Source organism: Puma concolor, chromosome D1 (assembly GCF_028749965.1).
Source record: "Puma concolor isolate L17-30 chromosome D1, mPumCon1.1.hap2, whole genome shotgun sequence".
NCBI classification, from domain to species: Eukaryota; Metazoa; Chordata; class Mammalia; order Carnivora; family Felidae; genus Puma; species Puma concolor.
The window spans coordinates 11,180,197-11,238,478 of NC_141676.1; the positions used below are offsets into that span (position 1 = coordinate 11,180,197).

The 58,282-nt window shown below is 41.9% G+C and overlaps 2 protein-coding genes across 5 annotated transcripts; both read left to right on the top strand.

Annotated features, from left to right (window-relative positions):
• The first annotated feature begins 13,728 nt into the window (after nucleotides 1–13,728).
• Nucleotides 13,729–25,106, top strand: TCN1 (transcobalamin 1). The gene is made up of 9 exons (XM_025915629.2): nucleotides 13,729–13,863; nucleotides 15,821–16,000; nucleotides 16,726–16,866; nucleotides 17,758–17,913; nucleotides 19,174–19,361; nucleotides 21,725–21,914; nucleotides 22,925–23,111; nucleotides 24,603–24,721; nucleotides 24,881–25,106. The coding sequence occupies exons 1-9, from the start codon at nucleotides 13,785–13,787 to the stop codon at nucleotides 24,940–24,942; spliced, it is 1,302 nt and encodes a 433-aa protein (XP_025771414.1). The 5' UTR covers nucleotides 13,729–13,784; the 3' UTR covers nucleotides 24,943–25,106.
• A 5,645-nt stretch (nucleotides 25,107–30,751) lies between these two features.
• On the top strand, nucleotides 30,752–45,186 carry CBLIF (cobalamin binding intrinsic factor). Of its 4 annotated transcripts, none has more exons than XM_086677313.1 (9): nucleotides 30,752–30,871; nucleotides 31,784–31,960; nucleotides 32,937–33,050; nucleotides 33,505–33,645; nucleotides 35,449–35,630; nucleotides 39,163–39,340; nucleotides 40,701–40,902; nucleotides 43,689–43,807; nucleotides 44,938–45,186. In XM_086677313.1, the coding sequence occupies exons 1-9, from the start codon at nucleotides 30,793–30,795 to the stop codon at nucleotides 44,997–44,999; spliced, it is 1,254 nt and encodes a 417-aa protein (XP_086533439.1). In that variant the 5' UTR covers nucleotides 30,752–30,792; the 3' UTR covers nucleotides 45,000–45,186. The 4 variants fall into 4 exon arrangements, with proteins under 4 accessions (XP_086533439.1, XP_086533442.1, XP_086533441.1 ...); XM_086677314.1 differs by lacking the exon at nucleotides 30,752–30,871 and adding an exon at nucleotides 30,982–31,000; XM_086677316.1 differs by lacking the exon at nucleotides 31,784–31,960.
• Nucleotides 45,187–58,282: the final 13,096 nt, after the last annotated feature.

Below are 58,282 nucleotides of genomic sequence, written 5' to 3' on the forward strand. Positions count from 1 at the left end.
TACTGGAAAATCCACCTGGATCACACATTCTCGGATCCTCCCTTACTCTAAATCCAATTTATGGGTCCCACTGGTCTTTCTTTCTTTCTTCCTTTTTTTTAACGTTTATTTATTATTGAGAGACAGAGCATGAGCATGAGCATGAGCATGGGAGGGGCAGAGAGAGGGGAGACTCAGAATCTGAAGCAGGCTCCAGGCTCTGTGCAGACAGCTCAGAGCCTGACATGGGGCTCAAACCCAGGAACCATGAGATCATGACCTGAGCCGAAGTCAGACACCCAACCGACTGAGCCACCCAGGCACCCCTCCCATTGGTCTTTCTATCCTAAAAGCACCAAAATCAAGTGTCATAAAAATGAACAGGTTCTTCATGGCTTCATCCTCAGCCATGACTGCACCTATCTTGCACTGTGCCACTGCAAGTTAAGATCCAGGATTACTTTATGATTTGAAATGTCCATAGCTCTTACCTCTTTCTGAATCCCACACTCGGTGACAAGGTGATTAAACCCATACCCCTTCTCAGTTATGTTGGTTACAGGACTGTCAATCCCCAGGGACACTTCATCAGAATGCAAAAAGTGACCTTCACCAAGTAGAGGTGGTTCCACCACAGCCTGGAAAGTAGAAGTACATCCTATTGATACTGTTGAAAGAACCCAACACACAGAGATTCAGATAGAAAGTTTTGTCCCCGAGGGCACTCAGAGAAGATTTGAGCTTAGCATCTCATAAACTAATTAGTTAGCTAGTTAATAAACACACACACACACACACACACACACACACACACACACACACACACCCCCCAGAACATCCTTGAGAGATGCAATGCAATCATTCATATGAAGTCATAACAGTTGTGAGTGAAAAATTAACATCAGGTTAGGCTTGTGCAGGCCTCTCTGGGGACAATCTCCATCATCTCCTCCTCCTAGCAGCACTTCCTTAAAAACTACACAGTTAAGGGGCTCCTGGATGCCTCAGTCTGTTAAGCATCTGACTCTTGATTTTGGCTCAGGTCATGATCTCATGGTACATGAGATTGAGGCCCCTGTGTGGGGCTCTGCTCAGAATTCTTCTCTCTCTCTCTCTCTCTCTCTCTCTCTCTCTCTCTCTCTCTCTCTCTCAAATAAACTTTAAAAAAACTACAGAGTTAAGTTAAATGTGGGATGTTGTCTCTGCTTTGCTTGCCATGTGGACGTTCTCCTGGACTGGGGGAGCCTCAAACAGGGGTGCGGCCTTGGGTCGGCATGACCAGGCCAGTGTAAATCATCAGTGGAATACCAAAGCCGCAGCTTCTCTATAGCTTCTGTCCCTCCTCCATAGCAGCCAGACACTCCTTTCGTGGATGAAGGGACAAAAGAAACCACATATTTGAGCAGCTTCTGGATCTGCCGATGGCATAAAGATCTGTACCTACTGTGTCCCCTGCCCTGTGTCCTCCTAGACAGTGACAGGAAGAGATCTTAGATTAAAGCCTGTTTATGTCTCATGAGTCTGTTATCCACAGTTGTGGTGCCTCATTCATGTGACTACCAGGGTTAGATCCCAAGGAAGGTTTTTAATAGATATGCAAAGATAGGTCCTGCAGATAAAGCTATCCATCACTAGGTTTTCATGATAAGGAAATACTAGAAGTAACAAAGTGTTTACTTTCTACATAGTATCCGGTGACTTTTTTAAAAAGGAAAAATATACGTAGTTTTGGTGAGAAAAGATTGCCGCAAAACAAGCCACAGACGGACACACGAGCAAGGCAAATAAAACAACAGGTGTTAAAAGTTAGCTTTATGACCAGGAAAATAAGTGAGAAGAGAAAAAATGACACAGTCACTTCAGGAGGGCACAGGAGACAACCATAGGCAGATGGCTGGGTTAGGAGTAGACCAGTAGGTCAGCGTGGGACATGGATGAGCCAGCTGAAACTGTTAAGTAGGGAAATCTTCTCCCCCAGGTAGGGTGAGTGGGGATGGTAGGGGGAGGGACACAATGGGAAATACCTACATCTGGAAGAAAGAATAGAAAGCAGCTCTTTCCCAAGCATCAGGATAAACTAGATAAATCACTTGCTTTGGAGGGAAGGAGAGGGCAAAAGAGAGACAGCAGTATCACCACAGAAGTCAGAAAAACAGAATGACAGTCACTTCTGCTCGAGATAGCAAACAAGAAAAGGGCCAGCAACCTATAAGAAACTACACCTTTAACCTCCAAACGACAAAGCATGAGGGTTGTTCTTGAACCCGTATCCTGTTCAATAAAAGCGAAAATCATGCACAAAACTAAAAATGATTGTGACCCCACAAAATCCTTCGTGATGTCAGCTCCGAACACGGGATCCCAGAAGCACCTGACCTGCTGCAGGGAATTTTACAGCCACTGTCAGCACCCACAGGGTGCACTTACAAATCGCTCTGCTGATTGCTTTTACTTTTCAGGAATATATGTATTGTGTTATTGCTGATCCAAATTGCCTCATATTTGGAAAAATATACAAAGTACAAAGAACAAAAGACAAACTCTATACAAACCACTATTTTTGTATTCAAAGAAAAACTTCATTCTGCCTCATGAACCCTGACATGCTCCTGATCACTCCAGGACTGACATCGGGGGTGACAATCAAGTGCCTCCAGCAAGTCTCTCTGAGAACCATGACTTCTCCTGGCCCTCTGAAGTTCCCGGGAAAACAAAATGTTCAGGGAGTGTCGATGGGTGCTTGCCGAATTGTTGGGGAATGGCATTTAGGGTGTTTTGCAAACTTGAGTGGCATCAGAATCACCCCCAGGGCTTGCACAACTACAGACTACTGGGCTTGTGCTCCAGGAGATTCTTCTTTAGATTCTTATGGGGCCCAAGAATTTGCATTTCTGAAAGTTCTCAGGTCTTGCTGATTCAGCTGATCCCAGGACTACACTTTGAGGAACACTGACTCAGTTACTCAGTTACTCAGAACACTGACTCTCAGTCACTGTGGAGAGCACTCTGTTCAATGGCTCCCAAACTTTATCAAAATCATCTGAAATTGGGGCACCAGGGTGACTCAGTCGGTTGAGCATCCAACTTTGGCTCAGGTCAGGATCTCACGGTTGGTGAGTTCGAGCCCCACATCAGGCTCTCTGCTAACATTGTGGAGCCTAGAGCCGGCTTCCCATTCTGTGTCTCCCTCTCTCTCTCTGCTTCTCCCGCGCTTGCACTCTCTCTCTCTCCCCCCCCCTCTCAAAAATCAACAAACATTAAAAATAAATAAATAAGGAATCAGATGTATCTAAGAACTACTGAATAAACATCATCTTTGCCAAATCAATGAGGAATACAAAAATGAATCCAAATCCTGCCTCTCTTCATATATTCTCCGGGTCTTTCCAGCAACTATATAATATAAACATTGTAAAACATTGATGCTATTTGTGCTGGTGGTTGAGGTCTTTTGAGACTCAGGAATGACCTAAAGAGAAACCAAGTCCAACAAGCATGGCATTGGGCCAAGTTCTAGAACCAGCAGTCTGAACAAAGCCTTTCCAAAAGAGGAGGGGGAAACCTTCACCCAATGTAGGATCTCACACCTCCCTTTCAGCTTTAGCTCCTTCTAGACATCACATTATAACAAGGGAAAAGAGATGGGATAAACTCATTTGCCACATGGCATTTTGTGTCACCCCAAGATCTGCCAGGAGGGATTTCTGCTCAGGGAACAACCTCATTCTGGTCCTCTCCACTGTGCCTCTTGACTGGAGCAAAAGATTGTGAGACCAAGGGGACAGGCCCTCAAGAACCCACTCCTCCAGAATTACCTGCCCAAATGGCCCTGAGGTCACATCCAAGATCTGCATGAGCCCCTTCCAGAGTCTACCTTCCCAGGTGTATATACAACCAGGCCCAGAGGGTGGCCAAGGGGCAGTTGTCTACTGGTAATATGGACAGAGCTTAGAAAAGTCATCTGTAGTATCCGCACACATGTACTCCATGAATTGGATGCTCCTTACAATGCAGGTTAAAGTGGGGCTGGAAAGAGAGGAGAAATGAGGCCATGGGCCATGGGGAGTGAAGTAGAGTGGTGACAGATGGTATCTTGTACCACACTGCAGTGGTCCAGCATGGAACTCTAAGGGCTAAGGGTGCTAAATTAAACATCGCTCTATCTCATTATGAAAGCTGGCTTGTCAAAACAGGAGGGCAGAACTTATCTTGATTAAGTTTCTTCAATTGATTTATAACTTTTATAGATATGGTAGATATGCCTCCCCTTGTACACTTGCCCCCATCCCCAAACATGCTAGGTAGAAACAGGCCTGCAGCCCTTGGTGCCCAGCTCAGAGTGGCTTGTGCTAGATATCTTCTGATCTCCATGGAAGCTCTTAGAACCTTGTCTTGTTCTGCTGATAAGCCTTGAAGGAACTGGGCTTTACTAGACATCATGGTTCTTGGTTCACTTCTCAATGTTCACCTTCAATAAATCCAGCAAATAACCAGAATGACATAACTTTTGCTTATCGGCTCAGAAAGAGGTGAAACAAAAGGAACAGAGATTATCTCAAAATGGATCTGCTTGATTAGATAAAGAAATAGATGATTCTAGCATACTTAGTACTTGGGCGACCTTGACTCCAAACCCAGATGCTTAAATCTTGAATTCACTCTCAATCCTAATGGAAGTCATGCTAATTATTTACTTTTAGTTTCTGGTTTTCTCCTGTCTAAACTTCTAATATTTATTCTGAGATTATCTACCAAAATGTGTTACTAATTTATCATTTGCCTTAAGGATCTGAGGTGGTTCCTTTCAGCAAATATTTGATGACCTCATGATATGGCAGGAAATACAACAGCTGACAAGAAAGACTTATCCTTACCTTTGAGGAACTTACAATCTGGCAGGGACAAGTATGCTAAACAAACACAGTTAAGAAATAATTCTGCAAGTAGAGAATTGCAATTCTCACAGGTGTTACAAAGGAAAGTACAGGGTGTCAAGAAAGTAGATAACAGGGGAAAATAACCTGGTCTGGGGGGGTGCAGATAGAACGTCCCGGAGGACGTGAAATGGCACCACTCCAAAGCAAGCCTTCAAGAGGAAAACCATATGTGCCAATGAGCCTTGAGGGGGGAAAGAAACTTGCACAAAAGAAGAATAAGAATGAGTGAGGCTGGAGCATAATGTACAAGATAATGTACAAGATAATGAGGTAACGCTGGACACACAGGCAAGGATCAAAAGGTACAGGTCCTGAGCAATCACATTTAAAATATGGAGTCTTCTTGGGGAGCCTGGGTGGCTCAGTAGGTTGAATGTCCAATTTTGGTTCAGGTCATGATCCCACTGTTTGTGAGTTCAAGCCCCACATCAGGCTCTCTGCTGTCAGCACAGAGCCAGTTTGAATCCTCTGTCCCCCTTCACTCTCTGCCCCTCCCTGGCTCTCTCTCTCTCTCTCTCAAAACAAAAAAATTAATACAATAAATAAGTAATAATAAGAAAAAATAAAATAAAATAAGGAGGCTTCTTCAAAGTGCAATGGAAGGTTTTGACCAAGAAGCAAATAATCATAAGCATGGTTTTGAAGATCACTGTAGGAGAAGAACTGAATACTCACAGCCCCAAGAGTCACAGACATATTTTCAATTCTATGAGGATTTCAATAAATCGTTAAAAACACTACCAGCTACAACAGTGAAATACCTCTTCTGCAAGGAAAATGCAAACTGACATTTTTAGAGATTAAAAGTCTTAGAGCAGTCTATGTCAAACTCGGCTCCTTGAGAATTCCTTTTCTTTAAATAGGGTCTATGTATTAATCAAGTTTGAGAAATGCTGCTCTAGGAGTTGCATGGAGAATGCTTTGGAAGGGGTCCAAGGGGCCAAGACAAAGATTTGGAAGTTATGATGGGGGTGCAGAACTCCTGGTAATGTAGACCAGAGTAGTAGCAGTAAATGCAGAAAAAAAAGCAGACTGGTTCCAGAAGGTAGAATGCTTGACACTGGTGATTACTTAGATCAGTGATGGAGGGAGACAGAGGTATCAGGCTGACAACCAGACTTCAGGTAGATACAACTGAAATGATGGTTATTAGTGAGATACTACAAGTTAAAAATTATGAACTGCCTATTATGGACCAGTTCCTACTCTAAACAATCTTGTGGTAACTCATCAAACTCTCACAGAAACTTAGGAGTTAAGAATTATTTGTATGTACATTTTACTAATAAACTGGGACTCAGGTTGAGTGACTTCCCTAAGGTCACACAGCTATTAAATAGCAAAGAATCACCAATGAAGAAGCAAGTTAGCAATAGAAGGAAGAGCTTTGAATTTGGCATATGCTAATTTTGAGATTCCTATGAGACATCCAAGTAGGAATATAGAGGAAGCCATTGGCTATACATTGGGACTCAGAAGGAAATCTATGCTAGTAGTAAAAATGTGGGAAATGTTGGTATATTCGTAGGCTTCAAACTGGATTGGAGAACACCTAGACTGTGTAGCATGAGAAACAATAATAGTTTAATACAAAGTCCTGAAGACATACATCTAAAGTTAAAATATATATATATTGGTAGTGAGGACAAAGGAGGAGTCAAAAAAGCTGGGGAAACTATCAGGGGGTGAAGGTTGATGGTACTGTCACAGAAGGGGAAAGTGTGTCTCAAATTGGAGAATTAACTACACTGAGTGCTCTTAAGAGTTCTGCTAGAAAAGACAACCCACAGAGTGGGAGAAGATATTTGCCAATCACGTATCCAATGAGAGACTTGGCTCTAGAATATATAAAGAACTCTTATAACTCAGCAATAGAAGAGAAATAAACAATAAATAATAGAGGAGAAATAAAAGAGAAATGACCCAATTTAAAGATGGGCAAAAGATCTTTTTGGAGTGATGAAAATGTGCCCTAACTAATTGCAGCAATGGTTGCACGTATCTGTGAATGCTCTTATCTGTGGACACACAAAAATCCATTGAACCAAAACCCATTGAAACCACGTTATCCAGCTAAATCGTATAGAATGTGAATTATATCTCACCAAAGCTGGTTCTTCAAAAGTGAGGGTGAAAACCAGGAGCTGTCCATTACATTTGGAAACAGCTGGTTGGCAACGTCACATGAGGAGTTTGATACAACGGTGGAAGGTAGAAGACAACTACAGAAGTTTAGAAAAGTCTGCCAGCCATTTGACTAGTGTAAGAGCTATTCCCCACCCTTTCTCTCTTCCGCTCTGAATCAGAGGACTGATCCCTGTAAACTTCGTCCCCAGACCCCTCTGTTAACTGGCTCCTATGGAAGAGTAATGGAAATAAGGCTGGATGGTGGGGATTTACAGCTGGTTCCATGGTCTGTAATCTAGCTTTCAGGGATGCCTGGGGATTTGACCCCTCGGTCAATTCTCCTAACATTAACTCGGAATTGTTATGAATTTACCTACAGCAGATGCAAAATAAATGACAATCTAGAGAAAGACTAGGCACTGTTTTGTTGTTGCTGTCCCAGAGGAGGAGGACTTTTCACATATACCTGAGGGGCTGTGTAACTAACTAGGTAGGTGTAAAAGGTGACGAGACCCAGCACTCTCAAGTGCAGAATGACGGGAACATCAGAAGCTGTGCCTGGGAGTCATAACATCTCTGTGTTGATACTGTGCACGCCCTGAATCCTTTCTTATGGCTAAGGAAACTTGATCCTGGTTGAAGTCTGTTGTGCCTCACGAGTTTGATTGTAAATTTACATTCAACCTCTCTGTTGCTGGAAGAACAGAGGAGACATTGCTGAGGCACTGACAGGAGACTGGAGGCTGGGAGAGGAGAAGGATGTAGGATGTTTCTCCCCCTGAATCTCTTCTCCTGAGATACCTCCAGTGGGTCTACCTCCTGACAGGCAGCCCTCCTTTCCATGGGTCCATCGCCTCTATTGGCCCCTCCACAGCTGGAATGGTGTCTCTCTGCAGTTGCTAAACTCTGAGTTGCCCCATCTTCTCCTATCTCCTCTTTCGGCTCCCACAAACCTTAGAAACTAACCCCCCATATTAAATCAGTCTATTGAACTACCTGGTGTGTTTTCTGCTTTCCTAACTGGACCCTGACTGACACAATTCAAAGCAGGAGTGGTCTTACAAAATAAAGCCTTAAGTTAGAATTTTGGAATTGAATGCTCATTTATTTTGGTAGGACTGCAGTACCGCCTCGTTGTTAGTAGAAAATGACACATTAATAATCGGTGGCATATGGTGGCATTACATCAGTTTCCCTGTCATCTATTCTTTCTTAGGGTGATGGGCCCGTTGAAGGCAAGATTTCTGGAGATCAGTCAGCTTCTGCAGTTGGCTGTGGTTGCAGTAATTATGATTAAAGGGAATATGTGGTAAGATGGCTGTTTCTATCATCATGGGTCAGCTTACAGGGATAAAATTATAAATCCAATATCTTCACCTCTCTGTTCAACTAATGGTCAGAAAACCAGACAGCTTCTATACAAGCCTGACTAGATGTAAATATTCATTATGCCCACAGGCCAGGGGAATTGGAGAACTAAAGCTAAAATGTAATTGTACAGCTTGCAGAATCACAATGAAAGTTTAGCATATCACCCACCAAAATCCCTGTTGTAAAGATGTGGTCATTGACTAGCAAGGAGTGAGATTCTGAGAATCAAGATGAGTGTTTTGAATATACTTCAAAGAATCTGAGAATCTTGGACCAATTACTTTGAAGCGGGGTTTTGTTTTTTTTTTAGTAGAATTAGCATTTCCTATCCTGACTGATCTTCCTTTTCTTGAAGATCCTGTATTAATCTAATTTGATGCAGTTTTCTTGCAAGGACATCCCTGTTCTCTTTAAAGCCTGGGCCTGTGATCATTCATTGCCTCAAGAACCATCACTATTATCAGATCCCAGTGTGACCCAAGAAGACAAGGGCAAAGTTAGACCCAACAGAGGATAGCTTAAACACAAAAATAATTACAAGACCTTCCTAATGTACATTTGCATAAACTTAAAAAACATGTGTGGGATTGGATTCTTGGTATATTAGACCAAAGAAAACAGAATATAATGTTGGATGATGCCAAACTTGTCAATATAGATGCCATTACCAGAGACTATGAAATATGCTAACTTGAACAACAGCAAGTGGCTCCAACATTTTTCTTGGTTGATCATATGAAACCTGGACTCAAAAGTGACCTACATGAAGGTCCAGAGAATACTTTCTCCACGATGAAATTAGGAAAACAGTGAGAGGAAATGGTTGGGAATAATAGTGAGAGATTTGGTCATTACAATGATCTCAGTCAGTATAAATGTCACCCTAAATTAGCCAGATTAGATAACAGTACTAAATCATCCAAGACAAGCTTGGAGCAATGACTGTAATTGACAACAGAATCAGCATAACAATAGGAATATTTTAGCCCACAGAGGTCTCTGACATCAGCTAAATGAATCATGAGGTACCTAAGCACGAAATAGGTGATCAGCTTACTAAAGTATTGCTTATACTATATAACTGGAAAAAATTCTAAGTATCACATATCAGTTATCTACTGCTGCAAAACTAACCACTCCAAACCTAGCAGCTTAACACATTTTCTCACAAATCTATGGGTGGGCAATTTGGGCTAGATTTAGCTAGATAGTCTATCAATCTTGACCAGGGTCATTCACATTATTTTATTCACCTGGGGTTCAACCAATGCTAAACGATCTAAAATCTCCTCACACAACATCAGGATGACAACTAGAATGCTTGTGTTCTCTGTGTGGCATTTCCAGAAGGCTAGCTCAGGTTCATACATGCGATGGGTCTCAGGATTCAAACCACAGAATTCAATGCAAAAGCAATTTTCAAACTTTCTCTTACATCATATTTGCTAACTTCCTATTGACCCAAGTAAATCACATGACCAAGGCCAAATTCCAGACTAAAATTAAAGATATGTCCTGTATGGAGATATAAATTTAAAAAAACACTAGCATGTAGGTATCATTTAAAATCTTGAGATTTGGGGCACCTAGGTGGCTCAGTCAGTTAAGCATCTGACTTTGGCTCAGGTCATAATCTCATGGCTCATGGGTTCAAGCCCTGCATCGGGCTCTGTGCTGACAGTTCAGAGCCTAGAGCCTGCTTTGGATTCGGTGTCTCCCTCTCTTTGCTCCTTCCCCACGCACACTCTGTCTCTCTCTTTCTCTCTCGGCTCTCAAAAATAAATAAACATTAAAAAAATTTTTTTTAATTAAGTCTTGAAACTTAATGTGATTACTAAAGGAGAAAGAAGAGTTTTAGAGATTGAATCTTCAAATATTACAACTTTTAGAAAACTTAAATGCATTAGGAGGAACCAGCAAGAGAGAACACCGAAAAGGATCGGCAGGACAGTAGAAAAAAGGAAAAAGAAATAAAAAATAACAAAAAAATTTTCATGGGAGGATGGTGTTCCAGCCAAGTAAAGTAAGTAAGTAAGTAAGGAGAAAAGAGTTATGAATGTCAGGCAAGATAAATGAGAATTTTAAAGCAACATTGAAAGCAGCAGTGTGCAAGTGACTAGTGATCCTGATAAGATCAGTTTTAGTGGAGGGGTTCAATTTCAGGCTTACTACTTCTACTTCCATTTTTATGTTTTAAGCCTTTGCCCCATCAAATCTAATCTCTCAGGAGACATAAATAAAACATAACTATGATGCTGTTCATTAGATCCCCAGAATTTACTCATCTTAGAGCTAAAATTTGTACCCTTTGACCAACATTTCCCCAGCTTCTCCAGCCTGTAGCCCCTGGCAACCATTATTCCAACATCTGCATCTATGAGTTTGACTTTTTTAAGATGCCACGTATAGGTGATATCATATGGTATTTGTCTGTCTCTGATTTATTTCATTTAGCGTAAAATCCTCAAGGTCCATCCATGTTGTTGCAAATAACAGGATTTCCTTCTTTCTCATGGCTGAATAATTTTAGCCCACAGAGATCTCTGACATCAGCTAAATGAATCATGAGGTACCTAGCCACAAAATGGGTGATCAGCTTACTAAAGTATTGCTCATAATATATAACTGGAAAAAAAGTCTCAATATCACTTATGTTATCTACTGCTGCAAAATGAACCACTACAAAACTTAGCAGCTTAACACATTTTCGCACAAATCTATGGGTCAGCAAATGTGTCAGATTTAGCTAGATAGACTATCAATCTCACACTGTACATACATACCACATTTTCTCCATCCATTCATCTGCTGACAAAACACTTAGATTGATTCCATATCTTGGCTGTCATGAATAACGTTGCAAAGAACATGAGAGTGTAGCTACCTGAGATACTGATTTCACTCCTTCGGATAGATACCCAAGAGTGGGATGACTGGGTCATATGGGATGACTGGGTCATTTTTAATTTTTGAGGCACTTCCATACCGTGTTCCATAATGACTGCACCAATTTACATTCCCACCAACATCGCGTAATGGTTCCCTTTTCTCCACACCAGTGCCAACACTCATTATCACTTTTTCATAACAACCATTCTAACAGGTGTGAGGTGATATCTCACTGTGGGTTTGATATGCATTTCCCTGCTGGTGCTAACCACCTTTCTATGGGCCTGTTGGTGATCGGTGTGTCTTCCACGGAAAAATGTCTATTCACGTCCTTTGCCTATTTTCCAATCGAGTTGTAGGATTTCCTTATATATTTTAGATATGAATACCTTGTTTGATATGTGGCATCTGATAAATATTTTTCTTCCATTTTATAGGTTGCTTCTTCATTCGGTTTACTATTTCTTTGCTATGCAAAAGCTTTCCAGTTTTAAGTAGCCTCACTTGTTTATATTTGATTTTGTTGTTTGTGCTTTTGGTGTCCTATCCAAAAAAATCCTTGCCAAGACCAATATCAAGGAGCTTCTTTGCTAAGTTTTCCTTCCATAGGTCTGTTAGGTCTATTTATTAGTTTTCTTCAGTGATGTCATGTTTATCTGCTTCTTGTGGTCTGTATGGCCTTACGTTTGTGTCTGTGTGTTTGAAGGAGCAAACACCTCTCCATCTTTATAAACTGTTTTTGACAGGTAAAGACCTTCTCCTGTCAGGCGCCTGAACTGATGGGATTACCTCTGGGATCATAGTCATGCAGGGTTGGAACTGGATCATCTGGCTGCTGCTGGGTCCCCAGCGGGTCTGCAAACAGCAAGCCTGTTATCAGGTGCATGACGGTCCTGGCTCCTGCTGGGTCATAGCACAGGTCCCTGCACGGGCAGGACTGTCCCTAAACCACAGCTGAGAGTAGATGGAGCCAGGTCACAGGGTCACTTCAGGATCCATAGTTGGATCAAGGTCAGACAGCCTATCTCCTAGGCACTGATAGATGGGTCGCCTGCTAGGTCCCTGGGTGGGCAAGACTGCTCCCAGATCATAACTGATGTTGGAGCCAGGTCACAGCTACTTCGGGGTCCATAGCCCTAAACAAAGTCAGCAGGCCTATCACCGAAGGCTCAGATGGGCATGACTCTTCCTGGGTCCCTTGGCTGATGGTACTATTCGCAGGACCAATGCCAAACAGGGCTGTAGACAAGTCCGCAAGGGGACAAGGCTGTTTTCTGGCCTGTATCCAGGACCATGGACAGTGAGCATGGCTTCTCAGGGTGCAACAGGGAAAAGGGCCAGAAAGAAAAAAATGAGAGTTGGCAAAGTCTGTGCTTTAGCTTGTGTGGATACAGTCTTTCTTCTTTGTTGTGCCTTTTCAATAAGCTCTCCTCGGTGGCTCCACTGAGGTTTCACAACCTCTTGCTTGGAACCCAAAGCTCCCACATAAAAAAACTTTTGTCCACAGATGGCTATTAAAATTGCTGCTGTGGGGGGATATGAGTAGGGGGCCTCTTATTCTGCCATCTTGCTGACCCAGAGCAAACATTTTAAGGACAAACTGATTGTATTCTCTGATAGTTCTTGGAAGAACTCATAGACAACACTTCTTACATGTAACTTGTAGCATCTTTCCTAGTATAGCAAAAATCCACATTTGATGTGTATCTCTGTGGTTTTCCTCCTGGGTTATGAAACTCTCAGAGCACCTACTTAGAAGAAAACTGTACATCAAAAACTACTATCCCAAAGATCCTCAGGTACAAGGCTCCACCATCTTGTCTGATCCAATTTCAGAGTTACAACTTCTCTCATTTTTACACATTTCAAGCTCTTGCCCCATCAAATCTACTGTCTCAAGAGATATAAACAAAACACCACCAACTTGGAATGGAAAAGAGGAAAATACTCAATTTATTCTTTGTGTGTGTGTGTGTGTGTGTGTGTGTGTGTGTATTTATTTTTGAGAGAAGGGGGGGGGAGGGGCAGAGAGAGAAGGAGACACAGAATCCGAAGCAGGCTCCGGGCTTTGAGCTGTCAGCACAGAGTCCAACGAGGGGCTCAAACTCACAAACCGTGAGACCATGACCTGATCCAAAGTCAGACGCTTAACTGACTGAGCCACCCAGGCTCCCCTCACTTAATTTATTTTCATTGGGCTGAAGACAAGCAAGGAATGTGAATCCCAAAGTTTAGGATAGGATACGAAGAAAAATTATTTCCTCGTCCTCCCTGAACATACCTTTCAAGACTTCTTCCTGGTTTATCACAATTCTTGGACAAACACGCCTGACCACACCCCCTGACATTGTTCAACATTGCTCAATGTTTGCTTAATGAAAGAGGCTGAGGCAAGCTAAAGGAGGAGCTCTAATTACCCTCTGCCCATCACCCAATAAATAGTCAGACAAGCCCTCGCCATTCCAGAACACTGTTGGAGAGATGAGACAATCCCACCAGCTGCCCCTACTGGGGCTCCTATTGTTTTCTCTTATTCCAAGACAACTATGTGAGATCTGTGGTGAGTATGATTTGAGCTAAAATTACTCCTAGTGTGATAGTCTTCTAAAGACTAGTGGCAGGGCACTTGTGTAGAGTGACCTATTCCAGTTCTATAGGGGGTTGGATTTTATGAGTAATATAAAATGTGGCAAGACATGGTGAGGAAAGTTCCACAATGTATGTTGTTTTAAGAGAGGTTGTAGATTCAGTGCTAACTTGCCTAACCATTCTTCCTAGATTCAGATTTTCTCCACCACAGCAACCCTACTAAGTAATTATGTATTCTTCTTCATTTTCAATGATATAATATTCCCAATCCCAGAAACTTTTCAAGATCATATAAAGTATCTTTTGAATTTGAGGCACAATCTTTTTTTATTTTTTTTTGGAAGTTCAACTTATGGGTTTAGGGTTAACCCTTTGCAACTACACAGAAAAAAAAAAATAATGTTAATAATCCCTTTCAAATAATGAAGACTTCCCTCTTGTCACTTTGAGTTCAGATTTTCCAAGCTACACATCTTCTCCCTTCCAACTCTTCCTCCCAGGAGATGAGTACAAGCCCATCATCTCTCCTCTGGGTATAGGATCTGGAGATTGTGTGATCTTATTAAAAAATACTAAGTAAGAGAAAGAAAAACTGGCCAGGTTAGTCTGACCACTTACTAGCTGAATGATCCAATGTTTCTGACGTTTTTTTTTAGCTTTATCCATAAATTGAGGATAACTGGGGGAAGGTGTTGAAGGAAGTGATGTCACGAAGTCTGGTATAGCTCTCAGGGGCATGATTTCTTTTTTGTAAGTCTTTTCCCTGGAATGGAGCTTAAACCTAGTCCAAAGATGAGTAGGTGGTGCTGTCTGTGGGTACATCTTCCCGGTGTTCTGTAGCCTACAAGAAGAGAACATCACCACAGCAGAGCCTTGTGTTCACACAAGCTAAAGCACAAAATCTGCCACTTCTAAGTTTTCTTCCTAGCCTGTCATTTCCTCTGTTGTATCCTAAGAATTGGGGGTCTCTGTGGAGGCTTTGAAGTTCAATTCATTGTACAAAATGATTGACTCTGTCTTTAGTGGTCAAGGAAACTGATGAGTTGTTGACCAGGAACTGAAAAGTCCATTTCAGTGCCAGAAAATCTGCTGACCTAGATGCTTCCACAATATCTCAAACATGATTCAACAATTGTCCAATTGTTCTTGTAACAAACCATGACCTTTCTGTAACCAGTGATTCAGATCTCCACAACTCTCTTTTAAAGAGAAAAATGGTGAAGGGGTGCCTGGCTGGCTCAGTCAGAAAAGCATGGGACTCTTGATCTCCAGGTCATGATTCTGAGCCTCACATTAGGCATAGAGAACTCACGTTTCCTTGATTCTCTACACATAATGATTGCAGCTCCAGTTGAGCTAAAAGTTACAGTATGTATGGTATTTTGCAGTTTTTACATGATTTGTTGTCCAATATCTGTAAAACAGATGTTAATATCCACAATTTTAAAACAAGGAAACTGAAGGTCAGGAAAGTTACATAAGTCACTTGGAAAGATGGAAAAGGGAAAGAACTGAATCAAGCAAATAGAAAGGACTACAGACTGGGAGTCAGAAGATGCATATTCTAGTCTCCATTAAGCCTTCAATTACCAAGGTTTCTTTAAGGACACGTCGGCTAGACCTCATCTTCAAAATCAGGGAATGATACTAGATCTCCCAGGAAGGACTGATATTCTGCCAGCACACAACAGTAAGGCTGAAACAGTATTAAAACATTGAAACACTTCCATGATGGTTGGTAAAGGAGTATAACCTGATGTAGCAGAGGCTCCAGACTCACCTTTGTACCTGTTCCAGTCACATAGCTAGTGACCACTGGACAGTTCCCTCTGTGCCATATCTGTTACTAAATATTTTAATGCCTAGGGCTCTTGTTCCTTAATGTTTTCTTAATGTGTATTTCCTATTTCTTCCCTCCCCTGCCACAGAGGTAAGCAAAAACAACTATACTGATCTAAACCCTCTGATAAACACAATGATCAATTCAAAATATACCAAAGGAATCCAAGCTGCCAATGTCCTGTTGTCCCTCAGAATTGGTGGGATCCTGAACCAATGCCAAGAACAACAGCTGATCCAACAAGTCAAACTCACTGTGTATTATAAAGGTGAGTGCCTATAGTCTCCAGAAGATTTAGAACACTAACTTATCCATATAGGTTATCTCTAGCAAGAGATATTTGGAAAATATTGTGTGTCCAAAGTATACTTGCTACATCTATTCCAGCTGTAGAAAATTTGAGGGGACATAAAAGTACCTCAAAACATCAATCCTCTGCCACTTTCTCTATAGCTAGACCTTACTTCTTTGGGTCCTGAAAAATATTTTCTTTCAAAAGGCCACAAGGAAAAGCAAAAGAAATTATATACTCCTATCTGCTAATATTATATACTCCTATCTGCTAAATTATATACTCCTATCTCCCCCTACACATCTCACAATATTATTATAAGAATTATGAGAAGCCTGAGCATTTTCATACTCTATGAAGCAGAACATCCAAGTCAATTATTACTATCCTGGAAAGATGGCACCCACAAAGAGAGAAAACCCCAAGGTTTCATTATCTATTTTTTTCTTTCAAATTTTACAAGGATTGTATGATTCCCAAAACCTCCCATGATTTCATGGGAAAGACGAGAATCTAGCTTGCATTTATACAGCACTGCTGGAAAAGGCTCTGCTTTGGGAATAAAGAAGAGAACAGTCAAATATTGGTATAGTGTAGGGAAAATGAAAGAACTGACAGGCAATATAAATTACAAGAAAGACAGGAGGCCAGAAAAAATCACAAGCATGTACCTTGTTCAACTTGAATATTTCTCTTTTCAGCTTCAACTTTAACCTCGGGACAGCTTGCCTTGGCTATACTGGCTTTGGGAGCATGCAAAACGCCTGATGAAACATCTATGCGTTATCCTAACCTGGTCAAAAACCTTAGAAATAAATTCAAAGCAGAAATTAAAAATATGGGTGAGAATCAAATGTTCAGAGGCCGTGGACAACCTTGTCTTCTCTTCCACTGGTTCAGAACTGAAGGAAGTTTCCCTTCAGTCTTTCCTTCTCTTCATTCTATTCATTCACATATTTTTGCAGATCACTTTCCCTTCTTCTCTCTTCCGACAGGCATCTTGAATTTTCTTTTCAAATAGATTCAACTGAGCATTGACTCTACATCAACCTTACATATGATGATGAACACACACCTACACAAGCACACACACAAATTATAGGACACTGTTCTCTTGTTCTCGAGAAGCTTGTCTTTAGACAAATAATGAAACACACCAGAAATAGCTGAGCAACACAAGACACTAATGACTGTCATAAGCACCAAAGCATACAATACTAGTGTAAGAGCTAAAGGATGGCCACAAGTACTTTATCACCTGGAAAAGTAGGCTGACCATGACAGCTGTTAGTGAGGTGCGTTGTTTTTATTTCAACACCCACCCGATATTTATCCTATTTTTCATTAGGCCTCTCTGATCCCATCTTCTTTTGAGATGGTCTCTATTTCTACTTGTAGTTTGAACACATACCATTGAAAGTGCAAGAGGCTTAGTGGTGGGAAATTTGTGTTCCAGTCCTAGCTCTGTAAACACCTCAATGTCAGGATAGTACTTTTATCATGTTAGCACTGAGTCTCCTCAGTTTTGAAATGAAAAGAGTTGAGTTGAATTTGGTAGCTCTTAGCAGCCTTTACATTTCTCAGGTTTGCTGATTTTACCAGTGATTTCCCCCTTCTATTACTCACCTCTCCTTAAATGTAAAGAAATTCTAATAAAGCAAGTAGGAATGGCTGTAAAACTTATTACTCCAGTATTATTTCCATGAGTAAGGTATTTCTTTCCTCTCTGACAGGGAAACACAATGGTAATCCACTGACTAACTACTATCAGCTCAGCCTGGATGTTTTGGCCTTATGTCTGTTCAGGGGGAAATTTTCAATCACCCAAGTTGCTAAAATCTTCAAACCTGAAAATAAAAATTTCTATTTTAAGGGACAGTTCTCAGTAGGTGAGTCATTAAACCCAATTCCTTTGGCATATCGGACACCGGTAAGTCTTTCCCTTTGAGTTTTTTGTACCAGTAAGTACTTGGACTTTTTAAAAAATCCTCTTTATGCTAGTGTCCAGGGAAAAGAATTTTCTTTTTGAGAAGAATGGATATTGGGGAGCATTTAAGCATCTTTCTAGATGTGTAGCAATCCAGTAGAAAGATCTGGTTCTTACCCTACCTCTTCTTTGAGTTATATGACCAATGGATGTTAACTCTTGACTTGAATTTTCCCATCTGTATAATAAGGATAGATTGAAAGAATCCTCATATAAGACATTTTAGGAAGTATAAGTGTTAGAGAAAAGAAACAGTGGAAGTCAGTTATCTTAACTTTGCCTCTTTCTCTAATTTATTGGGACCATTTGGATGTGTGGGCTTACTTGGACAACACGACCTCTCCAGTGACAAGGCCCAAAACTTTGATCAATAAAGTCTGTATCCCCAAAGGATAAGGACCAGAAATCTCCTGGGTCAGCTTACACATCCGAAACAAAGCCCCCTATAGAGAGCTAGTATTGTTGCCCAGCCCCTATGGATCCAGATACACACACTTATCTTTCTCCAATGGGCCCAAAGAAAATCACAACACAGTATCTCTGGATAATAAGGAGAATATGAGATTTCTCATACCATTTCTATGGGAGAGAGAAGGTACCACATCTAAAGAATGCAAGGAGAACTAAGTAATAAGACAGAAAAAGACCTTATCCTCCCTTCTTCCAATCTCTTGTCTCATCCTCCCCCTTAAGAAGGTTTATTGGAAAACAATTCTCTTAAGTGCTATTTCTTAATCAACCCAATGGAAACACTGGAAAATTGCAAAGACATATTTTACTTGGTGTATCATCCTGAATTCTCTCTATTCCTTTGCCAATATGGCTGAGAGATAAAAAAAAAAAAAAAATGAGAACAGCCAAGATGTAGAAGTGGAAGACTGTTCATGTGGATGCATCTGCAAATCCATATGTGTTTCTCTGACCAACAGGTGAGCTATTGAGTACAAGGTACAAGGGATCTTGAAATATTTGAGTGGTTAGTACTGGAGAGATGATTGCCATATTCTGAAATCCTTCTCTCCTATCATCAACTAGTGTGACCCAGTTTCCCCAGATCTGTCCCTCTTTTAGCAATGAAAATCCTACATATCAGGAGATCCCTCAGTCCAAGGCAAACTGGGATGGTTGGTCACCCTATCACCAATATGTTGTTTCCTGGCAGATACTGGTGCAATGGCTGTCCTGGCTCTGACCTGTGTGAAGAATATAACAAATGGGAAGAAAAAAACAGATATGGAGAACTTAAATAATATCAATAATCATATAAAGTCACTGATAGGGAAGATTCTTTCTCAGAAAAAAGAAAATGGTCTCCTTGGAAACATATATAGTACAGGAGAAGCTATGCAGGTAAGTCAGAGGATAAAACAGGAGACAGAGAAGGGAGTCATGAAAGAAAGAATAGCTGTATACTTTCTTATCAGCCTAAGATATTACCCATTCTCTTTCCTATACTAACTGATTTTAAGTGATTCCTCTCCCCTGATGGAAATGTATTCTCCTCACCTTCAATCCTTACCTTTCACACTCCAATGTTTCTATGAAGCTTTTCCTGACAACAATTTTTTTTTTTAAGAAATTCTAGAGTCTACTACAACCTGTCATGTTGTTCTGGCAAATGTAATTTCACACTTTACCATAAACCATTGTTTTGCATTTGCATCTTACCTCCCAAATTAGACCATTGTTTTCCAAGTAATAAAAGGCAGTGGTAGTAATGGCAGCTAGTATTTGTTGACACAGTCATTAATGAACACAACAATCCACGGAGGAAAGAATTATCACCTCCATTTCCTAGAATATGACCATGAGTCATGGAGTATCACTAACTTGCCTAACATTACAAAGTCAAAAAGTGATTCAGATGGGGATGGAAACTGTTGGTTTCAAAATTCACACTCAGCACCTACACTGTCCCGTATATGTTCCTTGAAGTCTGGGGCTTTATTCCTGCATCACTTACTGATTTCCTCAACTCTAAGGGGTAGATACAAGAAGAGAGAAAAAAAAGATTTACAGAAAAAAAATTCACTGAGTCTTTAGTCTGAATCCGAGTCTTCCAGGCCACTCCAGGAGGAGAGGGCTTTCCAAGGGACAGACGACAGCAAGGGCACAGACCTCAGGCATGAAAGAACATAACATATTTTAGGAAGATCAAGGTTTTCAACATAACCAGTGCAAGGTCCTCAGGAAAAAATTACAAGATGAAGCTAGGGACATAACAGGGATCCAATCACACAGGTTGTTTTTACTATTGTTGCTGTTGATGCTGTTGCTTGCCTTACTGAGTTTGGACCTAATAAAACAGTGGTTTCCCATCCTGGCTGCAAATTTGAATCACCCGAAGGAGGTTTGAGAAAACATTAATGTGTAGGCTCCACACCGGCCAGTTAATATAGAAACTTAGAGGTGGAGCATGAGCCTTGGTCTTGTTTTCAAACCCTCCAGGTGATGTTCACTCACAGCAGAATTGAGAGCTACGTGCCTATAACTTTTTAAGAGGAAATGAAATATGATCCCTTTTTAAAAATATTCCACAAAGGCTTCTTGACTTCTTGGTTAATTTAAAGTTTCCCTGAGAAACTACAGAGCCACATCTGTAGGTCCAGCCCAAGTAAGCCCTTGTCTTACTCCTCGGATACCCTCCTAACTTTTCCTACCCCATCATTCTGTCCCTTCAACCCAGTTCACATCTGCCACTTGGATAGTTTCTATTCAAGGACCTATCAGACTCCCCACTGCCAAGCAAAGAATATCAGACACCTCACCCAGAAACTCAAGGGTCTACCAATATGGCCCAACCTCCTTCTCCAGCCTGTTCTTCCACTATCACCCTGAGTCTCCCCAGTGCCCTCCCAGGCCAAGAGGAATCCTCTGGGGATTTTGCCAAAATGTAGAGAGTCTCATCACAGGCAGACCAAACGCTGGCTGCATCTACTTTAGCATCCTTGATAATGCTGACCCTCTGGGAATAGTGCTCCCCTGTTTATGGCACCTAATGAAATGTTGTCATACTGTCAAGACCTACCTCAAGGACCACCTTCTGCACCAAGCCTTTACAAAGTGTCACTAAATGTTTATGTGCTCTTCCTCTTCTGAAAGGCCATGGCATTGGATGCTTCTCCTAAGGCATTCATCTTAGGGGCTCCTTTATGATTATCTGTCTGTTAACAACGTTTATCAATTGCCTCCTATGTGGCTGGTATTGTTCCAGTGCTGGGGCTACAAGAGTGAATAGGGTAGAGAAAGTCTGTTCTCATGGATGCTCTTATCAGTTGTATTATTAATCAATTCCCCACCTCCCACCCATCCCCAAACTCTTTATAAACTTCTTGGTGAATGGGGCACCTAGGTTGCTCAGACAGTTAAGCATCCAACTCTTGATTTTGGCTCAGGTCATGATCATGGTCATGGTATGGAGCCCCACGTCAGGGTCCACACTGTGTATGGATCCTGCTTAAGATTTTCCCCCATCTATTTCTCTCTCTCTCTCTCTTTCTCTCTCTCTCTCTCTCTCTCTCTCTCTCTCTCTCTCAAAAAAAATAAATAAATAAATGTTTTGGTGGCAATAAGGGCATCCTAGTTATCCAAGGTGCTTCCTATATGGTCAATGTCCAATAAATATTTACCACATTGGTTAGATGTAAGCTTTCCCCTTATTTGATGTTTCTCTCACTCATTCTTATTCCCCCTCATCTTCTCTCATGCATTAGGCTCTCTTTGTCTCATCAGACTATTACAATGAAAGTAAATGGGATTGCCAACAAACTCTGGACACAGTGATCATGGAAATTCATAAAGGAGCGTTCCGTATTCCAACTGCTGCAGCTCAAATCTTACCCGCCCTGATGGGAAAGACCTACTTGAATGTTAACAAAGACTCTCCTTGTGTCTATGGCCCAGGTAGAGCACTAAAGAGCGTGATACCCTAAGATGTGAGTCTAAGGTGTTCTTAGGGACCAAGTGTGACCAGATAAATCTTTAAAGCCTAACAGTTCCCACATAGAACTCAGTCCTCTATATGTCACCAGTGATTATAACCACCTGAGGACCTGTTCTTAATGTGGTACCAGGTATTGTTCTTGGTTCAAACATTGATAAACAAGGCAGACTTGATTAAGTGATGTCTGCCTCCAAAGGGATGTTTTCTGATGGGTGGATAGAGGGATGTTCTGAGCGTTATTCCCATTCTAAACCAATTATGGTGAGTCTGACTCTCCATTATGTACAAGGAGTGATACTTCAGGGAACTCCTACATTCTGTGAGAGGAAGATGGCAATCTTATAAGGAAATTACAGTCATTTATTCAAACGACTGATTTTTCAACAAGGTATGAAAGAAGACTTTGCTTTTGTCTCTGTTACCTCTGTATCTTTTCTTTTATCTCTGTTCATTCCTGGTTCAGCCACTTATAGGTTTAGGGACCTCAGACAAAATGTTTAATCTCTAACTTCAGTGTACTAATATAAAAAAATAAAAATGATAATAGTATCTAATGTGGTTTTTTGTCTAAGGACTGAATAAGATAATCCATGTATGATGGTTAGTACAGTGCCTGGCACTTAATATGTTTTCAATAAATGTTAAGAAATAAAAAGGCACCCCCCAAAAAGGAAGCATTATTATATTCTGTACCAAAGCAAAAACAAAATCAGGAGCCTCTGTGAGAAACAGAAGCAAGTGAATTGCTCAAATTGCTGGGAATGGAGCTGAACACACGTATTTACAAGCTGGTGACTATCTTGTTTAGTCACCGAGAGATCTGCCCCTTGACTGCTGATTCTGGCTCCTTGTAGCAAATCCTACTCTGCATAAAAGGAGACTGGGACTCAGGTCGGATGGGCATGTAAACGCTAACATCATTTTTATTATTCTGAATAGTAACTCTTCTTTGCTTTTCTGTCTCTGCCAGGTGATTTCAACATCTCCACTGTGGAGCCTATAACAGCGACACCTCCTCTCTCACCCTCACAAATCCAAGTGAATTATTCTGTGGTAATAATCAAGGAAACACATTCCACCACGGTCTCCGTAGCAAATGGCTCTGTCTTCCTAGATGTGATGGAAGCAGCTCAGAAAGAAAATGCAACCCTATTTGGGTATGTCTGTATGTAACCTAAGGTGGTGGTATTTGGTGATTTTAAGGCACAGTAAGAATACATAAGCACCTGAATACAAAGTATGTTTGAAACTCTTCTTCACTGGTAACTTTGCTGTCCATCTACATCTCATGGCAAGAATTTAAAAAAGGTAAGACTTTTCATCTTCTATCACCCAGTAGGTATTAAATTAATGTTCACCTAATGGGTAAGTCCCAGGGATCTCTCTTCTGTCAGAAAAATTCTTTCAATAAGTAGAACTTTGTTAGTCACTTTGTTTTAGAACATGGTTCATTATTTTTGAATCACTGACCTCTTTGAAAATCAGATGAGGGGCACCTGGTGGCTCAGTCAGTTAAGGGTTCAACTCTTGATTTTGGCTCATGGTTCGGGAGGTTGAGCCCTGTAACTGGCTCTGCGCTGAGAGCACAGAGCCTTCTTGGGATTCTCTCAACCTCTCTCTCTGCCCCTCCCCCACGCAGGTGCACATGCTTGCTCTCTCTCTCTCTCTCTCTCAAAATAAATAAATAAATAAGCTTAAAAAGCAAAAGAAAAGCAGATGATTGCAATGGATGCTCATACCAGACACGTGAACACACACACAAAACGTGTCCTTTAAATCAGAGGTTTCACAAATGCCCTGAAGCCTCTCCATGCTCCCCCACTTTCAGATTCATGGACCCCTAGATTAGGGTTCTATGGCCCACAGAGGTCAAATATTAAAATTACAATATTGATTTTGCCTCTGAAAGATATGGTTCCTCTGACTCCCTAAATCTAATTGACAAGTATTTACTGGGTCTAGTAACAAGATGTAAGATGCCAAAATGTAAGAGAAAATTATATATGCATATATGTATACACATATATACACATATACACCACATGTACACATATATGTGTACATATATACACATATATATGTAATATGTAATGTAAAGAAATTCTATAAAGGTTGCTTTCAAGGGCTCGCAGAAAGGCAGAGAAATGTGACCAGGGAATGTGAAACAGACACTGGTCATGTCACTTTATAATAAATACAACATGAAATATTAAATTATTCTTTCCTGTTCCTCTTCCCTAAAAGAAAGCCCACTAGCTTATGGTGCCTCTAGGACATAAGGTGAACATTTTCTTCTGCACTTTAGTATCTTCAACTGTTACTACCTTGGGTCAGAAGACTAGTAGTTGTTGACTGCAGTGTCTCCTATGAAATGATGCAGGGGCAGAAACAGGGCATCATTCCTGTATGATTTAGCATGGATTATGGAGTCCCTGCAACAGAATCATCTATAGTGTTTATGAAACATGCAGATTTCTAGTCCCCACCCAGACCTACAGAATCAAAGTATCTGAGGACAGGGACAGGAAATCTGCCTTTTTGGATAATAGCTTCAAGTAATTCTTGGGTACACTGAAGTTTGAGAAATGCCCATGGAAGGTTGCCTTTAAAAATTCTAAGTTCCCATAACCCATTTACTGTCCCCACAGTTTCACAGTGGAGGAGAGATCATGGGGCCCCTACATCACCTCTGTTCAGGGCTTAACAGCCAACAATAACAACAGAACCTTCTGGGAGCTCCTGAATAACGGCCAACCGCTGGATCAAGGTAAGAGAGGGACAGATGTGAGTGACCATGCCCAAAGCATCCAGATGTGAGGGTGCAACCTTTTGTGGTGAGTGTGCTGAGGCACTGGGAAAGTGAGATCCATTATTTGGTGATTTTGTGATTAAATCACTTAACCCACTTCTCATTCTTCCTTTTCAGGAGTTGGTAGTTACATAGTGCATGAGGGAGATAATTTGGAGGTTCGTTGGAGCACATACTAATAAATTCAAACCTTCCTCAGCTGGATCTCATCCCTTTGCAATGGAATGGCAGGCGGAAAGTGGCTTCATACCTTCCTTTTCCTTTCTCTCAATTTCAGTAGGAGACCCAATAACCCCCCCCCCTTCTCTGCGTGTTCAATAAAAGGTCAACAGCTACACAAAAAGAGCGTGTTCTAACCATTTCATTTTAAAAGGGGATTATTGATGGAGGGAAGACCACTGCAAGAAGAAGGAACGGAAAAGAGACTAGACCAGTGTCTAAGCTGAGCTCTACTCAAGGTTCTACTGCTAACTGTGTGGGTGACCTTGGGCAACAGGTAGGAATGGAGATAAGGTTCTAGATCCAATGTTGAAGCAGCAGCAGATGAGATCAAGTAGGCCCAGAAGTAAGGGATGAACCAAGTGGACATTGACCTCACAGAGGCAGTGGGTAGGGAGAAAAATATTGCTCTGGAGAAAAACAGAAACGTGAGTCTTAGAGATAAAAGGTCAGTCCATAAAGCCCGAGGAATAATATCATCCCCTCACCCAGCTGTCTCCCTTGGATCCCATTTGTTCTTCTCCCACATTTATTTATCTTTTACTTCCCCATAAAAATCATCCTGATATTCATATCATCAAAATACATGTGCAGAAAAAATCACCTTTAGTGTCCATTTCAGCAGAATGCACATTTGAAAAATATATATTAAATCACATCTCAGAAGCATGAACTGAGTTGTACTTTATAACTGAGTGCTTGAGCTACATGCACATACAGTCAGGAGCAAGACAAGCCTTTAAGATGCCAAAGGGCAAATAGTTCTTCAGATAAAGCATAAAATAACCCATTTAAAGCAACCTCAGTATACACACACACACACACACACACACACACACACAGTGGAGTATTACTCAGCAATCAAAAAGAATGAAGTCTTGCCATTTGCTACTAGTGGATGGGAACTAGAGGGTACTATGCTAAGAGAAATCAGTCAGGCAGAGAAAGACAAATATCCTATAACTTCACTCGTAGGACTATAAGAGACAAAACAGATGAACATAAGGGAGGGAAGTAAAAATAGGGAGGGGGACAAAAACATAAGAGACTCTTAAATATGGAGAACAAACAGAGGGTTGTTGGAGGGGTTGTGGGAGGGGGGATGGGCTAAAGGGGTAAGGGGCATTAAGGAATCTACTCCTGAAATCATTGTTGCACTATATGCTAACTAACTTCGATGTAAATTTAAAAAATAAATTAAATAAAAATAAAAAAAATTTAATAATAACAACAACAACAACAACAACAACAACAAAGCAACCCCCAAAGGGTGCCTGGGTGGCTCAGTTGGTTGAACGTCTGACTCTTGATTTTGGCTCAGGTCATGTTCTCATGGTTGTTAGACTGAGCCCCCCTGTCAGGCTCTGTGCTGGTCATGGAGCCTGATTGGGATTCATTTTCTCTCTCTCTCTCTCCCCCTCTGCCCCTCCCCTGCTTGCATTCTATTTCTCTCTAAATAAATAAGTAAATATAAAATTAAAAAAAAAAATTGAAAGCAACCCCCAAAAGGAAGATGCCTTCAGGTAGAGTTAGTTAAGTTATTTCTATCCATGTCTCCCTCAGATGAACTGAATGTTTCTTCATGATACCCTTAGCTTCCTCTTCCCCACCAGCAACCCTGCTTTATAGTTAGGGTTTGGCCATTGCTTTCTGGTACTGATCCTTGGTCCTCAGGGTCAACGCCACCCTGTTCTTCATTAACTGGATGTGACAGATGCCCTCATAACTAGACAGCAATGGATTCTATCCCCCTTGGGTCTGCATCTCATCCTGGAGCTAAGTCAGAGACAGAGGGCCTCCGTGGTGCTGTTTGCACAGGGAGGCAGCTGTCAGACCTGTTTGTAGACTCTCCAAGCCATGTGAAATATGGCTCACTTTCAATAATAACCAGTCAACCCCAGTAAAGCACACAATTTGTATTAGACTCATTCACCCAAATAGATAATAAGGCTATTCTAATAGGCACGCTGACATGAAATGAAATAACATCCAATCACAGCACGAAAAAGCATTTCTTTTGCAATTCTCAGTTCATTCCTCTCATTGGATCAAATACGAAATTGCATTTTATGTCACTGTGTTTCTAACACTTCCCTGTAGTGCTGCGGCCTCCATTATTAACAGACAGAGCTGAGTTTCTGCTACTCAGTGGTCCCATAGCAGAATACAGTAACATTGCTATCTGATAGGATGCCTTTAGTCTCAGGAACAGACATGGAAGTTAATGGAGTAACATTCCCTTGGCGTTCTACTGACATTGCCCAAAGAATCCTGGCTCTGGCCACACATGCTTTATGAGAAGCTCCCAAGGCTTGGGACTATGACAGAACCGAGACTGAGTCTGAGGGTAAAGACTTCCATCTGCTGCCACAGAATAATCAATACAAATAAACCTTTCGTATGTCCAGAGAGAGTCTGGGTACTTGGATACCAGAAAACCAGACACAGGATAAAACAGGCAAATAAATGAATGAAGAAGTTCAGTCAATGGTTACCCAAGGACTGTCAAAATATATGAGTTAAGAAATGTATGGCCTGTGTGGTTCCGGTGCTGGAAGTTATTTGCTAAGTGAGACAATTGTATCATAATCAGTCTTGCAGCAGCCATGGCTGGCAATTTATAAGGAAGTATATGTTTCGAGACACATACCACAGGGTGTGGCTCATCTCAGGATGGTCATGAGCAGCCTCTGGAACCCAAGATCAGTGCCATTCTGGGTCCCTAACCCTGTATTAGATTCTTCTTGCTGTTGTTAACAAATAACCACTAATTTAGCTGACAACAAATACATCACCGTATAGCCCTGGAGGTCAGAAGTCAGAAATGGATCTCACTGGGATAAAATCAAGGTGTTGAAAGGGCTGAGTTCCTTCTAGAGGTTTCTAGGGGAGAATCCATTTCCTCACCTTTTCCAGCTTCTGGAGGAGGCAGCGTTCCTCCACCTTCAAAGCCAGCAACGGTATCACTCTGACCTCTGTTTCCATCACCACATCCCCTTCTCTGACTTTCACCCCCTCCCACCGTCCTCTTCCACGTGTAAGGACCTCCGATTACAGTGGGGGCCCCCCAGTAATCCAAAATAATCTTCTATGTGAAAGTCAGCTCATGAGCAACCTAAACTCCCCCTTGCCACGTGACCTAACAGACTTACAGGTCCCAGGGATTAGCACGCAGACATCTTCGGGGGTGGCGGGCATTATTGTGCCTACCATTCCTTCGCATGGCATGCAAAGGCTTCCACTGCGCAGACTCAAACTGTCTTTCTGGCCTCATCTCCCACCACACACCATGTATCATCCTAAAACTTAATGGCTTAAAACAAGATTTATTCTTTCACGGTTCCCACAGGTCAAGGTCTCTCAACAAGGCCACAATCCAAATGTCGGCTGAGGCATTGTCTTCAGACTCAACTGGGGAAGGATCTGCTTTCAAGTTTATTCACACGGTTGTTGACAGGATTCTGCCCGCCCTGGCTGTTGACCAGAGGCTGCTCCCAGTTCTTTGCCGTAAGGGCTTCCCAATCAGACAGCTCGTAACGTGGCAGCCGGCTTTCTCGGAGCAAGGAGCAAGAAGAACCAGAGAGAGACGGCAAAAGCGAGAGGGAAGACAGTCTTTTGCCACCTCATCTTATAACTTTTGCTGTATTATATTCATTTGAGGTGAGGCCAGCCCACACTCTGGAGAAGGGGATATCACGAGGGCGTGAACCAGGAGGTGGGAACATGGGGCCATGTTAGAAGCTGTCTAATGCACCCCAATACGTGTCCTGTGCTCTCATCACAAAACCACCAACACTAGTCAAGAATGAAAACCAATGCTTTGCAACCCAGGTCTTATATCTGTTCATGAATTTGCTCATCCAGGAAGTCTTTCTTCTGTTCCTACTGTGAACCAGGTAGGAACTCAAGGGCTGGAGATAGAACAGTGAAAAGGAGACAAAGACCCTTTTGCCTGAGAGCAAACATCTAGTGGAAAAGGAGACAGGAAACGAACCACATGCATAGTGTGACAGAGGGTGAGGAGTCAGGGGCACAGTGGGTGTCTTTGGGGGTGAGGCTGTCTCATACATGAGACAGAAGGTCTGGGTGAAAGCTGGCCTTTGAGCAAAGACGTGAAGGACGTGTGGGAGCCACCATGAGAATATTTGGAGGAGGAGCGTCCTTGACAACGGAGACAGCAAGTGCCAAGGTGGGTGATGGATTCAGGGAACAAGGGGTTCAGTGCGGCTGGAGCAGAGGGAGCAAGGGAAGAAAGCAGTTGGAGGTGAGGCCCAACAGGCAACCAGGAGCCAGATCTTACAGGGCCTTGTAGGTCATTAAGAGGATTTTGAATTTTATTCCAAGATGGGAGCCACTGAGGAACGTCCCCCTAAAAAAAAGCCACCTAAAATCTAGTAGTTACAAAAAAAATTATCCCCCTCCTTTGTAATCTCAAGATATTATTTCTGTTGTATGTTATAGGGAGGTATTGCTTTAATATAGCTGTATTTCTGATACTTATATATCAGAATAATATATATACTAATTATATATATACTAATATATATATACTAATACTTATAGTACACTAATACTTCATATTTATACCTCATTGATCCCATATTGTCTAAGTATTTTTTTAAGTTTATTTATTTATTTTTGAAAGAGAGAGAGCACAAGCATGAGCGGGGGAGGAGCAGAGAGAGAGGGAGAGAGAGAGAATCCCAAGCAGGCCCCGCAACGTCAGCACTGAGCCCGATGTGGGGCTCGAACTCACGAACCATGATATCATGACCTGAGCTGAAATCAAAAGTTAGACGCTTAACTGACTAAGCCACCCAGGCAACCCCCCCCCACCCCCCCCACCCCCCACCCCCCCCCCCCCGCGCCAACTTTCTAATTCTTACTTTAAAAGATAATACCTGAAAGCCTTGGGTGTTTGAAACTGCTTTGTCCCCAGATAAGGAAAAAGAAATCAAATAAAACAATTTCTGGGAAACTCAGGTCCATTGCTTGCCTGAAGTCAAACAGCCTCCAAGAGCCAAGGCTGGGACCCAGGTCACAGTGACTTATTAACCGCACAAAACCTGCCTCCACCTAGCAGACCCTCCCCCGACTGCATGAAAGGGTATGTTGTAAAGCATGCGCCTTGAACCATAAGTAAGGCAGTGCCTTAGGAACTGCCTGGCCCTCGGGGAAGTGGTTGCTGATGAACAGCCACAGGGGTGCCTGGGTGGCTCAGTGGGTTGAGCCCACTTCGGCTCAGGTCATGATTTCATAGTTCATGAGTTCAAACCCTGCATTGGACGCGCTGTGTTGGTGTGGAGCCTGCTTCAGATCCTCTGTCCCCCTCTCCCTCTGCCCCTCCCCTGCTCGCTCTTTTTTTCTCTCTCTAAAATAAACATTAAAAAAAAAAAAAAAAAGCCCGGAGGCGGTCTGAGCAGGTGTCTGAAGGCCCAGGAGGAAGGCCCGTTTATACTCGATCACTCACCAGCCAAGCTCCTGATCTAATGGCCCAGGATCGTGGGAAAGGGCACTTCGACATCACTGCCTTCACTGCACCCCCAGCCCCAAGCGTCTCATACTGGCGGTGCCAGCTAGAAGTCACCTTCACACACCTTGCAGGGTCTAGACTAGTTAGATAAGCGTATGGAAATTAGTTCCCTCAGGGAGAGACAGGTCAGCAAAAGTGGTTAGGAGTGGCTGGGAGGGAGGGGAGGGCCGACTGGTTTACAAAGAGAAGCATATATAAGGGAAATGAGAGAAACACTCCACTTTCAAACACTAGGATTTGGGCCCGGGACCCATAGACAGGACAAGAAGAGAGTAGGATGGCCTGGTACATCCTCTACCTCCTGAACCTTCTCTGGGCTGTGGCTGGGACCAGCACCCAAACCCAGGGCTCATGTTGTGAGTACAGCGTTTCCTCCGGAGAAGTCAGGGAAGCTGTGACCCCAGGGACGGGGCAAACCTCACACGCTGAGGTCGGCTGAGGAGAAAGTGATTGCAAACAGCAACCACTGTAGGAGTTCCAAGTGGGTGAGTCAGGGAGAGCGCTTGGTTCATCTTTCCTAGCTGCATAGTGTAAGTTCTTCCAGAAGGAAGTCTATGCATTTTTTTAAGTTTATTTATTTATTTTTGAGAGAGAGAGAGAGAGAGAGAGAGAGAGAACAAGTGGGGAAGGGGCAGAAAGAGCAGGAGAGAAAGAATCCCTAGCTGGCTGCACCCTCAGCATGGAGCAGGTCTCGGGGCTCAATCTCATGAACCGTGAGATCATGACCTGAGCTGAAATCAAGAACCAGATGCTTAACCGACTGAGCCAACCAGGTGCTCCGAAGGCTATGCATTTCACATTAAGAGAGATTGAAATCCTGGTGCAGGAATGATGGCTGGTGGCACAGACAGAGAGGCTCAGAGCTGTTCTGACCTCGTGCCACTGCTAGTGGGGATATGGGTACTCGCTGAGGACTGGTCGTATCCCAAGTCTTCCATATTTTTCATGTCAGACTGAGGAAAAAAATGCAAGGAAAACATGATTTTGAGGGATGTGCTGGAAATAATATGAACTGCCCATGAATCATATTGCTTGAAGTCACTAAGTGAGAAATCACTTTCTTAAAGATAAGGGTTGAGAAGATGTTTGGTTTAATTGGCCTCAGAGGAAAATCTCAAGGTTTTCTCCTTTTTCTTTAATAATCATCCCTACATGGGAGCATCCTGGAAGGTACCAATGCTAATCCTGTCTTCTGATTGACTCACAGGAAACACGTGTCTGAGATGAGAGAGAGGGTAGGGGGTTAGTTAATGCCCTTCTCTTTTCAGCTGTCCCCCCAGCACAGCAGCCCTTGGTTAATGGCATACAAGTGCTCATGGAGAACTCTGTGACCAGCTCAGCCTTCCCAAATCCCAGCATCCTGATCGCCATGAATCTAGCCGGAGCCTACAATGTGGAGGCCCAGAAGCTCCTGACTTACAAGCTCATGGCCAGTGACATAGCCGGTGAGAAGTCAGAGCCCCTCTGAACTCTCCCTGACTCTCCAGCCCCAGGTCCTAACTCCACACACCCCCTATTCCCATGCCACCTGAGATTATACCTGAATCACCCAAATACCTTTCCCTACAAACCTGGAAAGAAATGCATGTGAAGTCAGAGCATTCGCAGAAGAGGGCAGCAACAATGAAAAGGCTCTAGATCAAATGTAAAAAGAGCAGGCTTCCAGTTCTGGCTCTATACCACGTATTAACTCCATGACCTTGGGGCACCTGGGTGGCTCAGTCAGTTGGGCATCCAACTCTCGATCTCATCTCGGGTCTTGATCTCAGGGTCCTGAGTTCAACCCTGCCTTAGGCTCCACACTGGGCGTGGAGCCTACTTTAAAAAATAAAAGTAACTCAGTGACCTTGAACAGGTCACGAATCCTGACCAACCTCACTTACGCATCTGCAAAATGTAGACGATTCTAATAACAAGGACACTAACAGTCATAATAAGAATGATAGTAATAATCAGATCTCTGTACTGCCTACCTCCCAGGAGTAGCCCTGACAATCAAGTGAGACAATAAAGTTAAAGTTATTTTCAGGTATGAATTTGTATGGGTGTTCTTGCTGCTTTTCTAAACAGACACCAGAGATTCTCGATGAAGTTGTCAAGTCATGGAGTGGTCACCAGAGTAAACATTCCTTGAGAATTTGTCCACACTTCTTTCCTTAAAAAGGAGAGATCAAAAAATTATCTAGGTGGTGCCTGGCTGGCTCAGTCAGAAAAGCACTCTTAGATCTCAGGGTTGTGAGTGTGTAACCCATGTTGGGTAAAGAGATTAAAAATAAAATCTTTAAAAAAAAAAAAAAAACCTATCTAATCACACTATTAAAAATTCAATGATCTGGACAAAAAGCAAAGAGTTCAGCCCTGGCGCCAGGCACACTCTTCCCTGACAATACCTTTGTAACCCTTTTGTTCTCTCCTCCACAGACCTGACCATTGGCCAGCTCGCCCTTACTGTCATGGCCCTCACCTCCTCCTGCCGAGACCCTGGGAATAAAGTTTCGATTCTACACAGACAAATGGAAAACTGGGCTCCTTCAAGTAAGAGCTCATCAGAAGGGAGGGGAGAGTGAGGCAAATGATTTTTCCTGAGAATTTTAAGCCTAGAACGAAAGAGATGGGGGAATGGAAAGTGAGGGAAGAAACACAGCTGCCTTTGCTTAGGATCCCTGAGATCATCCCACTGCGAGATATTCACTTCGATTCTAGTGAACTAGAATTCACTTCTCTAGTGAACTAGAGAAGACCACTGTCCCCAGGGACACAGACTTATGCCATCACCTGAAGACAGCCTCGTCCCTTTTATTCTCTTCTCATGCCGGGTGACATTCTTATTCTGAGAAGTGTTGAAGTTACCTTTTGCTAAAATGGAGGCTTTCTTTTTGGACAGGTTTTCTAAACATTTCTATTTAAAAGGTTTGGCTTTTCCCTTTTTCATGAACGTCCTCATTCTGGAGGATGTTAATCTTACGGAGGTCCTCTGTCCCCTTCCCAGGCCCCAATGCTCAGTCTTCAACCTTCTATGGGCCCAGTCTGGCGGTCCTGGCACTGTGCCAGAAGAACCCTGAGACAACCTTACCCATAGCAGTCCGCTTTGCCAAGATCCTGCTGGCCAATTCCTCCCCCTTCAACACGGGTGAGTCGGTCACCACTGCCAGGCACTGCCCTGAGCAGGGAACATCACGGGCACTGAATGGGGGGCCGGAGGGGACAGTGGGAGGGGGAGTTCTCCACGGAGGAAGAGCTCAGGATCATGAAAATGTCTACAGATGGGAGGTACTTCACAAATATTTGTTGGACATGTGAATTAAGGAATAAATGAAAGGGAAATAGTAAGACAAAGAAACCAGGACGGTACTTGAAATGTCTTGACAATGACAGAATCTTCACTGGAAACAATAAGCATGTCACTCACCCAAGTCAGGAGTTATTTCCAGGCAAATTCTTGAATTATTAAACCAATGTCTAGACTCAGCCATACACTGAACCTTCTCTTGTATCATTAGTGGTGATTCCACACTCTGTTCTTCTCAATGTTTCTCCTTATAACATTCAAATATTCTCTTTCAACTGAACAGATACTGTCTGGGGGCACCTGGGTGGCTCAGTCGGTTAGGCACGCAACTCTTGTTTTCAGCTCAGGTCACAATCTCACAGTTTGTGAGTTCAATCTCTCTCTGCCTCTCTGTTTGTCTCTCTCAAAATAAATAAATAAACAAAAAACATTTAAAATACATAAACAGATACTGATGCTCCTCCGCTTCAAGGATATACTGGAACCATTGTATTCCTTCTTTATGCAACCTTATGGTTGCTTGTGAATGGAAGCTTCTCCCCTCTATGGCACCAGGTCCTTCTCTGTCCACCCTCCCCTCCTGCAGATGATGGTGCCGACTCTGAATAATGCCGTCTGTGAGGACACTGCTGTATGCCCCTCATTCATGGTCACATTTTCTCCTCTGCCACTCTCCAAGCAAGAGTGTATCTCAGGTTAACACCCCATTACCCATGCTTCCTCAACAACCTCTCTTGTCTCAAGCAAACGCTCTCATTTCAGGCTTTCAGACCAAGAAACAAAGGCTCTGGTATGTCCCTGGGAGTCAAGAGCAGACGGGTCTCCGTGTTCCATCTGGGACCTCATGCATTGCTGGGGTGTCTCTGTCAGTTTGGGAAATTTGGCCTTCTTTGCCAACACTGGTTTCAACAACACTGTCTTCTTTAATGAGTTTATGCAAATTTCAGGCGGAGATCCCAGTAGGGAGGGGAAGATCAGTCAAAGAAAAGATGTCATCTGGCAAGTCTTGCATGTGTTCCGGTCTTGTCCTGCCAGCGCTTGCTCATTCAGTCCATGTACATTTTCCCATGCAAATCATGAAAATGCCCCTGTGCTGGGTGCCATGGGGGGGTGCAAAGTTCCTGCCACCCAGAAGCTCACAGAGCACGGTAACAACAAAACAGAGCAGCGAGTGCTGACATTGCAAAACAGGTCCAAACAACACATGCTAAAAAATAAAAAAGGTCAGGAAAGAGACCGCACCTGTGGCATAGGGCTGCCCAAGGGAAGGCTTCAATGAGAGGTGGCAATGGCTCAGCCTTCAAGCATTGGTGACATTTTTAAAGATAAACACTAGCACAAGAGAAATGGGATTGAATCAAGCGCCAGTCTACATTAATTAAAAGCATGAGCTGTGGAGTCACATAGATCTGGGTTCAGATCCTGGCCCTGCTACTTACTAGCTGTGTGGCCTTGGGCCATTATTTGGCCTCTCTGAGCCTCCATTTCCTCATCCCTTAAATGGAGACGATTATAGGTCCTACTTCACAGGTTGTCCTGAAGAATAAAGGAGATAATGTAGCTGGAACACAATAAGCACACAGTAAATGTTGCTTGTTCATACTGTTGTGGTGATGGTTGCCTTATCCCCACTGTGATTCACAGACACGGGAGCAATGGTGATCTTGGCTCTGACTTGTATGTACAACAAGATCCCAGTAGGTTCAGAGGAAGGTTACAGAAGTCTGTTTGGTCAGGTACTAGAGGACGTCGTGAAGAATATTAGCATGAAGATCAAAGACAATGGCATCATTGGAGACATCTACAGTACTGGCCTTGCCATGCAGGTAACACATCACCAACGCTCTCTGCTGGGTCCATGCCAATACGGTAAGGCTGGGTTGTAGGATCAAGAGACCAGGCTTCTAACATCTCTGGGAAAGACCAGCTAGTTTAACCTGAGGTAGATACCTTGTGGTGCTTATGTCTTAGTCTCTATACTGGTAAAATGTAGGTTGAGTCTTATTTCTTCCCTAGTTCATGGGCAAAGTGTGAAAATAAAATTATGTGAATTCTTTTCTCATTCTTGGGGAAAAAAATACAAATCAATCCAAGAAACATATCAGTTTATTACTGATAATGATCGGTTTGTTCATAATATTTACAGACTGATGAAAATTTGATGTATAAAAAATATAAGGATATTAAAACAAGTCCTAAAAAAAACTGAATTTTCTGATTCCATCTTGCCAGTCAAGTGTTCTTTTTTTTTTAGCCCTTTACTGTGATCCAAAAAATGTGGGCTTGTATTCAAAGTGATTAATGAAAATAACCTAAAGGTGATTGGATGTCTAATCTTTGTCAAGCTCTTTTATAGTCTCGATCTCATTTCAACCTCACACAGTGCTCTAAATGGCAGAGCCAAGTTTGTCTGGTACCCAAGTACATACCCAATCCTGTGCTTCCCTGGGAACCCAGATCCCCAGGCTTAGATTCTATGAGACGTTGCTTGATGCATCTCCAAATGCAACCCCCTTCCACTGATTAGGGTTGACCAGAGCAGTGTCCTCCCATGGAAGACATACTAAAGATAGTGGGGAGACATAACCAACTAGAATCATAAATTAAAGGGTCACCTGTGGCCAAATCCTCTAGCCCCAACTGAGAAGTCTGTGCTCCAAAGTCTCAAAATGCCTAGTGTAATTAATTGGAAAATGACATCATGACCTTCTCCACTCAGAAAGCCCAGGAAACAGAGAACCATGGAATCACAATGCCAGCCCTGAACCTAATACACTACAGTGGTAGGAAGAAATCCGTACATGGGGAGGAGTGGAGACTGGCCCTGATTCCACACATTAGAAATTACCAAAGGGCATGAACAGACTAGAAATCAGTTTATGTTAAACGTAAGAGTGAACACCAAGTCCCCACTCCATGTGCCATGGTTAGGAGCAATTAATGAGAACAAAGTCAGCTTCCGTATCATGTCATGGTGAATGAAATTTTGCCATGGAACAAAAGACTGTTTGTTACCATGGCTGAATCATATGAGACCAGCTCCGGGGCTCAGGTCTAGAAAGCTGTGTGGAGTATCACAGGCAGTCTGGAAGGGATATAAGATGGGTTTTATCTATGACTCGCTTAAAATAAACTTGCTTCACCTTAGTGCCAGACAGAGAAAGGTTTGCTCTTGTTAGTTTGGCTTGTGAATTCTGTTTGGGATTTTTATCACCTGCAGGGTACACTCTGATAAGCTGTGCCTGAGAATTAAAGCTTTTCCTATGAAAAGACAAAACCTCATTCTTATCCAGATATCACAGGCCACGTGGATTTCTAATCAGTTAGGAGACATATCCTCTCCCTACTTGAGTTAAGGCACACATCTAGAGTTTACTCAAGCAGCCTGTAGTCTAGAATAGCCAGATATCTAATGCGTAACTTTTTTCTAATTAAAAGTGTTCTGGTGTCAAAAACCAGAGGGCTCTGGACATGTAACAACTTGAGTTTGAAGCCCAGATCTGCCACCCTTGTGGGCAAATACTGAATTTCTCTGAATTTCACTTTCCCAATCAGAACAAGGATGCAAGGATAGTTTTTACAAATCACAAGCACAAGGCGATGCTCAATAACTGTTCACGGTCTCTCCCTTTTCAGCCTTCATTCTTCACCTTCCAGGAAGCCAGTGCCCTTCAAGTGGTCTGGGCCACCCACATGGCTTCCCTAGGCATTCATGTGGCACTTCCTCTGTTCCAGAGTTTCTTCTCTTGTTTCCATCACTATTCCAAAGGTTTCAAAATTCCTCTGGTAGGGATTTAACTTGGAAAGGGACCTGATAAACATCTTCATGCAAAGTTATCAATGGCTTCTCACAGCATAATGTGTCCTTTCTCTCTAAAGTGTTGGCATTGGTAATGTTTTATCCCAAAGAGCTACATCTTACTTTTGGGATTTGAGAATTGAATACAGCAAGTGAACAAGATATGGCTGTTGAGGAGTACCTACCTACCTGATGCCCTTTAAACCAAATTTCCCTGTAAAGTGGCCTCTCACAAGAGCCACAACTCAGGGTTGCCAAAGTTAACAGTGATAGTCATGCCTATCCAAACTGTCTGGTTGTTCATCAACTGCCTTTGGCTTACAAAGCCAGTTCTGACTCTCCTCCCCCTTCGCTCATTTCCCATTTTAAGATTCAGGTGAATCAGTCAACCAGCAATCTCAGACCATTGACATACTCTGATGGTCATGGTCAGCACAACCCTAAAGTAAGGGAGATGGTAATGACAGCTTATATAGCATACATCACAAAATGCTCTTGCTTATCATCCCATCTGAACCTCAAATGAACCTCCAAAGGTAGGAAGAAATTATGATTTCTATTTGACCCAATGAGATCTAAAACGCAGCAAAGTAGAATGAACTGCTTGGTGTATTTAGCAAGAATCATTTTTGTAAGTAACAGAAACCCAAATAACTTAAGAAAAAAAATTGGCATTTCCTATTTCATATAGACTAGAGGGTCCAGAGCTGGATTAATTTCAGGAGCAGCCAGAAGAAAGGACTCAAATCATGGTTTCAGGGACCACTCTTTTTTCATCGCTCAGCCCTGGTTTTCTTCATTGTCTCCTACTCCATGGTTTCTTCAAAGTGGCTGAGGAAGATGGTCACCAGCAGCCCACTGCTTACTTACATGGTCCCAGCTGAATACCCCCAGCAGGAAAGAAAGAAATGCTTCTCTCTCTGAGTGTCTGTATATCAGGGAAGGACTCTGTCTAGTGTGTATGCCCACCAATCACTGTCACCAAAAGGATGGCACGCTATGATTAGCCCAGCCCAGGCCATGAATCCACCCCTGTGGCCAGGGTTGTGGAGCCTCTGGCTGACAGTCCTGATGTGAATACAAAGTGTGGGAGGAGTCCACCAAAGGGTGTGCAGGACAACACAAAACAAAAGAGTTCTCCTATGTTTCACTGGCCAGGCTGTTCCAGACTAGCTGCCCCTGGAGCTTGCTTTGCCCGGCTCTCACCTTGTTCTACCTTTAAGAACTATTTTATATAAAACATACTATAAATGCAGCAGCCCTAATAGTGTTCCCCAAATCTGTTTGTTGCACAAATATTTGTTGTGTGACTGCTATGTGATAGACACTGAGCTAAGAGGTGGGGACACAGAGTGAACAAAAGAGACATCGTCCTGAACCTTGGGCAGCTCAATTTTGGACTCTGGATGATCCCCAAGATTAGTGATCAAGTGTTTCCCTTATAAAGCTTATAAAGGCCAACTCTCAGCTATGCCTAATCAACCAATCTCTCCCTCTCCTTCTCTCTCTCTCTCTCTCTCTCTCTCTCTCTCTCTCTCTCCCTCTCTCTCCTGCCCCAGGCTCTCTCCGTGACACCTAAGCACCCTCCCAAGAAGTGGAACTGCAAGAAGACTATGGACACAATACTTAAGGAGATTGAGCTGGGGAAATTCCACAATCCCATGTCCATTGCCCAAATCCTCCCTTCCCTGAAAGGCAAGACATACCTAGATGTGCCCCATGTGTCTTGTATCCCTGGTAAGAACTCTAAACATCTGCCTTTCCTTGTGGTATAAAGTGGAAACTTATGTCCATAATAATATGTGGATCAATTTCAAGTGGCATATAGGCTTGTTATGTAGGCAGAGACGCATCTGATTTCCAATTCCCAAGTGTCGTGTCTTAACACACAGCCGCGCCAGCCTGCCCTCAGAGTTCAGCCCCCATGTCCACTTCACTCAGTACACATTAAATGAGCACCTACTATAGTAGGTGGTGAAGATGATGCTGAAGATGATAGTGAAGTGAAATGATGGTGAAGGGGGAAGGTCCATGGTCTTAACAATCAGATGATATATAACTTCACTCATTCATGGGATGAATGCCTCAAACATTACACAGTATCTTCAGATATCTGCTCTTTACAAGGTCATGAGATAGATACATAGACAAAAACCACAACATTTGGAAGAATGAAATAAGCATTAAATAGAAATAGAAGCCACATACAGTGCAAAAGCAAAGGAGGTATGGCCAATCACTGATCTGGTCTGAGAGACTTATGAGAAGAGCAGAGTTGGCATTTCAGCCCAGACGTGGAGATCTAAATACGAAGCCTTGGTGCTCCTGGCACACCAAAGGAATGGGGGTGGAAACCTGGCACGTTACCCTCTGATTTGAAATATCTCTATTTTATACAATTAAAAATATAATACAAGGATACTTAAAATTCAAACACTGCCGAAATGTACACAAGGGAAGTGGGAGTCCTGCATAAAAATTTTATCACTCCAGAGAGAACTAGTCCTTGGTAGACATAGCGCCAACTCTTCTTTGTTATCAAATACTAGTATAAAGCACTATTCATCTCATGTTGCATGGACTTCCCGAGACAAGCAGAGATGACTAAGCTCCTTGTCTATCTCAGAACAGAATCTATAGAGACCGCGATCAAGCAACCGGATCCCAAGCACAGCCACATTCACCTAACTCCTTAGACTGCTTCCCAGTGATCTCCCCACCTTCACAAGATGGCTTTGGAGTCTTTCCTACCATTCTACACTACAGTTGCCCAGGCGTTTTGTTAAATGGCCTGCAACTTACTACCAGTGCCTCCAGATTCACAGTGGAAATTCCTTCAACAAAACTCACGTTCCTTATAAAACTAGCTGTCAGCTCTTCAGCCAAAAACAACTCTCTAGAATGGAAATGAGAGCTCCATGGACCACACCAGTTCCTCGGAACAACCCACCAAGAACACAATATCATTGCCATTCCTTGAAATGTTTGTTTTTTGGTTTGTTTTTCTTTTAGGATGAGTCGCTAACAACAGAGATTTTGCACCTAATAGTACAAACCCCACAGTCTTTAACAAATTTGGCCTGTTTGCTCTTCACAGGTCATGAAGGGCAACCAACCCTCCCCAGCCAAACCAACCCTGCTCCCACCTCAGCATCCAACATCACCGTCATATACACCATCAATAACCAGCTGAGGGGGGTGGAGCTGCACTTCAATGAGACCATCAATGTCAGTGTGAAAGCTGGATCGGTGCTACTTGTTGTCCTAGAGGAAGCCCAGCGCAGAAGCTCCATGTTCAAGTGAGTGTTGTAAGCGACACGCACATTCCCCCCAGGCCTTGCCTGAATTCCCATCCTCTCTCTCTCCTGCCTTTTCTTACCTTTTTTCCCTTCTGATAATTTAACAGATCTTCATCCCATCACCCCTCAAGAGGCCTGCAAACTACCAACTAGGCAAGGCTCTCAGGAAACATTAAATCACCCAAGTCAACATATGATAGAGTTTTACAAACAGGAATTCAAAGGGGAGAGTCTGTTGTGGATTAGAATAGTCCAGAAAGGCTTGGGGCTTTGGACCACATTCGAAGGAGAAGTACTGTAGGGCAGATATGGGTAGATGGTATTCTAGGAAGAGGGAATGGCTAGAAAGAAGCATTCAAGGGGTGTTTGGGTGGCTAAATGTCCTCAGTTAAACGTCCAACCTGGGCTCAGGTCATGATCCCACAGTTCGTGGGTTCGAGCCCCACATCGCCTCCATGGTGAGTGTGCAGAACCTGCTTGAGATTCACTCTCTCTACCTCTCTCTCTCTGCTCTTTCCCCACTTGCACTTTCTCTCTCAAGATAGATAGATAGATAGATAGATAGATAGATAGATAGATAGATAGATAAAAAAGAAGAAGAAGCATCGGAGGCAGGAAGAAGCAAGGAATTCCGGGAGCGAGTAGTCCAGCGTGACTAAAGAAGAGAATACAGGACTGAAGTAAGTAAGTAACATCCAGAAGGATAGTCTGGGTAATGTAAAAAATCTGAAAAACCAGGCTCAGGAGATTGGACTCCACATTATGGAGAAGCATTGCAAGTTTTTAAGTAAGAAAAGTCATGTAAAATGTTAGTTGGTTTGAGAATGGGAGACAAGGAGGAAATCTGGGGTGTGCCTATGGTCATGAATCTATGAAGTAATGAAGATTCCATGTAGGACAAACAGACTCACACCGAGGAAAACTCCACAGGTCTCTGTGAGAACTGGATGCGAGAGGCAAGAGAGAGAGAAGCTTCCAAACTTTTGATAGGAGTACCAGAAAGAAAGAATGTCTTTCAGAGAAAAAGACTTAATTCCTTTAGACGTGTCTAATTGTATGTGTTCAAAACAGAAGCATTGGGGAGCTTTTGAAGGGAGAATCATGCAACGCTCCTTGGGGGCGTGAGTTGGAGCCCCATGTTGGGCATAAAGCCTATTAAAAAAAATAAAAAGGGGTGCCTGGGTGGTTCAGTCGGTTAAGCATCTGACTTCAGCTCAGGTCATGATCTCACGGTCTGTGAGTTCAAGCCCTGCGTTGGGCTCTGTGCTGACAGTTCAGAGCCTGGAGCCTGTTTCAGATTCCGTGGTCTCCCTCTCTCTCTGACCCTCCCCCATTCATGCTCTGTCTCTGTCTCAAAAATAAATAAACGTAAAAAAAAAAGTTTTTTTTTAAATAAAAAGAACATGAGACAGGTCTACATGCCCATTATACGCATAGCACCACTTAAGCCCAAAGAGGCTAAGTAACAGTCCTAAGATCACATGACATGTAGCTAATAGAGTTGAGATCTGAACCTAGACTTGACCATGAAGCTCATATGTCTTCCACTGTCCTGTCATAAAGGGAAGAATACAGAAATAAATCCAGAGGAGAAAATTAAGCCTTGCGAGGTGGTTATAGTTTGCAAAAAGAGGAAGCAGGAGAGAAAAATGGAGAAGACTAAGATAGCAGAGGGAGCAGAGGGAACATGCCAGGTGCTGGAAAGGAAAAGAGGAGAGTCTTTGAAAGGGAAGGTGACATGACCCCAGTCCTGCAGAGACATGCCAAGGAGAACGACTGACCAAGTCTGAGGGAGTGAAGCTGAGTGGGATGTGGAATCTACCCCACAGGATTGGGCTCGGGGAGTCGTGCCTGCTGTCCACAGCCCAGCTCCATAATTTCCCTGACTTCTACACCCAGGTCGGGATCAAAGTTGCACTCCAAGAATACTCAGCTTTCAAACAACCCTCTGAATCTACCTTACTACTTCTCTGAGCTTAGCTTTAATTTTGCCTGATTTTTCTTTTTCTGACTGTGAATGTCATAAATACTTATAGTAGACAGGTGGGGGGTGATGCATAAAGAAGAAAACAGAACATCTACACTACATGCACAACATAATCACTGTGGACATGTTTTTATCATTTTGTAGGTGGTTTCTTCCCATGCATATTATAAACAGTTGTGATCCATCACATAGATGGGATAGCTATTTCGTGTACAATTTATGTCCCACAGTTTCACTTAACATTATTGGAGGAGCATTTGTAATGTCACTTAAAATTATTGAAAAATATAATTTTGTAACTGCAAAAAACTTCAGTCTTGAATATTCATCCCACGATTCACGTAATTATTCACCCATATTTGGGCATTTACATTTTCTTTAATTTGCTTATTGACAGGTTAAAAAAAAACTCCCTTCAGGCTAATTTCTTTTCATTTTAAGTGAAGTAATTTGATATTCATTAGTCATTTGTAATTTCTCTTTTGAGCATGATTTTATCTGATCTATAAAGCATTTAGAATGTCTCTGTCCCACGGCACCTGGGTAGCTCAGTCTGTTGAGTGGCTAACTCTTGATTTCGGCTCAGGTCATAATTCCAGTGTCATGGGATCGAGCCCCGTGTTGGGCTCCATGCTGGGCATGAAGCTGCTTAAGATTATCTGTTTCTCATTCCCTCTTCCCCTCTCCCTCCCTCTCTCTCTAAAATAAAATAAAGAGAATGTCTCTGTCCCTTCACCTTAACCTCTTATTGCCTTTCCTAAATGAGATATTAATCACATACATGATTTTATTCTTACAGATTTGAAACCACAATGACATCTTGGGGCCTTGTTGTCTCCTCCATCAATAATATTGCTGAAAATGTTCATCATAGGACCTACTGGCAATTCCTTAGTGGCAAGACACCTTTGGATGAAGGTGAGAAAGGAAAGGAATCTGGGAATCTCTTCCATAGTCTGAAGGCTACTTTCTTTCATTCTCTTCTTTAATTCATTCGTTCAATCGGCAAATAATTGAGATCATATGTATATATACGATAATCACACATACAGTGACTATGCATATATATTCATACACGTATATTATGAATATATATACAGTGATTTGATTGAATGATTGATAGATGATGGGATAGATAGATGATAGAACAGGTGGCTGGCTTTCTAAAATAGCTTTTTTAGGGTGGTTGGGTGTCTCAGTCGGTTGGACGTCTGACTTTGGCTCAGGTCATGATCTCACGGTTCATGGGTTCAAGCCCCACATCAGGCTCTGTGCTGACAGCTCAGAGCCCAGAGCCTGATTTGGATTCTGTGTCTCCCTCTGTCTCTGCCCCTCCCCTGCTTGCACTCTGTCTCTCTCTGTCTCTGTCTCTCTCTCTCAAAAATAAATAAACATAAAAAAATTAAATCAGGCTTATTCTTATGTCTGCCAATTACTTTTCTTCTCTGAGGAAAGAATGATAAACAGAAAGCCTCTGAGATCCAAAAAGATTTGGGCCTGGAATTGTCATTCTTTCCAATGCCTGGCAACTTGGAAGCCATCAATACCGCCATCATCTAACTTTCCTGCCCTAAAACACAAGAATTCTCAACACACTGCCCTTCCTTATTTTCTGCAAAATCTTCAAAAATGAATATGAGATCTTTCTCCCTTGAATGCTCTAGATTTGGCTTAACTAAGCAAGTTTAACAGTAACCACAATTTACTGCACACTTACTACGTGTCAGGTACCGTATTAGGCATCTGGCAGTCATTATTCCTAGTGCTGAAAATGATTCTTCAGGGTAAATATTATGAATGCAATTTAATACATGAGGAAAAGGAGACTCACAATTTAAGGGGCTTCTCCGAAGACATACCCCACATGGCAACTCGGAGCCTGGAAACAAGGACTCCCTAAACCTCAGTTCCATACTCTTCCATACCAACGGAGCTGCCCATTTCACTCTGTGATGACTTTAGTCCTCCAACAATGAGCTGATCCCCTGGAAGGTGGGTGTGGTTATACGCCCCACGGTCACCTCATGTTCTTCTCTGATTGTTTCTAGGCGTTGCTGACTACATACCCTTCAACCATGAGCACATCACAGCCAATTTCACACAGTACTAAGGACGAAGTGGCTTCAGGTTCTCTCAAACACCTTCAAAGGATGATGGAATTTTTGTTCATTTCATTTCAAATCTATGCCAAAAGGTGGAAATCTACAATGCTCCCATATTCCTGGTAAAAAAAAAAAAAAAAAAAAAAAAAAAAAACAACATGGAAAACACTGTGTAGAATAAATGATTCAAACTTCCCTAGAGTCTCAACATCTGTGACCCGTGAAAAAAACGTCCAGCTTCTCAAGGCACTGACTGCCAGTCATAATTTAAACCTAGGGTAAGGGGAGAAGAGAGAGCCCAGTTGATATTTTTAGAGTTCATTCTGATCTTGATTAATTAACCACACATTCCTTTATTTCTACAAATGAAATGATGTATTTTTTAAATCTCCTATGTTTTTTTCTTATACCAAGTACTACTTTTCAAATCACTTAGTAGGGGCGCCTGGGTGGCGCAGTCGGTTAAACGTCCGACTTCAGCCAGGTCACGATCTCGCGTTCGAGCCCCGCGTCAGGCTCTGGGCTGATGGCTCAGAGCCTGGAGCCTGTTTCCGATTCTGTGTCTCCCTCTCTCTCTGCCCCTCCCCCGTTCATGCTCTGTCTCTCTCTGTCCCAAAAATAAATAAACGTTGAAAAAAAAAATTTTTTTAAAAAATCACTTAGTGAAATGGCCAAAATTATTTCATATGAGACTCCCATACAACTAGGTAAATGATGTTGTACTTCTCCCCTTCCATTTCTAATATTGATTCTTGGCAAAATTAAGTTTAAAATGTATATTTTATATAATATATATATAAATACATATTTAATATATAAATATAATTTGTATTTAGTATGTAATTAAAGTTTAACATAACTTTTATATATTAAATATAAATACACATCTAAAATCCCACCCCATAAATATTATATATTTTACATATTAAATAGACATATAGACATATAACCCCATCCTATATACATATTTGAATGAAAAATTAAGCTTTCAAAGACAATCATAACTTCCATCTCTGCTAGTAGGAGTCAACACAGGGACCAGCTTTCTAGTGAAGGATATGAAAATTATATCAAAAGGGACATCTGGGTGACTCAGCCAGTTGAGCATTCAACTCTCAATTTTGGCTCAGGTCATTATCTCAGGGTGAGATCTAACCCCACTTTGGGCTCTGAGCTGAGCATAGAGGCTGCTTAAGATTCTATCTATCTATCTATCTATCTATCTATCTATCTATCTACCTATCTACCTATCTATCTATCTCTCCCTCTACCCCTGCCCCCACTCGTGTTCTGGAGCTCTCACTCCCTCTCTAAAAAAAGAAGAAAGAAAATCGTATCAAAAGACCTAAAATGTTCTTAAGTTTGACCCCCCCCCAATCCCAATTCTGAAAATTATACAAAGGAGAGAATCATAATAGGACACACATATACAAGAATCAAAACATCCACTGAAGTAATTAGACAGCAAACTTACATGTGCAGCCTCAGTACACTTCCTAATACTGAAGCACAGAGGCAGACAGACTCGCCTGCCCTGTCACAGGTCTCCCCTCCCAGCGTCTCAGAATAAGAGCCCGCCCTCTGGTAACAGTGGTTCCTGGGAGAAGAAGGTGTGAGCCACCAGCCCAAGCCTTCATTCCAAACATGCCTATTACATACGTCACTGTACTCCAGAAGAAGGCCAGGACTCTTACCATGGTGGAAGGCACCCTAAGGGGGTGTGAACAAGTGCTCTCTCATAACATGCCATGATACTCATAATATGGAAAACATGGCAACAGTCTACCTGTCCAACAATAGAGCAATGGAGAGGTAAACCCTGGTAGATCCATATGATGGGATACTTAAAAGTCACTGAGATTCTTAAGTTCCACATGTGAATGAAGTCAGACGGTGTCTATCTTTCTCTGACTGACTTGTTTCACTTAGCGTTATGCTTCTAGATCACCCATGTTGTTGCAAATGGCAAGATCTTATTTTGTTAATGGTCGAATAATATCCCATTATATAATAGAGACCATATCTTCTTTATCCGTTCATCTGTGGATGGACACATGAGTTGCTTCCATATCTTGACTATGGTAAATATTGCTGCAACAAACATTGGGGTGCATATATCGTTTTGAATTAGTGTTTTCATTTTGTTGGGTAAATACTCAGTAGTGGAATTACTGGCTCATTTGTGGAATTTAAGAAACAAAACAAACGAACAAAGAGAAAAGAGACAAGCAAAAAAACCGAGACTCTCAACTATAGAGAACTTGTGGTTACCAGAGGGGAGGCGGGTGGGGGGATGGGTGAAATAGGTGATGGGGATTAAGGAGTGCACTTGTCATGATGAGCACTGGGGGTCGTATGGAAATGTTGAATCACCATATTGTACACCTGACACTAATATAACACTGTATGTTAATTATACTTGAATTTCAAAAGTGAATTAATTTTTTAAAAAAGAAATGTAATGCACTATTAAAATTAATTTTTTGATGTTTATTTTTATTTTTGAGACAGAGACAGAGAGAGAGACAGCACAATGGGGGTTGGGGTAGAGAAGGTGGGGGACAGAGGATCCGAAGGGTGCTCTGCGCTGACAACAGTGAGCCTGATGCAGGGCTTGAACCCATGAACCACTAGATCATGACCTGAGCCAAAGTAGGATGATCAATCGACTGAGCCACCAAGGCGTCCCTTAAAATGAATTTTTTTTTAAAGTCCATAAAATTCACATTGAAGATAAATACTTGCAGACATGGAGAGACGTTCACAATGCATTATAATGCCACCCATGCCAGAGTATTATAGTATATTAACTGTGACAGAATTAATGGTCACTGATTTTGTTGGTTTGCTTCTCTGTGGTCTATGTTTTCTTCATTCGATACATAATAATTGAGCAACCGGAAGATGGGGAAAATTATTTTAAACAAAGATGAGTTTTTATTTAACAATATATTGGGCAACAAAGGGAAAGGGTGTGTGTGCGTGTGTGTGTGTGTGTGTGTGTGTGTGTGAGAGAGAGAGAGAGAGAAAGAGAGAGAGGACTGTCCCCAACTTTTACAATTAACTGTGTGTTCATTTGTACTGGCAAGGGTGGGGGACAGGCGAGCAGGTTGACAGTGGATCTCCTATGACAAGCTGCAATTCCATTTTGAGGAAGTGCTGTAATAAAATGTAGTCTGTGGGTCATTATTGCATAATGCGTAGTGCCCAAGCATGGGTTCGGTTATGGCTTCAGGGATTATAACAAGCGGCTTTTGCGACCTCTACTGGCCATGGCTGGTAAAGCCTAACTTTCTTCAGGGAAGTGGTCAATTTTCAGCATGATGGTTTTTGTGAAGATGCTAGCTAGGGAGAGGAAGGAGGATTGCTTTTTGCTGCAATTCCAATTGCAATTGTATTTTCCTTTAACTAGATGTATGAATGACCTATAGCAAGTACATGATTGAGGTCCACACTCTGATAAGGACGTGGAACTAAATAGAAAATCCTCTATCCCCTTCCTACCCAGATCCTACAATACTTTGAAATGACAAAGAATCTTGCTTGGAAGTACAAACTGCTCTGAGATTTATAAGAAGAAGAACAACAGCGAGAAAGAAAAAAGAACTGTGGACAAGAAAATAAAAATAGAAACAGAGACAGAATAGAACAAAATGGTTCCAAATTTTATCTTGGACACCAAACATGCAAAACAGCCATGATGTTTTTTTGCAAAGTAAAGTGAATTTGACCAAACATATAAAAATATGTAATAAAAGGACAATAATTCAAACAGTGTAGCTCTGGCTTCAGATCAGGGAGAACATGGGAATGGGATAAAATGCTAAAAAAAAGTTATGTGGGAATTTAGTGAATTATAAAATCATATAATCATCATATTAAATGATGATTTTCAACTTGGCCAAAGAATTATATTATATCCCTATTTCTGGCCCTTATAAGCATATTATCAAAGTCAAAAACTCTTAAGAAAATAACTGGCAGATTTTACTGTGTAAAAATGATAAATGGTCCTACCTCAAAAAAAAAATTAAAGGACATATTGAAATTTTAAAAAAATTGAATCATATACACACAGGAATTAATATACTTGATATATAGTAAGCATTTTTGAATTGATAAAAAAAATAAATAGTACAACTGATAATTGATATATAGACAAAGTACAGAAGCAAGCAAATCACACGTACAGGAAAGCGGTAGACAAAAATATACGAGACCAAAGACAGGAGAACAAGTTCAACATCACTAGTCACTGAAAGAATGCAAACTAGTGTATAACCAAGGTGTAAGCTCTATGAAGTAGGACTCAGAGAATGCGATCAGAAATCAACCCTAGGAGTGCTTGGTTGGCTCAGTCAGAAGCATGCGACTCTTGCTCTCAGGGTTATGAGTTCAAGCCCCACATTGGGTGTAGAGATTACTTAAAAATAAAATCTTCTGGGGAACTGGGTGACTCAGTCGGTTGAGTGGCTGACTCTTGATTTGGGCTCAGGTCGTGATCCCAGTGTCGTGTGATCCAGCCCATAAGCATAGTACCTGCTTAAGATTCTCTCTCTCTCTGTCCATCTCCCAGCTTCTCTCTCTAAAATAAAAAAATAATAATAATAAATAATAATATAGTCTTAAAAAAAACAGATGGGGTGCCTGGTTGGCTCAGTCAGAAGAGCCTATGTCTCTTGATCACAGGGTCATGAGTTGGAGCCCCACACTGGGTGGAAAGATTACTGAAAATAAATAAACTTAAAAAAAAAAAAAAAAAAGAAGTCAACTTTAGTTTACCTTGCTCCTGCTTATCCAAACTCCAAACCAATTCTGTAAGGCTAGGGGTTTTCTGAATTTTCATATTACTCTCTGATTAAAAAAAAAAAAAAAAAAAAAAAAAAAAAGAATAAAAATAAAATAACTCATACTATCACTTCTAGTCACAGAAAACATTCTGATCTCAGTAACTAAAATGTCCAATACTGTGTAATAGTCACTGATGGGGTTTTGGAGTGGTGGGGGGTCCAGAGCTGACAGCCAGAAGAATTCTTGAGGTGTCTTTGATGCAAAAGAGTGATTTTATTAAAGCACAGGGACAGGACCCCTGGGCAGAAAGAGCTGCACTGGGCTAGTGAAGAGAGACTGATTACGTACTGTGGAGATGGGAGAGGTAAAGGCAAAAGGGAGGCCTCCAAAGGGGCTTTCATATGCTAAAGAGGACTCTTAAGATGCCAATGGCCTAGCTATTGTCAAGCTAAGGTTGTTTTCCCTTAGTAAGGCATTAACATTAAGACAGGAGGGAGTTGGGGCGCCTGGGTGGCTCAGTCCGACTTCAGCTCAGGTCGTGATCTCGCGGTCTGTGGGTTCGAGCCCCGTGTTGGGCTCTGTGCTGACAACTCAGAGCCTGGAGCCTGTTTCGGATTCTGTGTCTCCCTCTCTCTCTCTCTGTCTCAAAAATAAATAAAGGTTAAAAAAAAATTTTTTTTTTAAAAAGACAGGAGGGAGTTCCTGGAAGAATGTTATACTTTGTATTTGCCTCAAATATTTGTCAAGGGGCTGCAGGTCTTATAGAAATTTAATTTTATCGCCATTTCCTTCTTGCCTTTGTCCCCCACATCACTATGGAGGGAAGGGCAATGTTGGGGCTCCAGGAAACTGAGTCTATAGGTTTCTGGAGATTAGGCTATTGATAAGATTGCCTTTTTCTTGTAATTTACTAAGACATTTGTAAACTAATGGAGACTCATGTCCTGCATGGCTGTGATCTGTATCAGTTAACCTTCTCACCTTTGGGCACCCAGGAGTACCTGAGGAATGTCACACATGTCCCACCTGGGGGGTGAGGGGTGTGGGGTGTCAGCTTGCCTTATGCTCCCTCATCAGTCACAACCCTGAATTCCATCAAAAGGCAAAGCTGCTCCTCTCCCCTAGTTCAGTCCTGCTCCAGATCAAGTGATTGTAGTAGAAACAACATGGCGGGGGGGGGGGGGGGGGGTCTCAATTTCCTCACTTTGTACTTTTACCAATCACGCCAGATCTTTTCTGCCCCTCATCTCTCACCTCTGTGTCTGACCCCTCTGGCATGGCTGACTGGCATAGCACCTGTTATGGGTTGAAGGGTGTCCTCCCCCTTCTCCAACCAAAAAGATGTGTTGGAGCCCTAACCGCCATCCCCCACCTCAGAATGTGACCTTATTAGGAGAAACTGTCTTTCTTTACAGAGATAATCAAGTTAAAATGAGGTCAATAAGGTGGGCCCTAATCCAATACAACTATTGTCTTATAAAAAGGGGAAATTTGGACACAAAGACACACAGAAAGAGAAGAGGATGGGTAGAGAGACAGAGAGAAGATGGCCGTCCACAAGCCCGGGACAGACCCTTCCTCACAGTGCTCAGAAGGAACGCGGACCCTGCTAACAGCTGGACTTCAGACTTGTGGAGGCAATAAACTTCTGTTGTTTTAAGACCCACAGTTTGGGGTACTTTGTTACAGCAGCCAAGCAAACTCATCCAGCACCCAACAGTGGTTGACTCCGCTCCAGGTATGGTTTAAAGTATACTCTTTCTCTCAGGGGTGCTTTACGGATTCTTCAGAGAAACACACACACACACAAATACCCTACCCTAACTGCTGAGGATATTCGGATGCATGCAAAGTCATCTCTGCTGAACGATTGGCTGGTTGCATATGATGCTTCCCTCAGGCCCTGGACATCCATCATCACTTCTTCCAGCTTCTTTCTCTCTGCTCCTCAGTGGGGTCCTGTTGGACAGGATATAAGAAAACCCTGAACCGACGCACTGCACTGGGGTCCACATCTGGTGAACAAGATATGCACGCCTTTGCCCCATCATCAGTGAAGATGTAATTACTTCCCAACGCAGCCCTCTACTTTGCATCAAACCTCCAAACATAGACTTTTCTCAAACCTGGGGCCAACACCACTCCCCCTCAAACAGCAGGGGGCCATATCAAGCTGAGTGTTTTGGAATGTCTCTCACTAAGCTTGATGGAGCACCCCAATGCCTAGCCATGGGAGAGCGAGAGTGGAACTCACAATATACCAACAACACTGTCCAAAGAAATTTTTACTGTAATCTCCAGGCTGCACTTCTTTTCTTGATTTTTTCAGTGCTTTTAACAGGCTGCAAGAAAGTGGAGAGCTAAGAATAGTGAAGCCAAATCCTGCCATGTCCTTCGTAAATCCTGCCCAAGAGGCCTAGCACCTCACTTGGGAATGTGGGGATTACCACACAGCCTGGGGCCTCAGGCAAAACTGAGTCAGACACAATCCCATTTTAACAGCCTATCATAAACATAAACCATTAGACATCATCTCTCACCTTTCATACTGGCAAAGCTCTAAAAGAAAGGTGTACAAGAAAGCTCAGCAAGGGTGTGGATAAACAGGTACTTTGATACATTGTTGGTGAAGGTCAATTTTGCATAATTGTATGGAGCAAAACGATTTTAAACGAACATTCCCTTTGATCTCATCATTTCTTTTTATGGAATTTGCCAGAAAGAAATACCAAAACAGTACCAACAGCATGTGTACAAAGTTCATTGCAGCATGGCCTATAATAAAAGATTTGTAAATAACTCGACTGAAAGACAATAGGGAATCATTCACGACATAGGTGAAACCATTCACAGGAATACCACAGGTATAGTCTGTGAATGCCAAGACAAAAACAAGAACAGTTGCCGTGGTTCCCTCTTCTTGGTCAAACAATTGAGGAGTTGGTCCTTTCTTTGAGCCTGTTGATTTAATCAATGAACAATGCTGGAAATAGCTCTTCTGTAAAAGTTCAGTAGCTTTCCAAGTTGGGATTCAATCTAATTTAGCTTTAAAGCCCTGAAATACATGTAGACATACTCATTTTTCTTATGGCAGTAAAGTAGACACTCAATGGAGACATGTTGAATGAATGCTTTCCTGTGCATCATTTCCACCACTATCATCTTTGAAACAGGATTCTAATAAGATAGTCTTTGTGTCAATAAAAACCTCTCGTAAACAGCAAGTCAATATTATTAATTACTGGGGCACCTGGGTGGCTCAGTCGGTTAAGCAGCCGACTTTGGCTCAGGTCATGATCTTGCAGTTTACGGGTTTGAGCCCCGCATCGGGCTCTGTGCTGACAGCTCAGAGCCTGGAGCCTGCTTCCAATTCTGTGTCTCCCTCTCTCTCTGCCCCTCCCCTGCCCATGCTCTCTCTCTTTCAAAATTGAATAAATGTTAAAAATAATAATAATATTAATTATTAATATTGTGTTAGAATATATTGGTTTTTGTTGTGGAAAAATCTAGGGTACTGATGGGGAGAACAAAGGCAAAATAAATGTAGAAAAAATGTAAATCTCCTTACAACCTACAGCCCATTGACAAGTCCTTGAGACAGGCAGGGTGACCTTTCTCCAAGAAATCAACTGCCTCAAGGTTACTACTTTGCTAGAAGCAAAAAGCAACCTGAGCTTGACATTGGCCTGACCTCCAGGATCCTGTAAGTCTTCTTTAACATATAAAAATCCCTTTGGAAACTTCCTTTTTCTCTACTCCCTTCCCCAAGATACGTGTTGGCAATCATCCTCCAAATATATGGCCCACTGATATACATCTGAAGGGTCTCATGACTAATGTTTTCCTGGATAGTAGGAAATAACTTTTTCTTAACAGCAGCTAGCCCCTCAAGATCCTGAAAACCTTGCTTCCAAATTCCTTAGAGACTCAGACTACCGCTAACTCCCTCCCAACTTAAAAGTATATAATCAATCACTCCATAATCCCAGTGCGGTTCTTTCTGCCCACAGGTCCTGTCCCTGTGCTTTAATAAAAGCCACTTTTTTGCACCAAAAATGTCCGAAGAATTCTTTCTTGACCATTCACTCCCAGACCCCAAAACACCACATCAGTACCATTGCTCTTTTAGAAATGCTCTACACCATATGGAAGCTAAACTGATGAATAAGTGAATACTAAGTAGCCCCTTGAGAAGGTTCTGTGGGCTTCCTGGGGCGAGGAAGTTCCATGGTGATTTATTACATTATGATATTAGTCACTCTGATAAGCAAAAACCTAATCTTTTATTAAAATGAGGTACTGTACACATACATACAGACAACACGCATGTGGGTGCCATTTACGTCAAGAACCAAACCTGGGAGATGAAGAAGGGCATTATATAATCATTACAGGGTCTATCCATCAGGAAGAGCTAACAATTATAAATGTCTATGCGCCAAATATGGGAGCCCCCAAATATATAAAACAATTACAAACATAAGCAACCTTATTGATAGGAATGTGGTAATTGCAGGGGACTTTAACACTCCACTTACAGAAATGGACAGATCATCTAGACCCATGGTCAATAAAGAAACAAGGTCCCTGAATGATACATTGGATCAGATGGGCTTGACAGATATATTTAGAACTCTGCATCAGAGAGCAGAGAATATACTTTCTTCTCGAGTGCACACAGAACTTTCTCTAAAATAGATCACATACTGGGTCACAAAACAGCCCTTCATAAGTATACAAGAATTGAGATCATACCATGCATACTTTCAGACCACAATGCGATGAAGCTTGAAATCAACCACAGGAAAAAGTCTGGAAAACCTCCAAAAGCATGGAGGTTAAAGAACACCCTACTAAAGAATGAATGGGTCAACCAGGCAATTAGAGAAGAAATTAAGAAATATATGGAAACAAATGAAAATGAAAATGCAACAATCCAAATGCTTTGGGATGCAGCGAAGGCAGTCCTGAGAGGAAAATACATTGCAATCCAGGCCTATCTCAAAAAACAAGAAAAATCCCAAATACAAAATCTAACAGCACACCTAAAGGAAATAGAAGCAGAACAGCAAAGACAGCCTAAACCCAGCAGAAGAAGAGAAATAATAAAGATCAGAGCAGAAATAAACAATATAGAATCTAAAAAAAACTGTAGAGCAGATCAATGAAACCAAGAGTTGGTTTTTTTGAAAAAATAAACAAAATTGATAAACCTCTAGCCAGGCTTCTCAAAAAGAAAAGGGAGATGACCCAAATAGATAAAATCATGAATGAAAATGGAATTATTACAACCAATCCCTCAGAGATACAAACAATTATCAGGGAATACTATGAAAAACTATATGCCAACAAACTGGACAACCTGGAAGAAATGGACAAATTCCTAAACACCCATACACTTCCAAAACTCAAACTGGAGTAAATAGAAAGCTTGAACAGGCCCATAACCAGCAAAGAAATTGAATCAGTTATCAAAAATCTCCCAACAAATAAGAGTCCAGGACCAGATGGCTTCCCAGGGGAGTTCTACCAGACGTTTAAAGCAGAGATAATACCTATCCTTCTCAAGCTATTCCAAAAAATAGAAAGGGAAGGAAAACTTTCAGACTCATTCTATGAAGCCAGTATTACTTTGATTCCTAAACCAGACAGACACTCAGTAAAAAAAGAGAACTACAGGCCAATATCCCTGATGAATATGGATGCAAAAATTCTCAATAAGACACTAGCAAATCAAATTCAACCGCATATAAAAAGAATTATTCACCATGATCAAGTGGGATTCATTCCTGGGATGCAGGGCTGGTTCAACATTTGCAAATCAATCAACGTGATACATCACATTAATAAAAGAAAAGATAAGAACCATATTTACCTGTCAATCGATGCAGAAAAGGCATTTGACAAAATTCAGCAACCTTTCTTAATAAAAACCCTCAAGAAAGTCAGGATAGAAGGAACATACTTAAACATCATAAAAGCCATTTATGAAAAGCCCACAGCTAACATCATCCTCAATGGGGAAAAACTGAGAGCTTTTTCCCTGAGATCAAGAACACGACAGGGATGTCCACTCTCACCGCTGCTGTTTAACATAGTGTTGGAAGTGCTAGCATCAGCAATCAGACAACAAAAGGAAATCAAAGGCATCAAAATTGGCAAAGATGAAGTCAAGCTTTCACTTTTTGCAGATGACATGATATATACATGGAAAATCCAATAGACTCCACCAGAAGTCTGCTAGAACTAATACATGAATTTAGCAAAGTTGCAGGATACAAAATCAATGTACAGAAATCAGTTGCATTCTTATACACTAGTAATGAAGCAACAGAAAGACAAATAAAGAAACTGATCCCATTCACAATTGCACCAAGAAGCATAAAATACCTAGGGATAAATCTAACCAAAGATGTAAAAGATCTGTATGCTGAAAACTATAGAAAGCTTATGAAGGAAATTGAAGAAGATATAAAGAAATGGAAAAACACTCCGTGCTCATGGATTGGAAGAATAAATATTGTTAAAATGTCAATACTACCCAAAGCTATCTACACATTCAACGCAATCCCAATCAAAATTGCACCAGCATTCTTCTCGAAACTAGAACAAGCAATCCTAAAATTCACATGGAACCACAAAAGGCCCCGAAAAGCCAAAGTAATTTTGAAGAAGAAGACCAAAGCAGGAGGCATCACAATCCCAGACTTTAGCCTCTACTACAAAGCTGTAATCATCAAGACAACATGGTATTGGCACCAAAACAGACACATAGACCAATGGAATAGAATAGAAACCCCACAACTAGACCCACAATAGTATGGCCAACTAATCTTGGACAAAGCAGGAAAGAACATCCAATGGAAAAAAGACAGTCTCTTTAACAAATGGTGCTGGAAGAACTGGACAGCAACATGCAGAAGGTTGAAACTAGACCACTTTCTCACACCATTCACAAAAATAAACTCAAAATGGATAAAGGACCTGAATGTGAGACAGGAAACCATCAAAACCTTAGAGGAGAAAGCAGGAAAAGAACTCTCTGACCTCAGTCGTAGCAATTTCTTACTTGACACATCCCCAAAGGCAAGGGAATTAAAAGCAAAAATGAACTACTGGGACCTCATGAAGATAAAAAGCTTCTGCACAGCAAAGGAAACAACCAACAAAACTAAAAGGCAACCAACGGAATGGGAAAAGATATTTGCAAATGACATATTGGACAAAGAGCTAGTATCCAAAATCTATAAAGAGCTCACCAAACTCCACACCCGAAAAACAAATCCAGTGAAGAAATGGGCAGAAAACATGAATAGACACTTGTCTAAAGAAGACATCCAGATGGCCAAACAGGCACATGAAAAGATGCTCAACATCGCTCCTCATCAGGGAAATACAAATCAAAACCACACTCAGACATCACCTCGCGCCAGTCAGAGTGGCCAAAATGAACAAATCAGGAGACTATAGATGCTGAAGAGGATGTGGAGAAACGGGAACCCTCTTGCACTGTTGGTGGGAATGCAAACTGGTGCAGCCGCTCTGGAAAACAGTGTGGAGGTTCCTCAAAAAATTAAAAATAGACCTACCCTATGACCCAGCAGTAGCACTGCTAGGAATTTACCCAAGGGATACAGGAGCACTGATGCATAGGGGCACTTGTACCCCAATGTTTATAGCAGCACTCTCAACAATAGCCAAATTATGGAAAGAGCCTAAATGTCCATCAACTGATGAATGGATAAAGAAATTGTGGTTTATATACACAATGGAGTACTACGTGGCAATGAGAAAGAATGAAATATGGCCCTTTGTAGCAACGTGGGTGGAACTGGAGAGTGTGATGCTAAGTGAAATAAGCCATACTGAGAAAGACAGGTACCATATGTTTTCACTCTTATGTGGATCCTGAGAAACTTAACAGAAACCCATGGGGGAGGGGAAGGAAAAAAAAAAAAAAGAGGTTAGAGTGGGAGAGAGCCAAAGCATAAGAGACTGTTGAGAACTGAGAACAAACTAAGGGTTGATGGGGGGTGGGAGGGAGGAGAGGGTGGGTGATGGGTATTGAGGAGGGCACCTTTTGGGATGAGCACTGGGTGTTGTATGGAAACCAATTTGACAATAAATTTCATATATTGAAAAAAAAAAAAAAAGAACCAAACCTAGGACTAGGCTACAGGTTTCTGTTATCTCTTGATTTTAAAATAAAGATTAGGGGAGTTTGGCTGGCTCAGTCTGTAGAGCATGTGACTCTTGATCTTGGGGTTGTAAATTCAAGCCCCACGTTGGGTATAGAGATTACTTAAAAATAGAACCCTAAAAAAGTAAAATAAATAAAAAAGTTAGAAAGATTAAAAACTGAGATGCTAGGTAATTTTCATACAGATGGAAAAAATAACAAATCCCAATGGATATAGACCTGGATGATCCCAAAACAGTGGCTTGTAGCTATACTCTGCTTTTTAAATTTTCCAAGTGCTCACAGGGCACCGATTCTCAA

Bases quoted from the DNA above. Each gene is read 5' to 3' on its own strand.
- TCN1 (XM_025915629.2), top strand. From the start codon at position 13,785: ATGAGACAATCCCACCAGCTGCCCCTACTGGGGCTCCTATTGTTTTCT. The intron at 19,362-21,724 runs GTAAGTCAGAGG...CTCATGCATTAG, and splicing joins GTACAGGAGAAGCTATGCAG to GCTCTCTTTGTCTCATCAGA. The intron at 24,722-24,880 runs GTAAGAGAGGGA...CTTCCTTTTCAG, and splicing joins CGGCCAACCGCTGGATCAAG to GAGTTGGTAGTTACATAGTG.
- CBLIF (XM_086677313.1), top strand. From the start codon at position 30,793: ATGGCCTGGTACATCCTCTACCTCCTGAACCTTCTCTGGGCTGTGGCT. The intron at 33,646-35,448 runs GTGAGTCGGTCA...TGTGATTCACAG, and splicing joins TTCCTCCCCCTTCAACACGG to ACACGGGAGCAATGGTGATC. The intron at 40,903-43,688 runs GTGAGTGTTGTA...TTATTCTTACAG, and splicing joins CGCAGAAGCTCCATGTTCAA to ATTTGAAACCACAATGACAT.